Source organism: Pleurodeles waltl, chromosome 11, assembly GCF_031143425.1.
Source record: "Pleurodeles waltl isolate 20211129_DDA chromosome 11, aPleWal1.hap1.20221129, whole genome shotgun sequence".
Lineage (NCBI taxonomy): Eukaryota > Metazoa > Chordata > Amphibia > Caudata > Salamandridae > Pleurodeles > Pleurodeles waltl.
This window is the reverse complement of record NC_090450.1, coordinates 792,490,239-792,562,327: the sequence shown is the minus strand read 5'-3', so window position 1 is coordinate 792,562,327 and position 72,089 is coordinate 792,490,239.

Here is a 72,089-nt window from a genome sequence, read left to right as displayed (position 1 = left end):
GGCCATACCCAGTCCCCCATCGTAAACCCCCTTTTGACAGCATTGCAATGACACCCGGTGCCTCGCTCCACCCCAAAGAAATGAAGTGGTGGCTCCTTCCAGCGTCTGGAACCAGGAGCGAGGGATCACAAAAGGTAAATTTTGAAGCACATATAGAAGTTGAGGCAAAACCATCATTTTATATAGGGCTACACGACCCAAGACATTTAGCGCCAATGCTTGCCACCAATGTAGATCCGCCCTGACGCGGGACATGAGCGGTGCCAGGTTCAGAGTCCAGGAGAGTTTCAGGAGGAGTGTGACCCACACTCCAAGGTATTTAAAACTCAGCCGGCGTAAGGGCACCACTTCTTGACAATCAAAACAGTCTCTTGACATCGCCAGGGGGACCAACACCGACGTGGCGGGATTCATTTTGAGCCCGAGGCCTCCTCAAAACAGCAAAGAAGACGAAAACTCCTGAGACCCGTCACACTGGGTTCCTCCATATACAGCAGGACATCATCTGCATATAGGGCCACTCGGTCTTCATACGAAGGACCCCACTTCCACCCACGGTATATTGGATCTCCCCTTATCAATTGCACCAGGGCTCAATGGCCTGGGCAAAAAGGAGAGGGGACAGGGGGTAACCCTGGCGCGTTCCCCGATGGATAGAAAAAAAACGAGGACAGGGTCCCATTCACCTGCACGTGTGCCGTAGGATTAGCATACAAGGCGTGGACCATTTGGCGAAACGTCGGCCCCAAGCCCGCCCGTTGGAGTACCAAGAAAAAAAAACCCCAGTCAATGGTGTCAAAGGCCTTCTCAAAATCAATAAATAGGAGGGCCAGTCTCTGGGGCAACCGGTGACGCCTCGCAAGGGTAACGTGAAGCCGTCTTATACAATGGCACGTACTGCGGGTGGTCATAAATCCACACTGGTCTGGGTGTGTCAGTAGTGGCATCACCTTCTTAAGGCGGGAGGCAAGAATCGTAGCATACATTTTCACTTCACTGTTAATCAGGGATATGGGCCTGTAGTCAGCACAATGGAGAGACGGGGGTTGGGTTTTTGGTAAAACCACAATGGTTGGTACATCCAACCCCTCGGGCAAGGACCCACCTCCATGTACAAAGCCGCAAGGTGCGGCACCAGGTTGTTCTGAAACACTGTATAGTACTCTGGTGGAAACCCATAAGGCCCAGGAGTCCTACCCACTCCCGTCGCAGAGATGACCTCACTGACCTCCATTTCCGTGAAAGGTTCATCCAACGCCTGTACCTCCCTCGTGGGCAATGCTGTGAGGGGAACATCCACCAGGAACTGATGGGCATGACCCGGAACAATCGTCGCCGCAGCCTGGTATAAGACTCTGTAGTATGAGGCGAATGCTTCAGCCACCTGTTGGAGTCTGGAGACGTGTTCCCCTTGATCATTACAGATTTCGGGGATGATTCTGGAAGTCTGTTGGTGGGATGCCAGCCAGTACAGCAGTTTCCCAGTCTTATCCCCCCAACCATATACCCTAGCAGTAGATGCTCGCCAAAGGTGCTTAGCCGCTTCTAAAGAGTGGTTGCGAATCTCCTCCCGTATCAGGAAGAGTTGTCTAGTTATCCTCTCCAACTGGGTTGAACTCCCTGTTCCACCTCCAAGCTCAGGGCCTGCGCCTCCAGCTGGACAGCGAGGGATGTCAAGATGCACCCCCGAGCGCGGACAAGGCTCCTGACCATCCCCCTCAGCACCGCCTTACTCGCAGCCCACAGGACCAAGGACGACATCACCGAGTTCTCGTTAATATTGAAGTACTCACGCAGCGTCTTTTGTGTACTCATGAAGCGTCACGGGATCATTTATTGACCAAAAAAAGACGCGAAACATGTTGACCATAAATAAGACAGGATTAGGCATACTACCCTTCCTTCTTTATAGAGTATAGCGGGACATTATTCCCACTAAGACTCCAAATATTTTTAATGTTGGCCTGAACCTTTTTTCTGATTCATTAAAGTGATGTTTTAGGCTCAGAGCTAATTTTATTTTGCTTACACTCTCCTTCACTCACTCACCCTTCTTTCTTTCTTAGTCAGTTCTCGTTCCAGACCTCCACTTGGCGATTGGCCTTCGGTTAAGTACCATCCCAACTTCTGGGTGGTCCGCCAGACATTGCAGCACCTATCTGACGAGGAGACAGCCCAATGATGAAACCTGTCACCCTATTGGGTGCTTGAGGGCTCTCCTGATATTAATTATATATCTTCGCCCCTATCTTCCTATATAGTAAATAGTTTTTTTTGTCTTTTGGAACAGTTCACTTTTCTATATAATAGCATAAGACTTGTCCTACAGGTACCACGCATTCAATCGCCACATGGGGCGGACCACCGAATATGCAGGACCTATAATGAACCGGAGTGGAGCATGGTCAGAAATCCCACGTGGTAAAATTTCAATGTGTGTGAGGTGGCAGCAGTCAGTGGCTGGCACGAACACGAGGTAAATTCTAGATTGCGTATTTTGGGCCGCCGAGGTATGCGTAAAGTGTCTGCGCCTCGGGTGCCATATTCTCCAAGCATCACAGAGCCCCGCTGCCGATAACCACCCGGATAGGCCAGCAGCCATTGCTTGTCTATGTGCCAATGGCGCCCCACTCGCGTCTAACCTAGGATCAAGAACTGCATTAAAGTCACCACCCAACATTGAGACCCCTGGGGGCAAGTCCAGCAGCAGATGAGTCAGATTCCTAGTGTCCCGTGCACCACCATTGGCAGAGCGTACACACTAACAACATTAATTGTGTGACCCTCTAGTGTTCCAGAGATCGCCACATCACGCCCCTGTGGGTCCCTCCATACTAGGATTACCACCATGGGAAATGAGCAGTGAAGCAGTATCGCCACGCCCCGTGAGCCCCTTACAAACCCTGTAGGATAAACTCTGTTGAAACCTTTACGGGCCAGAAAGGGGCAGTGGTTCACTAGAAGGTGTGTTTCTTGCATCAAGAGCATATCAGGTTTGTGTCGGATGACATATGCAAGTACAGCTGTGTGTCAGATCTTGTCTAAAAGACCATCAACGTTCCAAGATATAATATGTGTTGGACCCATTCGTTTGTGTGTGCACGGTCACCTCAACCCTCTCTCCCAATTCCCCTTGTGCGCCCCTGGGCAAATACCACTTCCTGTTGTGCTGTGTGCGATCCATTCCATGACAACCTTGATCTACCACCCCGTGCAGTTGTGAGAGAGAACAAATCAACATTTAATTCAAATAACACCAACAAGCGCCCTCTAACAGGGCCTGAACTCCCATACCCCCGCACTCCCACCCCACCCCATACTTCCCCAGAGAAGCATCTGTCGCCCTTATCAAAGAGCTCACTCCCTAACATAGTGAGTTGGAAACACCAATTATATGAGCAGTGGTGGCCCCTCCATCTCTACGGATTAAAGAATGTTAAGTAATAAACAGGCATAATGCAACCACATCGACTTTGTGAGTCATACTGGCCTCGCCCTCCCCTCCCCATAAGAGGAGTTACAGCACCGGACTCTGGGACAAATCAGTGTCTTCCGCTGTCCCCAGGGGTAATTTTGTTGGGCCCTCGTTCCGAGAGCCCTCCCCAGCACCTCCCGGGCCAGTATCCGCTGGGTGCTCCAGGGTCGTCTCTGCTGTAGGCTCAAGGGGAGCTGGAGCATGAGCCATGTTCATGGGAGCGTGTTCCATGGTGGGGGTCATGGGACCGATGCAGCTGGTTGTCTGTCTGTCATTTGACACGTGCTTGCCGCAGTTCTCCTCCGGTGGGGCCCAACGGGACCTCCTCTGTAAGCCATGTCCAGGCCTCATCCGGGGTCTAAAAAAAGTGAGTCCTATTGTTGTGGACCACCCTAAGTTTCGCGGGAAAGAGAAGGTGGTAGGGCACGTCCATCGCTCTCAGTTTCTGTTTCACGTCTATAAAGGAGCAGCGTTGCAACCGCACGTCTCTCGTGTAGTCTCCTCCACACTGTAGCTCACCCCTCGAGCGTGCCTCCTGCAGTATCGCGTCCCTGTCCTTGAAGTTGAGGAGGTGGAGGATCACTGGCCTTGGCGGGGAACCCGGCGGCGGCCTGGCCTGTAGAGCCCTGTGGGCTCGTTCGATCATAAACCACGGAGTGAGGCGGTCCCCAGGCATCCAGGAGCGGAACCACTCCTCCAAGAAGGCGGCCAGAGAGGAGGCCGCTGTGTTCTCCGGAAGGCCCACATTACGAAGGTTGTTGCGCCGAGACCTATTCATAGTGTCCACAGCCCTACTGTATAGTTCTGATGTACGGGCTGTTAGTGTAGACATTTGTGTTTTTAGGGCAGTCAGGTGGTCTTCCACTATGGAAATTCTAGATTTTGCCTCTGTGATCCTGGCCGTTGCGTTGTGGAGGTCCTGGAGCACTAATGCCAAGTCAACCCTTACCTCTCCAATCTTGGCCTCCACTGCTGTCTGGGACGCCTGAATAGCCTGGCCGCCAGATTGCCGGTCGCCGACGATTTCCCACCACTCCCACCCGACTCCTGGTCTTCTTTACAAGATCCACCCGGGCCTTTGGCGAACTGGACTATGCGCATTTGCGCAGCGGACGGTCGCGCCTGTTTGTCTTTGCCCATTGCAGCTGAAGCAGTCTCAGCTGTTGTCAAGTCTACTCTTGTTCCTCACTTCACGGAGCAACCCATAAGAGTCCATGTGGCTGGGTCCCAGTTTCTGCAGAACCACCCCCTGAGGGCCACAGCCCTACGACAGCGGTCACCTATTTGGGTGTATCTTCACCCCCAGGGAGTGCGTCCTGCCAGAGTCTCATTTCCATCACCAGCATCTGAGACCCCGACCTTCTCTCCCGTGGTGCAGTCCGCCAAGAGCGACCGGGAGGCTCTCCAGGCCTGGACTCGAAGTTTAGTGTCTTTCCCCAGCGGAGGGGGGACTCTCCCATTTGTCTCCGGTCTACCCGCTGTATTTCCTCCGTACCTCCAGGTATCTATCGGCCACCCAGATCCGAGTTCCGCCAGCCTCCAGGGTCCCTCTGAACCGGATGGGACAGAGGGGGAAGGGAGGAAGAAGCCAAATCTCCTGCGGCGTCTCTCTCCCCCCCACGGGGGTGGTCGCCACACCTTCTCACATCCTTCCCGGGCCACCTGGTGCCTTCCTTCAATCACAGCAGCTGGTGGGGAGGGGGAGGGGAAACCGCCGATCCGAACGGCACGTCTCCCCCGGCGCCGCCTTCAACCTGGGAGAGGCCCAGGTCTTAACACGGCCTCTGTTTTCTTCCAAGTCCGCCTGGGCGACGCGCTCTGCTGCCTCCCAATCTGCCTGGCGTGCCCCAGCTGGCTGGGCGTCCCGCAGCTGTCCCAGCCTCCTGAGGCCACCACACCCCTCGGGTCCACTCCTCTGCAGCCACCGGCCGCTGCTCTCACTGTCCAGGAGGCCCCGTCCAGGAGACACCCTCACCCCACCCTTGCCAGGGCATCAGTCGGGGTGTTTATTCTGCTGTGGATCACCGCTATCTGCATCGCAGCTTGGTCCAACCGTCAAAAGCCTCACGATCATGCAAGCCCGCCCGCCATCTTGGGAGTGGGCCACTCTGAGTTGTTCTCCCATTTTGTCGAGCCGCGAAGCCCAGGACACGGCTCGGACACCCCAGGGACCTACAGCAGTCCCCCAAAGTCTTATTCTGCTGCCGGGACGGGCGGATGACAGGCACTGCTAAGGCGGATGATGGAGGGGTCCAGAGCACTACGAGAGTGCGACCACCATCTTGACGCCTAGGCCACACCCCTTTTCACTTTCTATATTTCACCATATTAATTGCTGTGTGCCCGGTATACAATGAAAACCCGTTGCAAGCTGCAGCTCCTTTATTGGCTCTGGGTACCTAGAGTTCTTGATGAACCTACAAGCCCTACATATCCCCGCAACCAGAAGAGTCCAGCAGACATAACGTATATTGCTTTTGAAAATATGACATTGCAGGAAAAAGTTGCAGAGTAAAACGTGGAGAAAAATTTATGATTTTTTCACCTCAATTTCAATATTTTTTTATTTCAGCTGTTATTTTCCTGAGGAAACCCTTTTAGGATCTACACAAATGACCCCTTGCTGAATTCTGAAGTTTGTCTACTTTTCAGAAATGGTTAGCTTTCTGGGATCCAGCATTGGTTTCACATGCATTTCTGTCACTAACTGGAAGGAGGATGAAAGCACAACAAATAGTAAAAATGGGGTATGTCCCATTAAAATGCCAAAATTGTGTTGAAAATTGGGGTTTTGTGATTTAAATCTGCCTGTTCCTGAAAGCTGGGAAGATGGTGAGATTTTAGCACCACAAACCCTTTGTTGATGCCATTTTCAGGGAAAAAACCACAAGCCTTCTTCTGCATCCCTTTTTCCCATTTTTCTGAAAAAATCTACATTTTTGCTGTATTTTGGCTAATTTCTTGGTCTCCTTCAGTGGAACCCACAGAGTCTGGGTACCTCCAGAATCCCTACGATGTTGGGAAAAAAGGACGCAAATTTGGCATGGCGTAGCTTATGTGGAAAAAAAGTTATTAGGGCCTAAGCGCAAACTGCCCCAAATGGCCAAAAAAAGGCTCGGCACAGGAGGGGAAAAGGCCTGGCAGCAAAGGGGTTAATGTAACCTGCTATCAATCAATCTATCAATCACGTAATTATAAAGAGTGCTACTCACCCGTCAGGGTCTCAAGGCGCTGGGGGGGGAGCTACTGAAGTTGGTACCCCGGTCTGACACCACTTCCTTGGGGAACCACACATGGATAAAGATCCCCATTATTACCATGGCCATAGAGGGCACAACCACCATTTTCAGAGGGATAGCCTCAGGGTACTGCGTGGCATGGTCCAACAAGACCAGGATGAACCTGCTGCCCATGGCTGTCTTGGGCTCCAGAGGACCAATGATATTGATTCCAACACTTTCAAAGGGGGTGCCAATGACAGGAAAAGATTGAAGGGGAGCCTTGCATTTTCTGCCTGACTGGCCACTAGCCTGGTAGGTAGGATAGGCCCTTCAGACCACATCTATGGACTTCTTCATTTGAAACTGGTGAAACTTGGTAACAGACCTGCCTAAGTCTTGTTCTGCTCCAAATGAACTGCCAGTGGTACATCATGATCCAGCCTGAGTAGGAATGTCCTGTAGCAGTAGGGACCACCAACACACATGTTGCACCAGGCCCAGGATCTTTAAGCTTGCTATACAGGAGATCATTCTTCCCATATATCAGGTGATCACCAGAGGTGTTGCCACCTGCCTGGGCCTCTGCCTGCTGCCATAGGCCCACTAGAACAGTCCCTCTGCACTCTACCGAACTCCTCTCTGTTGGGACCTCCTTCCTTCTGCTAATTGGCCTACTAGGGTATGTTCCCTAGGTCAACAACATCCTCCCCTGTAGGCTCTGTGGTGTTCCACTCAGGGACAGCCTCTTCCCAGACTGTGGGTGTTTCAGGAGCAAGTTCCCGCATTGCTTACCATTCTTTTTCTTGGCGGGCACCTGTGCCATGCTTCCTGGCTCCAGGTCCTCCTGGCTAACCTATCAGGTTGTCATGTACTGTGTGGTCAGGCACACCCACTCAGACAACCCTAACATCTCCAAGATTAATCTGAGAACCACCTCCTTCTAGATAGGGTGCTCCTGGTCATTGCTAAGCAGGCACTGTACAATCACCGATGGGTTCATAGCTACACTCAAGGAACCTGAGACACCCCCCTTTTCAAAGGGAACCAGAGCCACTGGATAGTGACTCTCATCGTTGTCGGCTGCAAAGACCTGGTGGAACATATTAGGGACTACCTGCTCTGAGGTCACCAGAAGATGTCTGACAGTTGTCATGCTGGCTCCAATGTCTCTCAGAGCATCTATCCTCTGTTCCATCTCTTTGTCACCCAGGGGCACTAGGGTAAACTCTTCTCTGTCCCCCACACTAACTGGGACAATCTCCTCCCCTAGTGCTACACTAGCCAAACCCCATGATTTTCCACCAGTGGGGGGCTGTGCCAGCTTGGGATACTTGCCAGCCCCCTTGAAATACCCTTCCTGTTGACACTCATAACACTTAGGAGGTGCCTGCTCTGAAGACTTGTTATGCAGTTCCTACTTTGGTAATAGGACTGCGTGTTTAGGGGAGTGAGTGCAACTCATGTCACTTGGCAGCTGTTGGTCTAACTCTTGACTACCTCACAGTGCCTCACCCTGTCAGGGCGAAAGGTGATTACAGCAACTGCAACATGACACTCTGACTCCTCAGGGAAGTCATTGACACAGATCATACCCCTTTCGCTTGGTTATTCATGCATGCTAAGGTGAAACAAGAGATGCAAAGTGAATTTCAGTGCATTTATTGGAGCAATCGCATTCTGGTATAAAAAGCATGTACTGTGATAATGAGGCAGATGAAACAAAGCAGGGTAACCAACCTTACAATTAAAGTGAAGAAGAAAAACACCACCGCCATGTTGTGTGTTTCTAGATGTCCTAGAGATTCCTGCCCAACCCTATGTCTATAGCGAAGAGCATAGTGGCTGTAACCCTCTGCCTGGCCCGATTTAAGGGATTGGCCCCACATCTGAATCGAATAGCAGAGATCTGCCTGTTATGTGGAAGGCAATCCTCTAGAGATGCTGAGAAGTCTGCGCAACAAAAGCTGTCCATCGTGTAGTATGCATACCAGGATGATTATGGCCAAAATGCCCTCTACCAATGGGTCAATGTTTTGTTTATATAATAACTCTTGCCTCATTTGGACAGTGCTGATGTAATGTTGTGACTCAGAGATAGAAGTTGGCTCCTGGACCGGCAACATGAATTAGCATATCTTGTACTGAATGTATCAGCCTTCGACAAGAAGTACAGATTATACATGGTGCAAATGCTTATTAAATGTACAATGTGACCCTTGCTGTCTTAGAATGAAGCAGCTGATCAAATATGTAAAAGCAATTGCTAAAATGCAGCCTCACTAAATCATGAATAAAACATGTATAAGCATAAAGTAAAGCACAAGCTGTGAAACTAAGCTCAGACCCAACCCGGGTACTAAATAGGTCCTCACAATAGACTTCTTCTCTGATGGGGGATGGTAGTCATGACCCAGGGATCTTGTTTGCGGCCCTATAGAGAACTCTTTGTTTTTTAATCTCCTCCCTCCTTCCTCTGATGGGGACCATGACCACCCTTGTGGTGATCCCTCTCAGATATCTTATTATGGACCCTGGTGTTCACCTAGCAGTCCACCTCCTTAGCAAGCTCCCTGGGGCCAGTGAGCTATCTGTCAATCAAGTGTTGGTGCAGATCTGCAAAAAAAAGACTGAACATGTGCTCTATTTCAATCACACTGTACAGCCCCTGGTAATCCTTTACTTCACTGCCATTCGCCCTGCCATCCATTGCCTTGCAATCAAGGAATCGATGCAATCTACCCAGGTCTGTTGGGACAACTTCTGACTGTTCCTAAACATCTATCTAAGCTTTGTTGGGGCCATACCATACTTTCTGACAAGTGCTTCCTTCATGGGGGGCACCTCATTCTGTCTTCCTTCCCCAGGGCCAGTAGGGTGTCCTACCCCTTGTTAGGGACATGTCTCCATGGACTAGCCCCCAATCCTGTTCAGGGCTTTTGTGCATCTGTAAGGCAATCGCATAAGCCTCAAACTACCTGTCAATGCCATCTCCCACAATAGTTAGGCACCAGACATTTCCGAATATAGACTCTCTTGTATCCAGAGGACACAGAGGAAATGCTGCTAATTTCTCTTTTGGACACTGATTGTCTGGCCTTGATGTCCAGTACCTCTCAGCCCAACACTCCAAAGCAAGTCTTTCCTCTGTGGTCAATTTCCATTGCTCACCCCCTTGGCCAACCTCATGTTCTTCATTTTTAGCGTGGCCATCTCCAGACTGTACTCTCTTTCTGCCTTCCTCTCTGTGTGAGGTAACCACCAATCCTGGGATCATGTTTACCCCCCTCCACTTCACATGGCAGTCCAAGACCCTCCTGTGGGCCCTGCTCTGATCCTTCCTCACTCTCCTCATCCCCCTGGTCATCTGTTGTGCCTGGCTCTTGATGAACCTCTGCCTATGCTCACGGGGCTTTCTGGAGTTCCACCTTTTTGGTGCTCCTCTTAGTGTGCAGCCCCCTCTCCTTACAAAACTCTTTGAACTGGGTCACATTGTAGCTCACCAGGTTGGCCCTCTCAAACTCCATCTTTGCAGGTGAGGTTACAGACACAAACAGTCAGGTAGATGAAGAATTAATTTTGGAAAAGCAGATAGGTCCAATCAGGCAGAAAATAGACCTTAATTGGTCTTAGATATGGGATTTTAATGTACACCAAATCACTGTATGGCACTGCACAAACACAAGTCCTATCATCACTCACTGCTGATCACCAATATGAAAAATTGGGTTGTTGGTTGACAGGAGTGTGAGCCTTGGTTAAGGAGCAACCACAATCCTTGTCAGGGTAAGGCACAAGCAAATCACAATTTAACCCATGTGCACTCTCTGGTAGCTTGGCACAGGGCAATCAGGCTTAACTTGAAGGCAATGTGTAAAGCATTTGTGCAACACTTCATACATAATGCAGTGAAAATGCCACACAAAATGGATACCAGCCCAGGTTATTAAAATAGGACTCCATTTAACAAATAAAACAACACTAAAATGACCAAAATCCAATAAGTGAAACTCGAGTCAGGAATTTTTACAGAATAAACTGTAAAACAGCACTTAGAAGCAAGAAGCACCAACCAGGGATATGTGATCACGCCAGACTGGGATAAAGTCAAAAGTTCAGACTGACCTCAATGGAGTACGGGCCAGTCAAAGAGACCCAGTTAGGTCCGCTGAATGAAAGTACCTTAAATCCTGTTTATGGTACATTGCGAGGATCCAATATGAGTATGCGCTGTGCAGCCGAGGTGATGCATCAGTACCGAGATGCGGTAAGGCTTTTGTGCTAGATCCTGATGAATCAACATCAAAGACCCTGTTGACTGGGCTTGTGATGTGAAGACCAGTGTTGGGGATGCATGGGACAGTCAAGGCAATGTGTTTTCTCCAATTGATGCAGTAGCTGCGATGCGGAGGTACTAAGTCATCATCAAGGCTGCCACTAACAAGAGATGCGAGGAGCTTCTTGTGCTGGGGTAAGCATTGTGCAGTGGTGGTTTTGAAGACTATGTGAGTCTTGCATCAGTTCTGATCTACGCAGTGGCTGCAATGCCTCGGTTCTGCTACCCCACGGAGGATGCATCAAGTTCTACTGGAGCAAACACCTTAGGTACATTTGCAAGGGTCTAGGACTGGGGTGGCACCACTTGACAGGCAGACTCACAGATGGCAGAGTCCAGGTGCAGAAGCAGGGTGGTTTAAAGTATTTTATATCCCTGAGACTTGAGATCGGGAGGCCAGTCAACCTGCCCTTGGAATCACTCTGGGTTCTGGGTTGGAGAGATGCTGATCCAGTCTTTCTCACTCCCAAGCAAGAGGGCAGCAGGCAGCACGTTTACATTGATAAAGTGAGCAGAATCCTAAGGCCAGCAAATATAGGAAGTCTGAAGGCAAAAAAGTTAGGGGAAACTGCTGCAAGGATGCCAGGTCTAACAGACATTAGCTTTCTAATTTTCAAAATGTAATGTACTTGTGCTTTTAATTTGTGCAAACACAAAGTGACTAGCTGAGTTAAAGTTTGAACTCACACATGGTACCTTTATAAACAGAGCACATATGCTTCAAGGATGCCTTAGCCTGCTGCTATTTATAAACCATTGTATGAGGTTGTGGAGTAACTTGCCATTAGGTGTTAAGCTTCTAGCCATTATCTCACTCCTACTCTGTCAGCCTGTTTTCAGCAATGTGTAACTACATTGTTTAATACTTGTCCTGAAGAAGTGAGGCATGAAGCTTACTTATGTGAGAAGAATTACTGCTGTAGTTTAAACTGTTTCAGAGCCTCAAAAAAGAGGTGCCGTAGAGGAGTCCATATTGGTCAGTCCAGCTCTTTTGGTACCAGTGAATGTTATTATAAATGAATAGCAATCACATTTGCTTACTTCATGGTGACAGCATTCTGTTCTTCCACAATGTGCACATCTATACAATATTATGTCATGTTATTTGTATTTGTAAAGTGCAGTATCACCCTCGAGGGTATCCTGATGATAAGTACTGTGTGCCTAGCCCTCCCTGAGGTGTGGTGTGATATGTGTTTTGTGGGGGATGTTGAGGATAAGCCTGGCTGCTGAATTGTGAATGGTTTGCAGTCTTCTAGTGAGCTGCTTGGTGATCCTGGCGTAGAGGCTGTTCTCGTAGTCCAACCTGCTGGTGACTAGGGAGTGAATGACAATTTTTCTCATGTAGCTTAGGACCCATTTGAAGATCTCCCTCAGCATCTCCAGGGTCAGGAAGCAGAATGCAGAGGCGGCATTGACTTCTGAGGTCTTGTCCATTTTTGTTTTTGATGATTAGACAGAGGTTTCTGGCATCTGTTCTGGGTGTGGGTCAGAGTTCAACATGCCACCAGTTGATGAAGAGGGTGGGGATGAGTGAAGAACCTTAAGGCACTGTGCAGATGAGTTTCCAAGCTTCTGAGGAGTAAGGTGCCCGGCTGATAGCTTGTGTTTTATCTGTTAAAAAGGAGAAGATCCAGCGGACAGTGGGTCCTTGGATGCCAATCTCATGCAGGCGCCAGATGAGGATTGGATTTGAGACCGTTTCAAATGTTGCACATAGGACCAGGAGAGTGAGGGCTGCCGTATCTCCTCTGTCAACGATCATGTGGATGACGTCTGTGGTGCCAATGAGTGCGGTTTCTGCACTGTGCTTGTTCCTGAAACTGGACTTCATGACGTGAGGGAGCTGGTGGTTGCTGAAGTGGTCATGAGGAGCTAATAATTCGGTTGACTAGTTTCTCAAAGACCTTTGCCAGATATGATAGGAGGGTGACGGGTCTGTAGTTAGAAAGCATGATTGGGTCAACAGATGGTTTCTTGAGTAGGGTAGTGATGGTGGCATGTTTTCAGGTCTCTGGGAATGTGGCTTAGTTGATAGAGGCAATGGTAAGATCAGTGTGATCTGGTGCTCCATATCTGCTGGTAGTAGCCTCTGATTTGAAGATATCTTTTTCTGTGGTGTCTTGTTAAGCTGTCCATCTGTGCTCCATTTGCTTGCAGAGGCATTTCACCAGGCTGGGTTTCTCTGTGTACCAGCTGGCATATGGTCAGTCTGTTGCCTGTTGGTTGTGATTGAGGGGATCCAGAGTTTGGCTCCATACAGTGATCCACCTATTGAGGTTCTTTATGGCTTTTGGCAAATTTCTGGCATATTTGGACTGGTGCCTGGAAAGGACAGAGACACACTCCTCTTTTGTGATGCTTTTCTAGCTGCAGTGGGTAGTTCCCATGGTGGTAGGTCTGTGGTGGTGGGGCTGGGTATGCTGAAACTGACAAGGGTGTGGTCTGTCCAGGTCATAGTTTCTAGCTTGTACATATTCCCCTTCAGTGCCTGTGACTACTGGTGCAGTGTGCTTTTAAATAATATAATAAGCCAATGCCTGAAATGTGCTGACCATGTCATACATTTTGTATGGTGTGGTGAGTGGAAGCAAAATGTGAATGAGCACTACAGCTGGCCAATGAATAAAGGCAGCTCTCTGAAAGCCCCTGTTAGCAAGTGTGTACAGTATATTTTTTATCTGAAAAAATGCCTTGTGAAAACCAGACCTGAAAAACATTCAGAAACAAAATAATTATTGGAAAAGACAATAGGTTATCAGCCAATTCCAGCTGTATTGACTTTGCCAATGATTGTTATAAAATTGTTGTACATTACAGCAAGTATTTATATTGCTTTTGTCAATGCTGTGAGTGAATGTGAAAAAATCCTGTTAGCTTTGTCTATTCCTGTTCACTTACTCTGCCATGACTCTTCCAGCAAGTAGCCTGTCAAAAAATCTAGGGGTTTCCTTCTTGTCTGTCTGCATCTTTTGGATGTTAGAAAAGCTCGGCTAAAAGTGAACTCTGCTGTCTGACATAAGGAAAGGGGTATTCCCTTGTTGAGCGAAGAGTCTTTTCTTTCTTCATAAGTCTCTAACTTTGTGCAGTCTGTCTCCTGTAAATCAGACGAGGAGTCTCATCTTGAATGCTCATTATTTTGATTCAATCTGTGTTGAATCAATGTCTCAAGAAATGGTATCTAAAAATTAATAGCTCACGTTTGGTTCCACTTAAAAGTAAACTTAGGTTTACTCGTATATTTCATTTGGGAAATTTAAAGGTGAATTTGCACCAAATCAGTCTGTCTCATACTACAAAACATTACATGTAATGTGATCAATTCACATTGCCATGCCATCTACATCGTAAATGTAAATCTGTCTTAGGGTGCCTTTGCTGAAAAATATGTTTATGAAATGAAAATAAAAAAGTTGTAAGTTTCATATTTTTTATTCAGAACTTTTTTTGAATTAACATCTCGCCCTCAAGACATCTGAGAAAAACCCTTAGAGAGTTTAAAGAGTTGGTTGGGACTCCAGCAATGTCTACATTTCTGCTACCCGAATGCTGCCTGCAACCATGTAGGTAGACATGTCTTATGTCTTTATCTGATGACAATGCAACAAGAGAAGGCAAATGGCAGCACATCAAGGCTTCTCTGCTGGAGTCACTGATCTTAATGGCACTTTCAGTGATCTTAGGCAAGTTGCTTTGGCTCTTCTTCATGCCTCGGGTATTTTAGCTGTAATTGTTCATGTTAAAAAACTGGTTCTGTGATGTACAAGTAACTTTACCGACTGATACAAACCAGGAAGAGTAATTTCCCCCAGGCTAGCACACTCTCAGCATTCCTTTTCTTGCTGATAATGTCTTGACTTCAGACGGATTTATGACAGAGCTCAGCCCAACATCTCCACCTCATGACCCCAAGGTTGCTTGCTTTTTGTGGTCCAAGTGTAAAATCAGAGGTAGTAGAACTATGGCCTTGCGTGGAAAGAATCCTCTATGGTGTGTGGTGAATGATTAGGGAGCAGGAATTTACAAGTAACTCGCAGCCTTTTCTTTGTGAGACGTCATATCGTAGGTAAGCACATCGGGAGGGACATTGCAGTTCAGTACGTCGGGATTGTTTACATCGCAAATGTGTTTTAATCGTTTTATTTCGTGCGTTTTTAGATTGCAGGTAAATGCACTATACATCTATATATTTAACTGTGTATGAATATATATACATATATATACATATACATGCATTCCTAAACATATAAAAAATACATTTGCATTGTATCAAAGGAATATGTGGATGTGTTTCCTACATTCAGATTTATCAAGAGTACACATATTTTAACGGGTCCACATACTCACAAATTTTAGGTATGTTCTTTAACAATGCCAACACACACCCAGATAGGCTCTGGTAAGATAAAACCAACTTTTTGTAATAGTCACCTTCTGTAGCACAGATGCACAAAGGGTGTCCCAGGCGGCCATCCTTTTAATGCTATGGAATATATATCATCACAGTAAAAACTCACCCAGAAGTGTTTCAGACATAGAGTATATGCATTCTTTGATAAGTGGTAGATCGTAATTCACTTAATTTCCAGGCATTCACTTTGGGCTACATTCCACTCGATCTCTATTTAGCTTGTCTGTCCCTTTAAGATAACAACAATTTCTCTGCAATGAGTCTTGGCCCTGCTGCTAAACAGACAGTCCAACTGGAATGCTAAGTCATGTCCCCTCTGTACAGTAACACTAGCAACCACAGACCAGATTCTGTTTTGTTGGGCTTAGTTAGATGCATTTTGAGTACTCTGACTGAGTAAGATTGGGACCCGTGTTTCATTATACCAGTTCAACTTAGGGAGATGCACTTATACAGAACAAAAAATGATGGGTGGATTGACTGAATTAATTTCATCTACTGATAATCAGTCTGGGATGCATTCCAGTCCACCATGTTTTAACCTGTTTCGGCTTTTATAGACAGGAATGAACCATATGGAAATCAGTCTCGATCCTGACCTTGTTGTTACAGATTTTTAGGGAATAACACTGTGCAGGTCACCCTCATTATGTCAATATGAAACAAAAATAGGCCATGGGAGATTTGCATTTTGAATTGAGTGAATTAAAGTCTACCACCTATCAACGAATGCATATACTCTAAGTCTGAAATACTCCTGGGTGAGTTTTTATTGTGGGTCTATATTTTCCATAGCATTAATAAGATGGCCTTCTGGCCCTCTGGGATACCTTTTGTGGATCTGTTCTACAGAGGGTGATTATTACAAAAAGTTAGTTTTATCTTATCAGAGACTATCTGGTGGTGTGTGTTAAAGAACATACCTAAAGTTTGCGAGTATGTGGAGTCATTAAAATACCTACATTCTTGATGAAGCTGCAAGATGTTTGAAAGTAGTGAAACACATTTATTTACATATTCATAAGATACAATGTGAATGTATTTTTTAATTAGTTTGGTGCTAGCACACTACCAACAAAGAGCTTGATTTAGAGTCTTGCAGATCGGTACTCAATACCAAACATGATGGATTTCCCCTTTCCATTATTACAAGTGTACAATCCTAATGCACTTGCAATAAGGCAGACAGGGTATGCACCATGTTTGTGATTGAGTCCACCCGCCAGACTCCACATCAGCCCCAAAATCTTTCTAGGGAATCTCAGATATTTTCAGTAGCTGTTTGTTGTAGCAGAACTATTAGCAACACCTCATGCAGCTTAAGAAAAAGCACAGAAATGAATTACTATATAAAGTGGCAACACCACTGCTCACTGGTTACAAGGGGTTAGAGCCAGGAGGAAGCTCAAAGGACATAAAAAGATATAAAAGTAGGTTTTCCATGTCATATATTAAAGGTTATTTTTGTCTGTGAGTCACACCAGTGATAAGAAATCTGCAGAACTGTCAATTCGGTACAGTGCTTTTCTGTGTTCCTGCAGGGTTCCTCATTGGCCTATTTTTGCTTCATCTTCAACCAAAGAGAGCAGTCCACAACAAACTGCCAAGCCATTTCCCCTGTAAACATGAACACAAGCAACTGAAGAGCTGGTTTTTGGGCTTGTGTGCCTTACCAATGAGGTACATCTTGGGTCCAAATGCACAGTGAGCTCAGCACACATACCAGAGCAGATCTGCAACTTACCGAGGTTCATTTAAACTGCAAAAAAGTGATGAGCACAAGACTTTAAGTAATGATGGTTACTAGTAATTACTATGGTCTGACTGTAGTACCCCGTCAGTTTTTTAGATATGTACCACTAGTTGCAAATCAGTCATGGTTTTATCATACAAGGGACATTCCAGAACAAAGTGCTTAGCCAGGTCTTCTCTGAAGGAGACCTTGAGCACCACCAGACCAGTTTCAGCCTGCTCAGCTTCACCTTTGAAGAGTGGGTTGAGTTCTATTTCACAGTGAGCCTGGAAACCATGTTTGGAAACACTCCCCCACTTATGAAGACTCGCTTAGCACGAACATTCATTGACGTAATGCTCGAATCAATCTCAGGTACTAATAATCGCTTTAGGATACATTATAATCCGTCATATTTTTAGCTCATGTGAGTTATTACAAACAAGAATCAACATAGACAAATCAATCTTTGTCCTGCCCCAAAAAGGACAGTGTATACTGAACTGCTAGACAAGGTCCCCGTTTAACAGGAGCACAAGCAACATGCAAAGCTTTCGGCCTTATAGGGTCAAGGTATAGTAAGAAACTTTTCCACATACAAAAAAACAGGATCACTGTCATTAGTAATGCTTGTTACTTTTGCTTTTGTAACACAGACGGAAGAGCGTGGAGTCAGAACATTTCCAATAGCAGGCGACCGAACTAATATGTAATCTGTGTTCTAAATATATATAGATGCTAAGCAAATTTTGCATCTGTTTTGCTAACATTAGGTAAACGAAGGCACTTCTAAGCAATGTGGTCACAGAAGGCAAGGTTTTTTTCTTCATACATATCACTCCATAGAGAAAAAAACATTATAGCACGGTCCAAGGATGTTCCTCACTGGATGACGAATCCGAAAATCCTAAAGTACTGCCTTTTAATTTGAGAAATCTGCTTTGAAAGCATCTTTGAAAATTCAATTTTCAAAACAGAAGTATGTATAGATAGCAGTAGGTGTCTACGCTGGCACCAGATGGGAGATTCACTAGTCTAGGGTTCCAAGTTCAGGTATGGTAGGTATGGTTTTTACAACATGCAGGGATCGCCATTTAGTACCTAAGAAGAAACAAGCAGATCTCTTTGAACCAGATTTAAGGACTCTGGATGCAGTGTACATACTGATGCTACACTTGAAGATAAATAAACCAATGACCAGACAATTATTATTTGAAATGTAGTTATAGTTTAATTGTTATGCACACTTGATAATCGCTATAAACGCAAACTCTCCCAACTGGGATTCTTAAGTAAAACACCTTGAAATAAAAAAAAAATTTAACGAATAGAGAATAGCCTTTGGCAGGATAATCATCCATTTAGCTGCTTAGCCACAAAGGGGTTACATTTGATATATCTCCAAAACAAATAAAATCCCTTGGAAAGAAAAGCTCCTTAACAGTTTACTAAGCTGTTTAAATACAAAGGGTAAAAGCACACATTGCATTATAATATTTAAAATAAATGTTTGACAGAAGATTTAAACAAAATTGACGTGAAGGACAGAGGCCAAGGCTCTGCACTGATATTTCCAGTTAAATAGATGCTTGGGAAGAGAAGAGGAGAAGGCAACTTAATTTTGTAATTTTGCAAGTGAAGAATGAAAAATAGTGTTTTAGGGGCTATATAGGGGAGGCTAGAAAGCTTAAACAAGCCGAGGCAATACCAAGTGTAAAGAAGCATTGGCAAAGTCAATAGGTCTTGTGTATGCAAGAGCTATTGGCTTGGCAATATGTTTTGCCATGTTGTACATTTGTGTGACTGCTATTCAGCATGGATAAAAGTTAGGGGCATTGAGTGTTATAGAGTGGAATAGGGGAGTAGTGTTGTAGAGTGAATTTATTGGAGTAGAGTGTCGTAGAGTGGAGTAAGGGAAATACAGTGTCCAACCCAATCCACACACTGAAATCCATTTCACCCCATTCCAATCCGCTCCACTCCAATCCACTGCAACCCAATCCAGAGAGCTGAGTAGAGGGGAGTAGGTTTCAGTGGTTCAGTGGCAGAGAGTAACATAGAGTGTGGTAATGTAAAGTGGAGTGATGTAGAGTGGAGTGGGGTGAGGTGGAATAGGGTGGAGTGGGTTGTAGTGAATCGAGGTAGTCTGATGGATTGGATTGGAGTAGAGTGGGGTGGATTGGGAGGAGAGGGGTGGACTGGAGTGGGTGGAATGGATGGGGTGAATTGGAGTGGGGTGGATTGAAATGGGTTGAGGTGGTTTTGATTGGGCTGGATTGAAGTGGGGTAGATTCAATTGCATTGGGGTGGGAAGAATGAACTGGAGTGATAGGAGTTGGGTGGGGTGGATTGGATTGGGATGCAGTGAATTGGACTGAAATGGGGTGGTTTGGAGTGAGATGAATTGGAGTGGGGTGAAGTGGAGTGGGGTGGGTGGATTAGACTGGACTGGAGTGGGGTGGATTAGATTGAACTGGAGTGGGGTTGATTGGATTGGACTGGAGTGGGGTAGATTGAATTAGTGTGGCATGGACTGGATTGACTGGGGTGGATTAGATGGGGTCTGGTGAAATGGAGTGGGATGCACTGAGTGGGGTGGAATGGAGCATGGTTGAATGGAGTGCAGCTGATTGGATTGGTGTAAAGTGGATTTGATTGTCGTGGGGAGCATTGGATTGGGGTGGGATGAATAGGGTGGGGTGAGTTGGAGTGTGGTGGATTGGAGTGGGGTAGACTGAAGTGGCATGGATTGAAGTGACGTGGATTGGAAAGGGATGGATTTTTAAAATGGGATGGATTGGAATGGGTGGGTGGACTTTTTGGAGTGGAGTGGATTTTTGGAGTGGAAGGAATTGGAGTAGGGTGGATTGGATTGGTGTGGGGTGAGTTAGATTTGAGTGGGTTGGATTGGACTGGTGTTGGGGTGGATTAAGGTGGTTTGGAAATGGGGTGGATTGGATTGGAGTGGGGTTGATGAAGTGGACCTGATTGGACTGGAGTTGGGTGGATTAAATAGAATTGGATTGGAGTGTGATGTATTGGACTGGGGTGGGTGCATTGGAGTGGGGTGATTGGGTTGCAGTGGATTGGATTCGAGTGAAGTGGATAGGATTGAAATGGGGTGAAATTGATTTGAGTAGGTGGATTGGGTTGGACTGGATTGGATGGGTTGGATTGTTGTGGAGTGGAGTGGATTAGACTGGGGTGGATTGGTTGGAGAGGGGTGAATTGGGTTAGAGTGGGGTGTATTGCGGTGGATTGGTGTGGAGTGGGGTGGGGTGGATTGGACTGGTGTGAGGTGCATTGGATTGGAGTGGGGTAGATTAGACTGGCTGTATTGGACTGGTGTGGGCTAGATTGAAGTGTAGTGGATTGGAGGGGTGAAATGGGATAGAGTGGAGTGGACTGAACTGGGGTGAGATGAACTGGGTTGGAGTGGGGCGGATTGGAGTGGGATGGATTGGAGTGAGGCATACTGAGTGGGGCAGATTGGAGTGAGACAGATTGGGATGAAGCAGATTGTTTTGGATTGCAGTGGGGCAAACCTGAGTAAGGTAGATTGCTTTGGATTGGAGTGGGGCAGATTGGAGAAAGTCAAATTAGAGTGGGTTAGACCATTTTGGATTGGAGGGGGCAGATTGTAGTGGGGCAGATTGTTTTAGATTGGAAGGGGACAGACTGAAGTGGGGCAGATTGGAGTGGGGCAGATTATGTTGAATTGGAGTGGGGCAGATTTTTGGGATTGGAGTGGGGCACATTGTGTTGGATTAGAGTGGGGCAGATTTGCAAGGGGCAGATTGTTTCCAATTGGAGTGGGGCAGATTGGAGTGGATTGTTTTGGATTGGAGAGGGGCAGATTGTTTTGGATTGGAATGAGGCATATGTTTTGGACTGAACTGGACTGGACTGGGGCAGAATTTGTTTCGATTGGAGTGGGGCAGATTGTTTTGGATTGGAGTGGGGCATATTGGAGATGGGCAGACTGTTTTGAGTTGGAGTGGAACAGATTTTAGTGGGGCAGATTATTTTGGATTGGAGTGGAGCAGGTTGGAGTGGAGTAGATTGTTCTGGATTGGAGTGAGGCAGATTGGAGTAGGGGAGATTGTTTAGGATTGGAGTGGGGAAGATTGATCTGGATTGGAGTGGAGCAGATTGGAATGGGCAGATTGTTTTAGATTGGAGTGGGCAGATTTTGGAGTGGATTAGATTGTTTTAGATTTGAGCGGTGTATATTGTTTTGGATCAGAGGGGGGTAATTGATTTCAATTGGAGTGAGGCAGATTGTTTTCTTTTAGTGGGGCAGATTGTTTTGGATTGAAGTCGAGCAGATTGGGTGGGGAAGATAGGAGAGATTGGAGTGGGGTGGATGGGGAAGATTGGAGTGTGTGCACTGTAGTGGACTGGGATGAATGGTTTGGCTTGGAGTGCAGTGGATTGGACTGGTCTGGGGTCAATTGGATTGAGTGGGATGGATTGGATTGAATGGAATTGGATGAGGTAGGGCGGAATGGCATGGATTGGAGTGGGGTGGCAATTGAAATTGAGCCACAATGCCAAGAAGGGAGATATCCTAGATCACCTCTGAGAAAGGGAAAACTCCAGAGAATAGGGATGAAGGAGATGGGGAAATCGTGTCCCATCACAATCCTTCAAGGGTACCGTCCAAAGCTTGGAGTGAGAGAAGCTTTGCCAGCACCATGTCTTCCCAACCGGCTCTCCACCAAAGGAAGCTGGAGGCCAGTCTGGTAACCATGACAATGGAGGAAAAGAAGCTTGACCTTGATGAAAAGAGAATGGCGTTGGAAGAGACGAAGGTGAGACTTGGTCTGAGGCCCAGTGAAAATGGTGGCAGTGAACATGAGATATCTGCAGGGGGTGGTGCCAGACAACCCTTGTCTACACATGAGAATTGTGCCTAACATTATGGTGGCGAATGACATTGATACACATTGAACACTGGGCTTACTTACTGTAGGAACTGGTCCTGTAAGGGGAGGGATGACTGGCTCTAGAGGATGGGGTAACTGAATCCTACCGGCATATGAAGAATGCTCTAATGGAAATATTTCCGGCTCACGCCCCACTAATATAGGTAAAAGTTCAAAGACACACAAAAAATACACAATTAACCTGGGTGGATTTTGTAAAGATCTCAGTGAAAGCACTAGAAGACTGGACAAAAGACTACAAAGTTACAATAATTTGATTATCAAGGAGCACATTTTAAGTAACTCTTCTTCAGTTCTGTTACACTATCATCTAGTGGATTCAAAGTTGTTTAACTCCAGAGTGCTGGGTAAGAGAGCTGATGAGTAGGTGTGCACACATGTATCCAAATCGTCCCTGACTAGGGATGCCAGCAAAGAGGTAACAGGCCTATTCAAGAGAAAGTAGGGGAGGAACAAGCCTCAAAACGAAAACTCCTAAGGGCCACAAACTACTAACCAGGGGAAAGAGTCCCACCCCACTGTTGAAAAGCTGGAAAGTGGGAACCCGGGGGGTTGAAACCTTTTGAGAAGGGTAAGAGCGATGACTGCCAGCATCTAGAGCACAGAAGGGAGGGATGCCTCATGCCCACATTGAAAACTAACACTACTTGGCACTTAACTGGAGTGACTAGATTAGCTTTGGTGGAGGACTACCCAGAGGAGTCCTTAATAGCCTTTAGCTGGAAAGTGGATCAAGCAGATTAGCTAGTGATCCCTATGGGAGGTAGGAATCATTTCCATAAGATCACAGTGAAGGGGGTGCCTGTCACTGCTCTGAGGAATACAGGTGCCAGGTGTTGAAAAGATGGGTGTTCCCAGATCAATATCTCTCAGAAGAGGTCTGCAAAGTACAAAATGCCCATAGGCAGGAACCTTGCCGCACTGTGGCCCTGGTATCCCTAGAATGGGAGGGGGTGCTTGCCAAGAAGAGGGTAGTTGTCAGTCCTGACCAGATATAGTCTACACAGAACACTGTCTCCTGCCTGGCAGGTGCCTGGAACTGCCTCCTTGAAGTGAAGAATACAGCAGGAGCTTTTGCATTTAAACAAATGCCTAAAAATCATCCTGGTAATACCCATTGTGTCAAAGTTGCAATAAACACGTGCTACCAGAATCTATTTTTTGCAATGGCTTGGAGCGTGAAGATGGCAGTCACACTGTAAGAGTGCTCCAGACCCCTCCTTCATCCACCGCCATTTGCCGCCCATCAGGACAATTCCCAGCTCTTCTGAGGATGAGGTGCCCTTGATTGTGCCCTGGAGCCTGCGAGTCACAGGAAGTCGATCTCGGTCTGTGCCGGAAAAAGAATGCGGTGAGCCCTCCACTCATGAAAAGATGGCAACCCATGCGAGGTGAGGGTGCTGTTGCACTGGCTTAACGTCTATGAACCCTGCTGTGGGAGAGGCTGAGCTACGCGCTGTCTGCCCTACCTGAGACTCTGGATGCCATTGGAGAGTGGAGCAGCCTGCCGGCAAACTGTGAGGATGCCTGGGGTAGGTGCGGCCCTCTGTATGTCTGCCTGAGGTGTGACAGAGAGTGAGGTGGCTGCACCTGTGCCAGGACGGGACGCTTGTGTGCAATGCCTGCAGCTGCAGTGGCACACTGCCTTAAATTGCCTGCGCATTGACCCTAGTCCCGCTGGGGCCTGCCTTGTGGACCCTGACACCCCTGAGTCCCTCCTGGTAACAAAGGGGCCTCCCGCTGTAATTAAACATTGAATCTTCCATAAAGAGATGAGGTAAAGGCTCTCCTGAATATACCCCATACCTGCCCACCATCTGCAGAGGAATGACTCAGATGAAGCGACGGAGGCCCCATGTGGATGTCGGGACTGTTGAGGCTGCTGGGCAAAGGGGGGCCCTCTGGATGGCATGCTCATGCACAAATTTGAGGCCCCAGGAACAAGGTACAGTCCCCCACCCTGCATGGATGACTTGGCACCCCAGATCACCAAGCCTGCCTAGCCCCCTCACAGTCCCTCCATCGCACTCATTGTCGTGAATCCTGGAAAGAGGTTACAACCACTGCCTACATGCTTTTAGCATGATCTCTGATGGTTGCTTTACTGGCCGCCAATAGGTTTCCGGCAGACCATACAGTTCTGTCATTAGTTTGAAAATAAGCCTTCAGCTCGTCTTCATTTGCCTGCGTATATTTCTCATCTTGGAGGCACAAGGTGTTAATCCCACATGGGACGCGGGGCATCACTGATTGCCCCAAGGTGGAGGAGGATGGGGCACGGTTGGAGATCCCTCGTGGGAGAATTTGCACGTGGGGTATCATGAGCCAGTCAGTGGGTGGCATAAAAATAAGATCAATGCACGAGTGGGTGAGGTGGTCTGCAGAGGTGTGGGTATATTGTTGCTGTTGAGGTTCCACAGTGTGCAGGTGTTGCAAAGACACAGAGCGGACACCATTATGACACTGCGCAGAGGGAGGGCTGGTGAAGTCCAGGTCCTGGGCAGGGACTGCTTTGAAATTGTGAAGTCCAGGTCCTGGGCAGGGACTGCTTTGAAATCACCTCCTACCACTGTGAGACTGCTAGGAAGTGCCAGTATCACTGCTGACAGTTTGATTAAGAAGGTACCTAAGGCCATTGGGGGAGCATATATACACAAAAGATTTATGTTTTTTATTTCAACACTCATGGTAAGGGCAGCATAGCAGTCCTGGGAGTCGACCCACAGGATCCTCTGGCATACCCAGAGAGGTAAACTCTATCATAGCCTTGGCATACAAGGAATGGATAGTGTCTACTCATTAAGTGTTTCTCCTGAAAGGAGGAACTGATGGGCATAACACAGGACCATGGAGCATTTCACATGGTCCAGCAGCCTGTTAACATTCCATGACATAACGTGAAAGGCCATCACGCTTGAGTGAAGGAGGGGCGTGAGGTCAGACCAGTGGAAGTCGTCTGAGATATTTTAGAGGACTGCCAGTGGGGTATCGCTTGAGCAATGTGTCTGTGTAACTAGTTTTACAGGTGGAGACGTTTGACCCATCCAAGTAGCTGAGTGCAGTGACAAACAGTGAACAAAACAGACCCATAAACATGACAAAAGGAAAAACCTTCCCCCAACAATCACATACCCCTTACTTCATCTCCCAGAAGCATCTGTCACCCACAAACCTCCAACTAAAGAAAAAAACAACATGTAGAACGGTGTGGAGTGGAGGACCCCTCCTCAATATAAGATCTATGAATTCCAACAGGTAAATTAGAACATAATGAACAGAGCGAGTCTGTGTACCCCTGCAGCAGGGACCCTGGGTGTATTTGCGCTTCATAAAATGTGGCTCATAGATAGTTTATACTTGGCCTCAGACACGGGATGGGGGGTGGCCCCTGCAGTTCTGCATAATCTTGGCTAGGTAAATTGTCAAACCCTTCATCAGTTAGAGGCTGTTCTAAGTGTTGTGCTGACGGCTCCAGTACATTGGGACTCTGGGGAGGCAAGCTCGCCCACGTGATGCCTTGTCCTCGGTGGGAGTGGGTCTGAACTCTTTTCTATTTTGGGGCAGCACCCACGTTTGCCATGGCAGGGACCACATTCATTGGGGGGGGGGGGAGGAGAGTGATCGACCCGTTCGACAGAGCTGCTTTTCTTCAATAAGGTAGTCCCATGTAGCCTCTGAGGTGTGCCTTGTTAGCATGGATGACCCTGAGCAGAGCCAGGAACAGAAGCATGGAGGAGAGATTAAGGGGCAAATATAAGTGCCCCTAGCGCCTTCTTGTGCCACATTAGCGTCATTTGTATTGAGACTAATGTGGCCTAACGAGGCCAAAATCGCTGCATCAAATTTACAAAGTAGCGCAATGCATGCATTGCGCCACTTTGTAACCCTTTGTGCTACATTATGCCTGCGCCACGCATAATGTATGCAGAGGGGGTGTTTCCCCGTCGGGGGCGAAGAAATGGAGCAAAGAAATCTAAGAGATTTCTTTGCTTCATTCAGCACTTTTAATGCCTGCACAGAGCAGGCATTAAAAGGAGGCACACCATTGTTTACAATTGGCCTCAATGGGTTTTGCAGTATTAGCGTCAACATTTTTTATGATAATCCTCAAAGCTCCGAACTAGCATCAAAAACTTTGATGCTAATTCCCTAACTACCTCCATGGTGTGCCGTATTTTAGATATGGCACACAAATAGTGGCGTTAGGGGAGCGTTAAGGGGCACAAGAAAAGTGGCGCTGCACTTTTCCTAAATCAGTCCCTAAGCGCCTTAAGCTTCTGTTTGACTGCAGCGTAGGAAACTGTTGCTCTGCACCTCTTAGGAGTAGCCCAGGAAAGCAAGTATTTTAGAATTTTGATACCTCAAGTCCAGGAAGGATTGGACTTCCCTCAGGATGGAGTCCCTTTCCTTAAAGTTAAGGAAGCACTTTAGGTGTCAGGGTTCTGTACACTCTTTCGACAATGAACCAGGGGGACAGTCGGTCAGATGGCATCCACGATTTTATCCAGTGTGCCAAGAACTCAGGAGCCGGCGTCAGTTCCACACCCTCTGGAAACCTCACAAATTAAAGATTATTAGGTTCAATTGTTTTTTGGTATCTTCTTCTGTGCGATGGTGAATCTCTGCTGTCCATGAGAGGAAGTGGGAAACCTTTGCCTTCAAGCCTCCAGTAGAGAGGTGATCCTCGGCCTCAGTGAGGCCACATCGACGTGAACCTCACTAATTTTTGTTTTGAAAGTAGCAGGGATACATGTATAGCCCGCAGTATTGCAGCCAGGTCTGCTTCTCTTGGCACCATTTTAACTGCTGTGGCCTATCCCGTTGGCTCAGGACCTTTGGTGCACTGGTTGATACAGGCTTGGGAGGAGGTGGGATGAGTGGACTATTCTTTCCCCATAGTACCATGGGGGATGGAGGGTTCATGAAGATTAGGGCCCGGCCTGCTTATCCCTATGTGTGCAACAGCACAAGCAGCCGGGCACCCATGGGAAGCATCACCTTGCAGTAGGAACCTGGGCTGTGGCAGGGCAGGAGGTCGAGAGCACTGGAGCAAGATGGAGCCAGGTCTTCCTAGCTGTCTTTTTCAGTAGGAGGCTCAAGGCGGCCCCAGAACATGGAGACAACCCTCCATGGACAGGTAGGTAGCAGGCAGCCGCAGGGGTCACAGTGCATGACCCAGTTGGAGGCTCGTACCCTTCGTTTGGAAGTGTAACTACTCACCAATCCCCAGGATGAAACTCTCCTGAAGCTCAAATTGATCCGTATAGAGATTCGCTATCTGTTGCTCGTGGCAGCAAAGCAAATATGGGGTGCCACGATGGCCAGAGTCCATGGCTGGTGTGACAAAAACAGCAAACTGCTGTATTGACTAGCCTTCTGACCCGAAGCAAGTCAGGTGATACCTGATGTAGCTGACAGCTAAGGCTGTCTTCAACTCACCATTCGTGCATGGCCCAAACATTTATAGCATATTACAGCTGCCTTTATGTTGCAATCCCCCCAATTGGCAACTGAGGCCAACCCTAGTTTCTTGGAGGAAGTTCCCCTTCCTCGACTGTTCCAGTCCAAGACTCAGGTGCTGAACCAACCTCTAACAGGGGGAAGAGGTAAGCATGGCAATCTCAGCCGCGGCATCTAGGAAAACTTTCAGACCCAATGGGTTTCCTACAGAGTTTTATACCACATTCAGAGAGATTCTCACTCCTGATTGCTTGCTTTCTACAAAGAGACATCAGAGACTGATGAACCCTCGTAATACCCAAAATTGACATGGCAACTATTGTTTTCATTCCAAAGACACACCCCATTCTGCCTCCTGCACAGACTATCACCCAATCTCACTGATCAGTAACAATCTTGGCCATGCACCTTAAATGGATCCTTCAAACCCTTATATACTCAGAAAAATGTGGCTTTATGCCCGCCAGAAGCACAAGGCACTGCCTCCGAGGTCTCCATGTCACTCTTGTCCGCCATCACTTGCTTATGCCTAAACTGGCTGTGCTTCTTATAGATTTTGAGAAGGTGCTCAATATGGTGGATTGGGGATATCTTGAGAGAGTCCTGCATAGAGCTGAAATCGGTCCCGGATTCTGCGCCTTCGTCCTAGCTCTATACTCTAACCCAACTGCATGCATACAGCTCACCAGAGTGGTCTCCGATGTGTTCCCCTTATGCTGTGGGACTAGACAGGGATACTCTCAGTCCCCCTCCTCTTTGCACTGCCAATTGAACACCTATCCCAACTCTTCTGCTGAGACATACAGGCACAGGGAGGGGGATGGGATAGAGGACACGAAGACCGCATTGCACTATATGGAGAAGATGTCCTTTTGTTTCTCGACAGCTTTGAAATGAGTGGCCCCCACTGTCTCCAGATCATCCAGATCTTCGGAGAGGCATCTGGCCTCTGACTTAACCAGGCCAAATCGGTATTAGCACCTTTATTACAGGTGCTGAGCTGTGTGGATTGGCAAATGAACATACTTGTAGGACTGCTGAGCTTCCGCTATCTTGGTATATAAGTAGCGCTTCACCCTGAGCTTGCTTGGTCCATCAACCTTACAGCATTAACCCATAGAATTAAAGAAAACCTCAGGAAATGGCAATTCCTGCCACTGAATATGATGGGTAAAATTGCCCTATACAAATGATGATGTTGCCGAGTTTTTTGCACGTTTTTCAAAATCTCCTGCAATTACTGCCCCGCCGCTGGTTCTGAGAAATCGATTCTGTGGCAACTTAATTTCTTTGGCACAACTCCAGGCCATGACTAGAGCTTACTCAGTGTCAGTGGGTGCCATACGATGGCGGCCTCGGTATGGCAAACCACTGTCTCTATTACTCGCAACTCCTGGTTATCAATGACTGGTTCAATGGGGATGGCCTGATCTGACTTCATTAGCATTACCCAGGTCATGGCTATGTTATATAGTGCTCCTTTTAGCACTGCAACCCTGGAGGCGACTCTAGTGGTCTTCCTTGCTTGGAGGGTGGCAAGCTGTCACACTAAATGGGACTCCAAGCTCACTCTCCAGACTCCCCTGTGGCGGCAGGGGAGGCAGCAACACTGGAGGGATTTGCGGGCTGGGGCGCCATTGACATCACGTAACTGGGCGACATATGGTCTGAAATGCATGCGTTCCTTCCAGGAGCTCCAAGCTACATATACACTTTCGTCCTCAGAATTTTATTAATATTTGCAATTACGGCACATGTCACATACCCACATAGGACAAGATATGCTCCTTTCTGAATTTAACTCCCTAGAGGCCAAACTCCTGATGGGCACATTGGGGAGGGACAGGTGTCTCCCAGGTATATTACACCTTACTTGTCAATGCCCCTGACACATTGAACCACCTTCGAACCTGGGGCCATATGTACGAAAGCTTTTTCCCATAGACACAGAATGGGTAAAATCCTTTGGTACATCTGTCCCTGATGGGAGGGTTGGATGTGACCTCTGGAGGATGAAGACTGGTGAGAGGTAGTGACGGTCCCCTCGGATCATAACAGTCTCTTCCAATCTGCACATGGTGCAAACCTACTACCTGTACTGTGCTCAGCTCACTCTGGACTGACTATAGAAGGCGAGTGTCACACCTAATCCCACATGCTCTCACTCTTCACATGCTCCCGTAGAGTTTTATCACATGGTTTGGTCATGCCATGAGATCACACGTTATTGCACTGACATTGTACGGGAGCTGACGGCGGTACTGGGATGAGGTAGAACTTTTGCCACAAGTGTTCCTCTTGGGTATCTTTGAAGGACTGGGGGGATCGAGGGCGGACGAGGAGATTCTGTGAATATCTGCCATGGTGGCCAAGCGGAACATTGCATCCCCATTGGAAGAACCCTATGCGGTTGCAGTAGGGAAGTGGATAGCCGTGCGCAGGAAGGGAAAGTGGTGAAAGCTAGATTCTGCCCACCTACACATGAACGGATTTGGGGTTAATGGTGGGGACATTTTGGTCTGAATCAGCCGTTGCAATGCAGTCTGTAAGATGCCTTGCTGCTATCTATGCTTGTGCCACTGTGCTTTGTGGTTCCAAATGTACTTTTTTACTGTACTTATTGTATAATAATATCTTTCTGTGAAACGTTTACATACCGAAAATCAATAAAATCGTTCATAAAAAAAGAGAATGAGGCTGAAACACGTCGACACCTAGATGATGAATGGGACAGGACCAAAAGAGAGGTTTTTTTTAAGACACTTACCAAGGGGTCCATCCTTTTCATTGAAGGACACACTGGGCCGCAACCAGTCTACCCTTTGACCACAGACTATCCAAAGTGGTGTTCTAAAAAACTGAGAATTTATTCCACCGTGAACTGCTGGTAAGTTACGGATTGGTGTCTCTACATAAAGACTGTTATTGTAAACTCCCATGTTGTTTTGTGTACCACTGAAGCAGGACGATTCATTCTAGGGGTTTGTTGCATGCTTTGGAGTTACTCATGTTGCATCATTAGGGGAACATTTGCGCTCAACTTGTACAAAATATCTGAAGCGTTTGATTAAAAAAAAAAACAATGTTCTCTGAACTATTTGATGATAAATTATTCAATCGTACTGTTATAAAGGAAATAACAATTTCTACGTTTGAGATGCTTCTCTATGCCACAGTAGATCCAGGTGTACTGTATTGCCGAAAGCATGTAAATCGGCCGGGAACGCAATTTTTCGAATGCATTGTTTCTGTGGTCCAATCACATTTTCAGTTCATTTCCATTAAAAGATAGGAGCACCTCTCTGGTCACTCGCGCATGACACTGAAACGCTTAAGAGCACAAAAAATGCAACACTCCCTCCCTCACCCACCCCCGGTGTAGCGCCTTGCGCAGCTAATAGGGGTGGGAACGACTCTGTATATGCTACAATACTACAAAATACCAATACCATGAATGAACTATTTCTATAATATGGAGTTTCGCCATGAAAATGGCAATGGAAGAACAGTATGTAGCTTGGAAAGAGATAGAATCCTGAGACCGGCCTAGCTCACGGTAACTCACAGGGGAAATGGACGCTAGAGGAACCGAGAGAATCTTAACAGACAAGAGGACAAGGTCCTGTGTGAGGAAATACAATTATTAGGCTCTGGTTAGAGACTGCAACACTTCCAACACGAAGGCTCTGCATCCTGTCATTAGCGCCGAAATAGACGACTTACTAACGGCTCAAGTGCACTTCAACGTATACGCTTCCCTCCATGTATTTTTTGCAAATTTTTCTCTTCGCTGGGCGAGCAAGCCTTTAGTTACACTTACTTAAAAATACATAAACTCTACGGATTCTGTGGCTTCCTTGCCGGGATGGGACATGTTATAAAGCAGAGAAACGAGCACGCACAGAAATAAGTGGGGGAGGTTGGAAATGAATAAGTGAAGTGAGAATGAAACAAGATGTAGTATCAGGCAATAACTTGAAATACGCCTATGAAAACTTATAAAACTGAGCTCTGTCGCGTGTAGCCTTAGGGATAAATTCGGTAGTGTGAATATTATGCGTCTGTCTCAATGAGCAAAAAGACATATTTTCTTTCTTTGTAAGACACTGATTTGTCATAGCTCCAAATCAAGTGTTTCATGCTAGTGCATAGAAGCTGTTGATTCACCCAATGCACTGAATACGTGTGCTGTTTAATTGATTCATTCACTAAGACATTCACCAAGCTGCAGCACTTTTTATTAAGTCATGTTGAACCGTGCCCGTAAAATAGCTCAGTGGCTTAAGGAGGGAGTTTCAGAGATGTTTATATAACCTGCTTGTTGCAGGGCCAGCTCGGCCGCCTATCTCTTCTGGGTCGCTAAATGTGGAAACATTGGGTTGGTAAATGGAACCCCGGGGGATCCACTGTGCTTGAAGTTGCAAGAGGGTGACAACAAGCTTATTATTTTTCAGCGGTGGCGTTAAAACTATTAAAAAAACGTCTGGTGAATGCACAAGAAAGGATTATGACGTCCATGGCCAGGCTGTGCCATCAGCACTGCTGGACAGGAAATACCACAGAAGTTCATGACATTTGAAGGGCCGCGTGGTAAACTATCATATTTTGTAAAATGTGTCCCGGCACGTGCTTCTCGTTTGGATGTGAAGTACTTGTCATAAACTCACATCGAGGGGTGTAGCTTTAGGGAGTTGTGTGGGGTGTTACACCACCCCTAATAAATGTATTTTGTGATAACCAGTTGGGTGCAGGTATTTCGGTCGGGCATGGTGAGGTGGCTGTCGGATTCCGCCAGGAATTTTTACACACAGACGAAAACGCACAGACACTCCCTCCCTGTCTCTGGAAAGACTTCAAAAATGTTGTTTTTTTCAATAAATAACGTGCTTTCTCTCACTTAGTACACCCACCAACACACATTCCTCTCCCATCTTGCGCTGCATGGAAGGGGCGGCGTGGCCCCTGCCCTTTCCACTGCCCCTTAAGACCCTCTTGTGCTCTGCTTGCTGTATATTATATTTTAACATCATGTGCCAGTGTGATTATGGAGAAATCTGAAGCTAACCTCCCCAGTGGTATTAACCAAGCTATGCCCCTGCTCATATCGCTCAATCTTTCACTTTACAAATCTTTTCAAAAGCTTGAAGCATTCCAGGGCTTATTTACAAGCCCTTTGCACCATCTTAGCACCGCCATAGTGTAATTTTTTTTACACTAAGGTGGCTTTTCTGCCGCGCCATATTTATAGAGTGCTGTAATGCTTGCATTGCGCCACTTTGTAACCCCTTGCACCACATTATGTCTGTGTCAGGCATAATATATGCAAGGGGGTCAGTCGTTCTGGTGCAGGGAAGCCTGAAAAAATGGCACAGAGAAATTTACAACTTTTCACTGCACCATTTTTTCTGTCATTTTTAATGCCTGCTCAGAGCAGGCGATAAATTGACACACCCATTATATTCAATGAGCCTCACTGTGCTTTGCTGCACTAGCATCACATTTTTTTGGCGTTAGTGTAGCAAAGCGCCACAATAGCATCAACAATTTTGATTTTATTGTTTTAACGACCACCACGGTGAGCTGTATTGTATTGTAAATACGGCGCACACATGGTGTCTCTAGGTGCTGGTTGGGAAGCCTCTATGATGCGCCACTTTCTTATAAATGTGCCCCTCTATCTCTTCAACGCCTCAGTGTTTGAGAAACCTTTAAAGCATAAGACTATCGGTCAATCAACTTGTTCAGTAGGTCTATTCGCTCACGCTCGTAATTGGCGGTGACTGCTTTGATCTCCCCAGGGTTAAATTTTCCCTTATTTCGAGTGGTAAATGGTTAGGGCATACCGGATAAACACCCATATCAAAAGTTACGTTATTTATCAGGTTCCCCCCTCCCCATAAAATGGGTCATGCATCAGGGTAACGGTGCATACCCGACAAAGATCCGCAAGTCCCGTTGCCTTCTGAGCCTTTTCTTTTCTTTAAATTCCGAACGATTTGACCTGCCGAAATTTAATGCGGTATGCTGTTTTTATCACACCAAGCTTTAATTATGAGTTGGCAAGTAAATGGTGTGATATATATCGCAACGGATAAATACCGACTCCACAGGGATCATTTTTTGGGTGCCATAATTCGCACCCAATTATACTTGTTACCTCATTTACGAGGAATAACAGAGTTTTGATGTTTACCACACGAAAATCTACGTGTCTGGGAATTTCATTTCGGCATTATTCCCCATTAAACTTTGTCATGTTTGACCGGCTGAAATGTATCCGAGGTGTAATATTTATTTCCTAGCTAACTGCCTCCATAGAAGCATCATAATTGCTATTTTCATTTGTTTTCTGAATGTCTCCTCAAATCTCCTGGCCTTGCTCCTTAGAATTGATCGGAGTGAGATTTTTCTAATGTGTCGAATACCAAAAGAATGTCACACTCTATGCGGTTTCTGTAAATATTCAAAAGAGCAAGCTTCGTTTTTCAGAACAATCTCTTCAAACTAATCCAGAAATGCACATCCCATAATAACAATGTATTGTTGGCATGCGTGGCCTGGGACAAAGGGGCATATTTACAAGAAAGTGGCGCATCATAGATGATGCACTTTTCTTGCACCCCACTAATGACACCATGTAATTGCCGTATCTAAAATGCAGCACATCATGGCGCATGTTAGGCCAATAGTGTAAAAAATGATGACCATATTGTGGCGGTTTGGTAAATTAGTGCCAAGAATTATGGCGCTAATCCACCAAAATCAAGGGAGGCCCATTGAATACAAAAAAATGACACTAAAATACTGCAGTGAGATCTTGCAGATTTCACTGTGCCATTTTTTTGGGCCTCCCTGTGTGGGAACACACACCTTGCCTACATTATGTCTGACGCAGGCATAATGTGGTGCAAGGGTTTACAAAGTGGCGCAATACATGCATTGCACCACTTTGTAAATATGGTGTGATGAAAATACCTCCTTAACACCACATTAGCGTAAAAAATGACGCTAATGTGGCAAAAGGAGACGCAAGGGACTTGTAAATATGCCCCAAAGTCTTTATACCACTAATTCATGAACTGTCACCCTTACCGCTGGCACGAGAAAGAGGTAAATTATATTCTACGCACATGAGATGAGAAACATAGTGGGTAGTGAAGTTAACATTGTTTTCAAAGAGCAGAGTCCTACAAATTAAACTGTGGAACAACATAATTAAGAATGCATATACAAATACCTTTAAAATAAAGTGAAAGTAATGGACAGGAGCAATACAAATAGATGGAGGGTGGTTGGATAAACACAAGACATATGGACAAAAGAAGTAAAAACAAAGTTGGGAGTCAACCTCAGGAGAAAAAAGATTGATTCAGGATGAAAAAGATACATCATGCTCAGACAAAGACTGTATGGAACAGTTGATTAGTGTTCTAATGTTAGCCAATTATAATATGCATATGCTAATGAAGGTGCGGAGTTGGATTGAGACAACATTTTGGACTGAAGTATGAGGAAAAAATGGAAATGGCTGGGCAAGAGTAGAATAGCTAGAATATATATTATACTGTCAAAAAAGTTCGAAAAATAAATTGAGAAGTTATTTCTCTCCTATCACTGCTTATCTTGTTAGACTGAGAATAAAGTAGAGCGAATGGAGTGGTTTAAATGGTCTTTAAAATACATTATAGTTTTAGATGTGTTAAGTGGAAAAATTAATATAATTATGTGAAAAGTTTTTGCACTGTAAATTAGAGTAGATATATCTAAATCCCATGGGAAATAATAGGACTTAGATTTTGGTGTACAGGATATCCGTCACTGTTGTGATGGACTAACTCGTCTGCCCACATCTACATCAGGCCCTTAGTCTTGCAATAGATGAGCTGAAATGAGATTCATCATATCATATTTTATTTTAAGAGTTAGTGTAAATGCATAAATACTTTCCAATAGAGGCCTACCTTATAGGTGAAGCTTCCAATGTGCATCTGAACGAATCAGTGCACTTGTGCCACTTTCTAGGTGACGTGAGTGAACCATCAGTCACATATTGATGGACCTATAATGGGGCATGACAAAGTCTGAATATGGCAAAGGCTAAAAATGATGGGGCCTGATAATGCCTGAAGATGGCACAGGTTAAGAAACACAAAATAAATGAAGTGAAAAACTGCCTTACATGACAGCCTGAAAATATTCCCATAGTTAACAGTGCTGTGAGCCAAGGGTGAACCACTGTTGCTCAGCTTCAAGCATTATGACTCCCCAATGTAGGGGTCCCACCCTATAAGAAAGTGAAATTTCTAATAGCAGGAAGTTGTGGGTGTGTAGCTGGCAAATAATGACTGTTTAACCACTGCTAATTTGGACTGAGGGCATCCCTGTGAGGAAGTAGGTAAGTTTTCCGTGCTCAGTGGCCAATCTTGTTCCCGATCCGTGTCCGTAGCATTACATGGAATGTTTTCCTGCAATTGGACATACTGCCTTTTCTGTGTCTTATATCTGGCAGCAGAAAACCACCACTCACAGTGGGCTGGAAGACCTAAAATTATTTTTTGGCAAAGTCAAGGAACTCTTTCCATCTTTGCGAAGGGTGATGTTCTGTGACTTCACTCAACTTAGTAGATAAAGTTTAAAGTTTTTCCCAGCACTAGTAGGAGACTGGATAAACTTAATTTTCTATACCTTTTATTTGTTGACTGGACCTAAAAGAGTAACTACTTTTAAAAACCCCTTGAGTCCTGTCCCTTTGAGAATAGAAGCCCCTTTGCCAATAGTGATTTGTTTTGGGCTGGTTCCCATTAAAAACAAAGTGGGGGAGGTTTGGGGTAATATTACACCAACCATTAGGGCTAGGCACTTTAAATTTAAACCACCGTGATCTCTGTAGATTGTTCTACTGTTATAAATATATTTTAAGTGTATTTTTTTTTTAAAGAACAAATCCCTAACTATCCTCTGGGGCAAACCTTTAGGTTCACCACAGCTGCTGTCGCACAATCAGAGAAACCTGTAGTCTTGACTAAACAGAGCAAGAAGATATTTGCAGAACACTGAAACAGAGAGAAGTGACCGCACCAACCATAGGTACTTCTCAGGGCTCCCCATTCGCATCAAGACCTGGAGAAAAGGTCTGACAAGATTGCAAAGACTCTAGTCCCCTAACAACATCAACTAAATTAACTCACAAATTAGAGCAGAGGCTATTGTTGTTTTCTTTTTCCCAAGATAGTTCCACAGAATGTAGTATGTATAATTTCTGATCTGCATGTGGTGGTGGTAATGATTCTCATCAGTTTAAAAAAAGTCAACAAAAACACCCTGTTGTCTAATTGCCATGAATTAGAACTGGATTGCCCTGGAAAGCAGAGAATGTAACCTCCTTTCTTTTTGTTACAACACTGAAGACCTTTTCAAACCCACCCTAAAACACGCCTCTGGTTCAGCGCATGCTCCATAGGTGCCACCACACAATACCCCAGTTGTAAGCTCTCCTCTTATACTACTCAGAGTTCTCACAACATGCTTTTTTTACTTAATGGTCGTCAGTTGCCAGGCAAGTTTTACAATATTTAATGGTTCACGTGCCATGTACCGACTCTTTAAAAAAAAACTCTTCTTTGATAGCATCCTCCCGTCAGATATAGCCATAAAAAAATTGCCAAAATAGTCTCTAACCTCAGAATGTCCACTGGCAGTATATTGTCATGTGTCTAAAGACTAATCAGTCTTGGTTGTACACACTACAATTAACATAACATAATAGCATAATATAAACTGACATTTTCATGAATTTCATTTTATAAAAGGTGTATCAAGGCCTAATTTTAATAACTGTCTGAGACAGTATATTCATTATTTTATTTTACTGACAAATAAAACGTACGCAACAAATTATCGTTGATGAGAACTTTTCAAGTATTCTTGCTGTGTCGGGGTGATTGTGGCATGACTGCACACCATACGCAAATTAAATCAGTCTAAAAGGTGGCTTTTCAAAGCACGAGAATTTACTACTCAAGCATGCAATACTTTTTTCTGCTACAAGAGCAGGTGCTCACTTTATAGAAGAACTATGAAAGAAATAGGCATTTCTAATAATGAGCCTCCATTTTTGATAACCAGAAAAATAGCTTGCAAAGTAAGGTGGTTGATTTAAATGGCAACGCTTCTATCCGAATCTAGCTAGACAGCGTCCTCGGTGTGTGTGTGTGTGTAATGGGCTTGTGCAGCACAAACCTAGCTGCACAGCAGTCACAGTATGAAAAACAGGTGACAGGCCCGGGGCACTATTCAAGATTGTTTACAAGAGGCAGGTAACAAGGTTTGCTGCCTCTCTCTATGTTGTGTTTGTCCAATGTACAAGGTTGGTTTCAGTTTACAGTCCTGCCTAGTTGGAATCTTTCATATGCTAACATTCACCAATAAGATCACCTACAGCAAAACGCCACTTAAGAGACTCGTGTAAATAACTGCCGGCTTCCAAACTCCCAAAATAAATGAATTCTGTAACTAAAAAGAAAATCACTCTTGGCAAACTTGTGACATGGTAAGTAATCTGGGGATTAGAGTTTTACACTGAAATGAGCAGCAGGAGTGAAGGAATCAGAGGGCTAGCAGCGATTACGTTCAAAGTGTCCTCCTTCGAAGTCAGCAGGAGGGAGGACCCGAGCAGGGATTACTGTTCAGCTCATAGCGGGGTACAACTGTGCATTGTGCTGAAATGCCAATTAGTTCCACTGTTAAATCACAGACAACTCTCCTTCGTGTCTGTTTGTTTAACTAAGTTGATAGTGACAGTAGTCTTCTTTAGTTTCTCCTTTAACAGTGTTGTGTTGGAAATGCTGGATGGCTCAGTCCGTTTAAAGATGGCCGAAACAGGCAGTGTTGCAAGGGTAAACTCCCATTTCACCTAAGGCCTGGACAGTTATATTATTGGTATAGATGAATTGAGCCTTTCAACCATAGCACCAGACAGTTTAGAGGTTGGTAGAGATGCAGAGAAGCATTTAACCACGGACCTCCACAGATTAGAGGTGGAACTGAAGCTTCACCTTCAGGGGTATACAGTGTAAGGGCAAATGCTTGAACATAGAGCTTTCCATCTGTTGTCCTGTACTATTTAAAAGCTTTTTGTAGAATAGAGTGGAGCAGTTTATATGTTATTACTTATCCACAGAACCTTTCAACTATAGGACTAGACGGTGTAAACATTGTGGGATCAAGTGCAAAATGGAAACCCCAACATTTGTACTGATGTTGCTAGTGAGGGAGCCAATCTGGTCCTTTCAAGTTCATCAACCAATGCTATTTTTAATGTATTTCTCTGTTTGTGGGTGGAAAGCAGAAACTCCTACTTTTCCAAGGAATAATGCTCCAACCCCAAGGATTGAGATTTGGCAGGGCTGTGACAGTGTGTGTGAATGTCAAGAATGCATGATGAATTGATGAAGAGTTTGGGGTAAAAAGGCAATTAGGGATGGAGGAAAGAGACTTCTGAAATTCAGGCCTATATTATGGTTCCACTTACATTGGTGCGAGGATACAGAACCACTAATTTCGGCAGATATCCCTGCACCAAAATATGGGGATTACCTGTTTTTTCAATAACAACTGGACCAGTTACTTGTTGTTTCACATTCCAGGGAACCTAGCAGGCTTACATTCGCACCTATTTACCACCTGTCTGTAGCAAGTGATAAATCAATGTTGGGGCTTCGGTTTGTACTACAGTGCAGGTGACGAGGCAATGGAACGTCGTTGGGGGGGGTCTAGAGGGAAGAGGAGAGAGTCGGGTCATTGGTTTGTCTCCCTAGGCTGCAAGAGGAGGGCAGAATGGGGACAACCACAAATCTGTCTGCATCCTAAGCAGATACTCTGTCAGATCTGGTGTGTCAGGATGAGGGATTACTAACTGAGTATTTACAGGCCCAGTAATTCTGGGCCCAGAGACACCAGAATATCTACAACTGTACAGAGTTTTACCACATCCCCCCCACATCGTTGAACACACGTATTAAAGGGCATATTTACACGAAAGTGATGCATCAAAGATGATTCACCACTTTTCTTGCGCCCCCTATTGGCACCTAACAACACCACTGTAGTGCCGTACATACAACAGTGTGCACCATGGCGGTCGTTAGCACAATAGTGTCAACATTTCTGATGCTATTGTGGCACTTTGCTACACTAGCATTAACAATTTTGACGCTAGTGCAGCAAAGCACAGGGAGGCCCTTTGAACATAATGGGTGCGTCATTTTAACGCGAGCTCTGATAGTTTTAACTTCAAAAATGTAATTGTTATTTATTTTTGGATTTTGGGGTTCATAAGAGTTGTTGTAGTGGGTAGTGTATTAAATGATTTTTATATATATATATATCATTTTAAAGAAATTTGAAATTGTAGTAATTAGTGTTATTTATTTTTGTGGGTGTAGGTTATGTCAGGCTTTTAGGTGAATAATTTAGTAAAATCTATTTTTAAAAGTTCATATTTTTGTGAATTGAATAATTTAAAATGTTTAAAATGCAACTATGTTACTGATAATTAAGGTTTTGTGGAGTTTTGATGGGTAGTGCATTAGTTATTTCAGTTAATTGTAAAATTTAAAATTGTGTTTTAGTCATTTTAATTTATTTTATAGTTTAATTAAATTTTCTATATGTTATTTATGTTACTTGGGCTGTTGGGATTTGGTGGAATTTTGGTAGCTATTGTTTTATTTGTAATTAAATAAATTAGATTCCTCTTGAACTACTTAATGATTTGTTTTAGTTAGACAATGTTTTTATTTTTTTGACATGTTTGATAGTTGTGAGTTTTTGTGGATGATTTATGACAATATGTTAACTTAGTTTTGCGGGGAAGCTAGTTATAGCTAACTTGGTTACTTATAAATTATGAATTTCAGTGTTTTTGGGCATTTTAAACTTTAAGGCCCTCATTATGACATTGGCGGTAAATCCCACTTACCGCCACCCTGACGGCCACCAACATACCACCACGGTGGCAGATATCCATTCACCATATTATGACACACACACACACACACAAGTCGGCCAGAATTCAGCCACACACACAAATCTGCCAGACCAAAGGTTAGTGATAAACTGTTGGTATCAAAACCCACACTGTTACGCCAACAGAACGAAGCCCACCACATTATGACCCACAAATCACCATGGCGGACATTCAATGGTGGTAAACCATTGGTTGTACATACCTCCACGCTCACAATGGACACCCACATACAAAACAACACCACATTGGACAATTCAGACAACACACACCTGACACCCATACACACACCACACCCACACACCCACACACCCACACCACTATAAAATACACATCCACATTACCCACAATCCTTTATGACTACAAAGCATTGCTAACAGAGAGACACCAAGACCACTGACACAACAAGAGCCACACACTACTCACACCTGTACACCACTCACACACTCCACATCACACACCCCAACATATTACCCAACACACCATCACCAACACACCTCACATAACACCCATGGCACCACAAAGACATCCCCGTTTCACAGAGGAGGAGCTAAGGGTCAAGGTGGAGGAAATTATCAGGGTAGAGCCACAGCTATTTGGAGCACAGGTGCAGCAGATCTCAATAGACAGGAAGATGGAGCTATGGCGGAGAATCGTGGACAGGGTCAATGCTGTGGGACAGCACCCAAGAACTAGGGATGACATCAGGAAGAGGTGGAATGACCTACGGGGAAAGGTACGTTCCATTACAGCAAGACATCATCTCGCTATCCAGAGGACTGGCGGTGGACCCCCACCACTTACCCCACAACTCACAGCATGGGAGGAGCAAGTCTTGGCAATACTGCATCCTGAGGGCCTGGTCAAAGTCAGAGGAGGACTAGACTCTGGTAAGTCAACTCTCTACTATTATCACCCCCCTACCTGCATGCCATCACACACCCTCACCCTCACCCCCATCACTCCAATACATCCCACACACCCCACCATCACGTCTCACTCATCCCAATGCCAAGCCCTGTATGCTGTACCAATGCATGGACAGCCCTCACAGCCCTGCATGGACACTCACCACTAAAGCATGCATAGCAGAGAGAACTAACAATCCCACCATACACTAACATACACAAGTGAAAGCTGGCAGGGCAAATCCAACCATAGAGGGGAAGCCACGGTAGTACATTATGTCAGACACATTAACCATAACACATTATTTACATCCCCACAGGTACCCGAGCCACTGTCAGCGGAGAAGAGGTGCCAGCACTATCCAGTCCCCACATGACAGCAACTCTGGTCTTCAGGATCTGGATGACCTACCTGGCCCATGAGGGACTACTGGACAGCCAGTTACCCAGGCCCAGTCACCCACCACCACAGAGACTCCCCATCTGGAAACATCACCACAGCACCCACCTAGTGTGTTCACACCTCTGCCACCAGGACCCGACAATCAGCAATGTGTCCACCTCTACAGGGACCCCAGGCCACACCTCGCACCCAAGAAAATCAGGGACCTGGGGTCAGTGGCAGTGGGCACACGGTTCAGGGGACAGAGGAACAGGCCAACACGGAAACTGGGAGGACTGCTGTGCGCCAGGGGGAGGACAGGCCTAGGGAACCGACTCTCCAGGAGGCACTCGCTGAGATCCTGGGAGCCTACCAACATTCCCATTATACGATGGGCCAGATCCTGGACAACGTGCAGGAGAACAGGCGGCTAGAGGAGGGACAGTACCAGGGGATCAGGGAGAACTTGCAGGCCATTAACAACACCCTGCTTCCAATAGCAAGGGTACTGGCATACATGGGCAACATTATGAGGGAGACAGTCCCACACCAGTGGGCCCCTGCCACTAGCCAGACATCTGAACAGTCTTCCACTCCTGCTGCCGCTAGTTGACAGGAGGCCCCACCACAGGACTCACAGGCCACCGGCACCCATTCCTCTGCAGAATGTGAACCACCCGCAAATGTTCCCTGCGATCCAGACAGAAGCCAGAGACACATTCCAAGACACCCGCCAGGAAATGAGACTCTCCTGACTGTCACCCTTATGTCCCACTCAGTCACCCAGTCCACCTTGAACTGCCATTGCTCCCCTTCCTATGTCCCCTTGGACAATGTACCTGTGCTACAAATAGACTGGAACAATACCCTGGACTGTCCTCCATCATCACCCCATCCCACTGCACTTGCCCCCTATATGTTAGCACTTCAATAAACACCCTTTGAAAAAAATCCATTTGGAGTGTGTCATGTATATCGAATATGTATTGATTGAAACAGGTACAAACATTGCAATTTAACTGTACATACAATGAGCATAGATTAATGACCTATGGTGATCACATAAGGAGTAAAATTTACCAACATCAGCAAAATGAATAACCAGAGGGAACAGTAAGTGGGCATAGAAGTGGGAAATATCAGCATGCCATTGTCACACAGATAACAACCAAAGGCATTGAAATGTAAAGTTCAATGTCCTACTTGTGTGTCATTGTAAGTATTGTCGAATAACTGACGTTCTGGTGTCCTCATCATCATCCTCTGCCTCCTCAGCCTCACCGTCCACAAGGTCTACTTCTGCCACACGGGCATCTCCAGTCTCCTCCTCCTGCAGAAAAGGGGCATGGCGTCTGAGGGCCAGACTGTGCAACATGTAGCATGCCACTAATATCTGGCAGATGTTCTTGGGTGAGTAGCACAGGGATCCACCTGTTAGATGGAGGCATAGGAACCTGGCCTTCAGGAGGCCAAAGGTCCTTTCAATGATCCTTCTTGTTCGCCCATGTGCCTCATTTTAATGTTCTTCTGCCCTTGTCCTGGCATTCCTCACAGGGGTCAGCAGCCATGATAGGTTCAGGTAACCAGAGTCACCTGCAAATATTGAGGGACAACATTTAGCCGCACACTATCCTACATGGCCCACTCTACACCCATACACCAACATATACTGGGTGGGGACCAAGGCTCACCTATTAGCCACACCATGTGCCTCATTTGGGATGCTGCTATTCCTCAGGTCAAAGGCATCATGCACTGACCCAGGATACTTAGCTTTGACTTGGGAGATGTACTAGTCCACCAAGCACACCATCTGCACATTCATAGAGTGGAAACTCTTACAATTCCTGAAAACCTGTTCATTCTTCCGGGGGGAGGGCGTACAAATGCAATATGTGTTCCATCAGTCACCCCAATATTGTTGGGGATATGTCCCATTGCATAAAACTCGGCCTTCACTGTGGCCAAGTCCTCTACCTGGCAGAAAATAATGTAGCTGCACATGTGTTTTATCAGGGCAGACAACACTTTCGTCAGAACGTTTGAGAACATTTACTGTGACATTCCTGCTGCCAAGCCCACTCTCCCTTGGAAAGCACCAGTTGCCAGGAAATGGAGCAGTGATAGCACTTGCACAAGAGGGGGGATCCCAGTGGGGTGGCAGATAGCAGATATCAGTTCAGGCTCCAATTGGGCACACAGCTCTGTGATTGTGGCCCTGTTCAGTCTATAGGTGAGGATAATGTGTCTGTCCTCCAGTGTAGCCAAGTCCACCAGGACTCTGTACACAGGAGTATATCTCCATCTCCTATTCATCCACAGCGGTAGGTATCTAAGGGACACAAGAGTGAGGAGCCTGTCACAAACTGAACATTTGAGCCACAACAGGAGTTTTCAATCTGTAAACTTGTATTGGGTCAGTGTGATTTGTCCAGTATGTGCCTGTTTCTCCAGTGACGCAGCATGAATCCATAGTGCTGTCCCTCCCCCCTGAAATGGCGTCCGCCTGTCCAGTGTGGAGGGACAGGTGGAAGTGAGATAATTCCTCTGACGCTGTGCGCCGGGATGGGAGGCAGTCGGGAACCGCCGTGCAACTACTCATTAGTTAATATTGGCCCCTATTGGGTACGGTGGCCAATGGTGATCTACGCCAGCGGTGATGGTATGCACCGCTGCGGACGTGACCGCCATTTTCCATAATGTTCCTCACTTGCTACCTGACCTTCCATAGGAGAGGACCTACACTGCATGTGCGGCAGTGACCTGTGTCTGGATCCTACCATTGCCCGTGTGACTGGGGAAAGGGCCCTAGCCTTCACTTCAGAGTATTTGGAGAGACTGGTGGATGGGGTCCTACCCCAATATGGACTTCTGTATTGGCCTTCAGACCAATAGGTGAGTACACTGTGGGCAAGATGCATGTGGTATTGATGCATGGAGTGGTTTGCATGAAGGCCTCCTGTAAGGGGGGTGGGTGGATGTCTTCTTTGCGGTCCACAGCTTGTGTGCTGGGTTATGTGTGTGCCAATGGTGATGGGAACGGGTATGGTAGGCCATATGTGTAACAGGCTGGACTGTTTGTCTAATTGTATTTTCCTGTGTGTATTGCCTATGAAGGTCAGCGTCCATCAAAAGAAGGGTATATGGCATGCCATCACCAAGGAGGTGTGGACCCTCGGCGTCTATGGCAGACGGAGCACCTACTTCGCAAACGGTGGGAGGAACTGAGACGCGAGGCATGGAAGACGACGTAGGCCCAGCTGGGGATGGCCTCCCAACGAGGAAGGGTGTCTGTCGAACCCTGCCCCCGATGGCCCCCATACTGGCCGTGGCCTATCCAGAGATGATTGGGCACTTGAGGGAATCACAGGAGCCATAAGGTGAGCCCAGTGGCTATCATTACAATTTACACATGGTGGATGTGTGTCAGTGGGTGCCCCTAGGCCAGCACTGACATAGCAGTGTAGGTCCTCTTGTGGCTAGGGTTCTGAAGGGATAATCCTGCCTACCTAGCTTGTAAGCATCCACTACTGGTCAGGGCTGCGTGGGTCCCAGGTGTGCTGCAGTTGGTGGTGTGTGCCCCTCCTCATGCCTTGGTGGCTAGCAATATCAGTGGTGGTGCAATGCAAAGTGCGTAGGCCTGGTCCCTGTGTGTGAGGGTGCTGTGTACACCAACGGTGGTGTTGGTGCAGCCATTGACCAAGTGTATCCTTTGTCTCTCAAACCCCCTTTTTTGTTTTGTCATCCTGTCCTTATGTGCATTAGCATCATCTGGTGGAGGAGCAGAGGAACCGGCGAAGGAGGGAGCTGCATCCCACAGGACCCAGGAGGCAGAGTCCACCGATGCTGAGGGCACCAGAGGGACGGAGGGCGAGGGAAGCACCACAGCAGAGACTGGAGGGAACAATTCAGACAGAGATACCTCCTCCGATGGAAGCTCCTTAGTGGTGGCGAACACCTCTGTGAGCACCCCAGCTACAGGTACAGCCTCCACCCCTGTACCAGCACCACCCTCCCAGCAGCCCCTCATCGAATTGCCTGTGCCCGCTCACCAAGGAGAGTAGGCATCTCCTTCACCCCAGGCACTTCAGGCCCCGCCCCAGAGAGCCCTGCTGCCCTGAGAGACCATTGGCATGTATCATTCCCCAGGACCAAGCACAGGGCATGTTGCCCCCTCCAGAGCCAGTGGACAAGACTCCCACACCAGAGACTGTGGCCTACCACTCCCCATGACCAAGCACAGGGCATGTTGCCCCCTCCAGAACCAGTGGGCAAGACTCCCACTCCAGAGACTGTGTCCTATCACTCTGCAGGACCAAGCACAGGACATGTTGCTCCCTCCAGAACCAGTGGGCAAGTCACCCACTCCAGAGACTGTGGCCTATCACTCCCCAGGACCAAGCACAGGGCATGTTGCCCCCTCCAGAACCAGTGGACAGGACTCCCACTCCAGAGATTGTGGCCTATCACTCTCCAGGACCAAGCACAGGCCATGTTGCCCCCTCCAGAACCAGTGGTGTATTCACTCACTCGAGAAACTGTGACCTATCATTCCCCAGGATCAAGCACAGGGCATGTTGACCCCTCCAGAACCAGTGGGCAAGACTCTCACTCCAGAGACTGTGGCCTATCACTATGCAGGACCAAGCACAGGGCATGTTGCCCCCTCCAGAACCAGTGGGAAATTCACCCACTCCAGAGACTTTGGCCTATCACTCCCCAGTACCAACCACAGGGCATGTTGCCCCCTCCAGAACCAGTGGGCAAGAATCCCACTCCAGAGACTGTGGCCTATCACTCCCCAGGACCAAGCACAGGGCATGTTGCCCCCTCCAGAACCAGTGGGCATGCCACCCACTCGAGAGACTGTGGCCTATCACTCCCCAGGACCAAGCACAGGGCATGTTGCCCCCTCCAGAACCAGTGGGCAAGACTCCCACTCCAGAGACTGTGGCCTATCACTCCCCAGGACCAAGCAAAGGGCATGTTGCCCCCTCCAGAACCAGTGGGCAAGTTACCCACTCCGGAGACTGTTGCCTTGCACTCCCCAGGACCAAGCACAGGGTATGTTGCCCCCTCCAGAACTAGTGGGCATGTCACCCACTCGAGAGACTGTGGCCTATTACTCCCCAGGACAAAGCACAGGGCATGTTGCCCCCCTCCAGAACCAGTGGGCAAGACTCTCACTCTAGACACTGTGGACTATCACTCCCCAGGACCAAGCACAGGCTATGTTGCCCCATCCAGAACCAGTGGTCTTGTTTCCGCTCCCAGCTGAGGTGCCCCCACAAGGTTCCTGCCTATTTGCCAACTGATGCCCCTGCAGTGTTCTCTTCGGGTTGATGCAGGTGATAAGTGGGGTCTTGGACTTTGGCCTGTGGCCATGTGGCCCATGAGAACTGAGGACTGGGCAGTGTCCCTTATTCTGTACACTTGTAAATAACTGTTACATTGCCTAACTTTTTTTTTTTCTGTGTTGATATTATTACACTCACTTTAGTATATATTTTTTTTCCTTGTATTATTCAGCTGATTTTGGGGAATTAACTTGCTTTCTTGTGCATCTGGTTGTGTGTATGGAGTGTGTATGGGGTGTGTGTTGTGCATGTGTGTGTAACTCTCTTTTTCCTCCCCCGCTCCCTTGTGTGCTAGGTGGCTGTACTCACTATCATCGTCTTCGCCGGCATTGGTGTTCGTGGTGGAGCAGAATGTAGAATATCACCAGAAATACATGCAGCTCGAGTTCCAGCGTGTTTGTTCCCTGTGTCTCCAATGGTGAGTCCTTTCACTTCTGAGCTCAGTTTCCGCCAGTTTTTTTTTGTCGTTCTTACCGCCCCGGAAAAGGTGGCGGATTGTGTTGTTGTAATATGGTGGGTGGAACAGTGACTTCCGCCTGACTGTAGACGGCTACCGCAGTGGTGGCTGTTGTTTCCGCCCTGGAGGTCGGTGTGGTACATTGGCTGTCTTTCAGAGATCTTTCCGCCATGGTCATAATTTGGCGGTACTTACCGCCACTTTATCACCGACCGCCAGGGTCATAATGAGGGCCTAAGTTATGACTGACTCACTAAGTATAATGTCATTTTAGCCTTTGTTTTTTTCTGTGAATTTGTAGGGTTTTTCATGTAAAGTTATATTTGATAACTACACCCAACTAAGACACCATTTAACATTTGCTTTTTGTCATTTACTTTCAGTGTTTTCTTTTAATGTAAAGTAACATCTTAATGTCGTGCCTAACTATAATTATAACATCAACTTTAGCTTTGGCTTTTTTTTTGTGAATTTCTATATTTTTTTCAAGTTAGGGTAAGATCTTATAACTATACCTACCATTGGCCAGCCCCAAATTGGTAGCCACCCCCCCCATCGCGCAAAGCCTTGTGGCGAGGCACTGCAACCGACCCCCCCAGCGAGTGCCAAAGCTCCAGCAGGCAGTCAAGTCCCCATGATCAGCCAACCACCCACATACCCCCTAGCCCACATTCTTCCTTTAAAAAAAAATATTTTTCAGTCCCACTGGAGCATACACCTTATATCCTATTTTATCTCTATCCATCCTCTGTGGATCTGTGTCCCAATTGGAAAAATGACAGCCTCAAATTTTCTCACAGGTTGCGGCCAGCCAATCATGGCATTGCTTTGTCCTGTGAATCTCAAAATCTGCAGCAGTAGATCTGCATCCCTAGATATACACAAATGTTTTTTCTTTAATCACTCCAAAACTACTTAACAGATTTACATCAAATTACACAAAGTGATTTTTCAGGACCAAGGTCTATTTTTCTGCCAAATTCGGGTAATTCCGTTCAGCAGTTCGGGCTGTAGACATGTCTAAAATCCCTATGGGAAACTGCATGGGGAAAACAAATTTTGCTAATCCCCGTTTTTATTGGACCTCACTTTATGAATCACCCCAAAACTTTCCAAACAGCAGCTGAAATGAGCAGCAAAGCAGTTGTGTATGTTCTTCAAATGTTGCCAAAGTTCTTAGCAAAACAAACAAAAAAAGTCCTAACTATGATATATAAATCTATAGATAGAAATGCCTGTGAACAAGGTCTTAGTGACCGAAACGCGTTGGGTGGCACTGCGTTGAATATAACTAAAATTAAGCCCAGAAATAAAGGAGCATTGAAAACGTCAACTTTGGAGTGCGGTCGTTCCTTCATTTTTGCTAAGGAATTTGATTTTCATATATATATATATATATATATATATATATATATATATATATATATATATATATATACATATATATATATATATATATATATATATATATATAAAGTAAAGAAATAAATCGCAACGTCTTTGCCAACACGTGGCAGACGGGGTCAAAACCCCCAGTAATTCCAAGAACAAACTTTCAAACACTCAGGGACCGAGTGTACTCGCCCCAGGCGTGAAAAGATGAGTCTCCGTCACACAGGATAGCTGAAATTAGGATTTAATAGGTATGGTAACCCAACGCGTTTCGGAAACAAAGTTTCCTTGATCACGGGTAACAGACCCATTTGCTTAATCATTTAAATACACCGAGTGCAAAGTGCAAAAAACATTCAGTGACATCAAAGACAGACTAAGGCACAACATCCCCAAGTAAATCCTGAAACATGTCGGCCATCTTAAAGTGACTAAAACAAATGAATGAATAACTGAAGACACGAACCCTGTTCTATTGAAAAGCATTAATAATATGCATCAAATCTCATAACTAACATCCTTATAATAAAATGTTATATTTATATAACTTAGCATGAAAATCCACTAAATATGTCATCAAATCCATAAGATCTATTTAAGGTAAAATGCATATATATATATACATATATATACTGTATACACGTACCCAGTCATATACAAAATAAAGAGAAAATGAAGCAATGTCAAATACATAAATATAAATATAAATATAAAGCATGACAAAATCTAGTCATATGCATTGCAAAATCATGAAACTTCTACACATCTCCTATATATGACCTAAGAGTGGAATACCAACAAAAACAATACTGATGACAATAGTGTTATTGCAAAGTTTCATCACCCCAAATGGTGACTGATGTTTTGCCAAAGATATTTATCTTTGTAATTATAACAGGATTTTAAAGTACAAGAAATATAAATAAATATAAATAAAAGGATATAATAGCTCCTTTGCATTGTCGAACATGGGTCTAAATGCTCATGACCTTCAATATTTAATACATCCCTATGAGGTCCACCTAAAAAAAGTGAAAAAATATATAAAAATGCAATTAAAATAAAATTACACTACAAATACTGTACACTACAAATATTTTAAAAGAAGCAGCATTAAACAATGTAAAGAGACACACTGTTAAAGGCCCTTAATCACCTATATGTATTGACAATTCTTCGTCCATGTTGAGACCTTCAGGCTGTAAAGTATTCATACCTATTATTAATCTAGATTCTAATCCCCTCAATTCCAGTACTCTATTTCCAACTCTCTCCCTTATTGGCACTTGATCTAATACAACACATTTTAACAGATCAGCCCTTTGGCTATGAAAGTCCCTAAAGTGTCTAGCAACTGGGTAACTTTTGTCCATACGGCAAATGGCCCTCGTGTGCTCCAAAACTCGTTTTTTGGCCGGATGAATAGTACTGCCTATGTAAAATTTATTACAAGGACAAATTAAAGTATAAACACAATGATTTGACACACATGACACATGTTTTGGAATTACAACAGGAGTAGAGATGGTAGGAAATTCAATTTTCTTAGTATTAGCACTATGGCTGCAAGCTTTACATCAGCCGCAGACAAAGAATCCCTGAACAGGGTTCTTAACTTGGGGTTGTGGTATTAAACACTTACAAAGTGAATCATTCAAAGACGCATTTTTCCTAAAGGTGAAACGAGGAGACTCATCTAATATTTTAGAAAAGGTTTCATCTGTCTTTAGAATAGGCAGGTATTTTCTAAATATTTTTCTTATCTCATTACTACCACTGCTATACAGTATGTAGTAATGAATCTAATCGGTTGTTGCTGTTGTAAACTCGAATTGTTCTTTGTTTATCAATAGATTAGGCCTACTGATTTGGGAAACCCTGGCAATTGCTCTATTAATGACACATCACTTGTAACCTCTTTGAAGGAGTCTTTCAGTCATGACTCTAAATTCACAGAAAAAAGTAGCATCAGAGCTACAATTACGGCGAGCCCATAATAATTCACCATACAGGATGCTTTGTATTCAATTTTTAGGTTGACTGCTGCTCGCATGGAGTAAACTGTTACCTGCAGTCTCCTTGCGATATAAAATACTGGTCAATTTATTGTCTTCTTTACTAATCTGAACATCCAAAAAAATCAATGGAATCGGAGTCAATCCGGCTTGAAAATTTCAAATTCAATGAATTATCATTTAAAATGTCCACAAACTTATGAGCTGTATCGATATCACCTTGCCAGATACAGAAAATGTCATCAATAAATCTAACCCAAAGAATCACATGGGTCTCAAACAAATCAATGTTACCAACTATTTGTTCCTCCCACCAACCTAAAAAATGGCTCGCGTAACTGGGAGCGAAGCAAGTTCCCATCGCCGTCATTTGTTTTTGCCTATAAATGGCTTTGTCAAAGATGAAAAAATTATTCGTAAGACATATCAAAATCATGTCTAACAACGTTTCAATATGGATGAGATGGGATAAAGATCTAGCTCTCAAAAAATGTCTAACAGCCATAACTCCCAAATCATGGGGAATACAAGTGTAGAGGCTATTGACATCAAGACACATGAATAGAGAATTCTCCTCCCAAGGAATCTCATTAATAATTCACAAAAAATCAGTGGTATCCCTAAAGTATGAAGAAAGCGATGTAACAAAAGGTTGCAAAAAGAAGTCAACATATTTAGAAGTATTTTCCAAAAGAATGCCATTAGAGGTGACAATGGCTCGACCCTGAGGGTTAGTTGGATGTTTGTGTAAGTTAGGAAGAAAATACATAGCTGGCAACCTAGGGAAATCAACCCTCAAAAATTGATATTCTTCTAATTCAAGCAGTCCCCTATCTCTCCATTCTTCCAGTCTTATCCAATACATTTGATTAGCCTTAATGACAGCCTCCGTATTGGCTCTCTCATAGCTGCTAACATCATTAAGCTGTCTCAATCCTTCATTCAGATATTGAGTAATAGGCAAAATTACCACATTACCTCCCATATATATATATGAATTTCCTTCTCCTGAGAGATTTATCTATGAGATTTTTAGTTAGAGACTATTCCAAGAGCTGCATTGATGAAGCTATAGAAAGAGTCAGATTTCAATCAAGAGATCATATCCTTTTTGGCAAGAAAAGGTGTGAACGAGGCAAGATGGACCCATACTTCAGATTAATAACAACTTGTAATAAACAGGAGGAGAGTGTTAGGTCAATTTTGCAGAAGCATTGGCACCTTATAAGATGTGATTCAGTGGTAGGGAAGTTAGCACCTTGTAGGCCTAATATAGCATTTAAGAGGTTTTAGGAAATGTGGCACATGTAAAGTTTGTGCACACGGTGTGAACACTAAGGGGGTCATTCCGACCCTGGCGGTGAAAACCGCCAGGGCCGGGGACCGCGGATGCACCGCCAACAGGCTGGCGGTGCATCCTTGGGCATTCTGACCGCGGCGGTACAGCCGCGGTCAGAAACGGGAAACCGGCGGTGTCCCGCCGGTTTCCTGTCGCCCTAGGGAATCCTCCATGGCGGCGGTGCAGGCAGCGCCGCCATGGGGATTCCGAACCCCTTACCGCCAGCCTGGCTCTGGCGGTTTTGACCGCCAGAACCTGGCTGGCGGTAACGGGTGTCGTGGGGCCCCCTAACAGGGCCCCACCAAGATTTTTAGTGTCTGCCAAGCAGACACTGAAAATCGAGACGGGTGCTACTGCACCCGTCGCACCCCTTCCACTCCGCCGGCTCCATTCGGAGCCGGCATCCTCATGGAAGGGGGTTTCCCGCTGGGCTGGCGGGCGGCCTTCTGGCGGTCGCCCGCCAGCCCAGCGGGAAACTCAGAATTACCGCGGCGGTCTTTTGACCGCACAGCGGTATTCTGACGGCGGGACTTTGGCGGGCGGCCTCCGCCGCCCGCCAAAGTCAGAATGACCCCCTAAGACCTATAATTCACCCCAACACATAAAAACAAGAGGGTAAAAGGTAATTACAATGGCAAAACGAGTAATGCAATCTACATTTTGAAATGTCCCTGTGATCTTCTGTACTATGCTCCCCATTCACATAAGAATTTTGCAACACCTAAGGAACATTAAAAATAAGGATAAGACATACCCTGTTGCCAGACTTTTTGAAGACTAGCACCACAGTAAAGCAAATGGTCTTGTATATTTTATATTAGATGTAATTGCATTGCAGATGAGAAGGGGGACAGAAGAGAGTCTTAAGGAGGTTTGAATCGAGATACATCATTGAACTGAACACCCAAAGCCCCAATGGTTTGAATACTGAGGAAGATATGCATACTCATCTGTAATGGAATGTATGGATTTCCCTCTGAGACCTTTGAAACTGTGTTTATATTAATTTAAAACTCATTCTGAGTGTTCACATTTATAGCATGTGACAGTTTTAAGCATATATTATTTTCCGACTTAGCACACCAACTGCTTGTCAGCATATGGCATAAGTAGTTGTTGGGAGATAACTGTGGAATTTTCAATTTGCAACTGTAAACTGGATTAGTACAACTGTAGATGAAATAAGTGCAAAAAGATTGATTGTATTACAATCAGCCCACTTGAGCTGTATTGTGGGTTCAAAATAACCCAGGTTGGTTGAGCCATGTAAAAATGATCTTGCATGCTGTGTTCTATTTGGGAGTGTGATTGAGCTCCTAGCTGCACATTGCACTTTATTTTGTGTGACTGATGGGGCAAGCAAAAGCTAAAGTACTCCTTTGGGTCTACTAGGTAGTGCAACATTCCAGAAAAGAAAACATGCAAGATTTATGTATGCCGATTTGAGAGCAATAATAGTTAATGATCTACTAACAACAGGAAAGTCACATTGTTGGAAGCATAGAGGGATAATATAATGAATTATATTGTGAATGTAACTTTCCGTTCAGTCTAAGTCAATTGCAGTGGTGTCATAACCTGTTTCCAGGTTTGTCAATGATGTCACATGCTGGCACTGGTGTAAATACATGCACAAAATGAACAAGGCCTGAAACGTTTCTGATGGTAAATGGTAGCAGAATTAAAGAAAGCACGTATAGCAACAACTATGGCAAATGCCGGCTCCTTTGGTGTAACTGCACAATGCCGGCTCCTTTGGTGTAACTGCACAAGGGATCAATTATTTATATATATATATATATATATCTATATATACACATATATATTTACCTAAAAAAAAACAAAGGTTCAGGGACATTATAGTTAGGTTCTGAATTTACTCTCACAAAACCATGGAAATTCAGCAGTTATAGTTAGAGTTATTTCAAGTATCTATAACTCGAGTCCTAAGGTAACTGCAACTCGCACTCTCGCAATGCACAGTTCTCTTATCAATGTTATTGCAAATGTTGATGTGATAATATCAAAGATGCCATCAATTATATAATAGGTGGAGCAATTAGCTGTACATGGCAAAGGATCGGGTTGTAGTTACCTTAGGACAAAAGTTGTAGTTACTTGAAATAACTCTGACTATAGATGCTAAATTTCAATGGTTTTGTACGAGTAAATTCAGAACTAACTATAAAGTTCCTGTAACCTTTAATTTTTTCAGTGAATTTCTGTGTTTTTTTTAACGTAAAGTAATTTTAATTACTTTAGTTTAATCCAACCACTGCTGCGCACGGCCTTCAGTTCTAGTTAGGTTGTGGCAAGCCAATTACAGCGCTTCTATTTGCGTGCACATTCTAGAAATTTCAATAATATTCACAATGTATCTGTGGCCAGAAATATATACATTTGGACTTTCCCTAATTTCTCATAACTACTAAGTGGATTTACAACAAATGCACCCACTTACAGACCCGGACACACAGTGACACACCCACTATAAAACTGATATATGCACTCTCACACCCAGACAGTCAATCTGACAGCTACTCGCACCCCCAGATATACCCTCTCACATCTATTCTCACATCCAGAGAAAAGCACAATCTGCATACAGAAAGCTAGCTTTCTGCCAAATTTGGTGTAATTCTGTCCAGTGGTTCGCGCTGTAGTCATGTTCAAAGGTCCTATGGGAATTAACATGGGAAACACAACTTTTTTGCTCCCCCCTTTTCTTGGCCCCTGCTTGACAGATCCCCCCAAAACTTTCCAGGTGCAACAAGAATCACCGGGGCACTTTTTGCGAAGATGTCGTGAAGATTCCTCAAACGGTGCCAAAGATATAGGCAAGTAAAAAATGCTTTCTCTATGGAAACATAGTTCTAACTATAACTACCTGGTGGCAACAGCCAGTAGGTTATAAATGTAAATCTATATATATATATATATATATATATATATATATATATATATATATTATATATATATATATATATATAATATATATATATATATTTATATATATATATATGTGGATCAGCTTTGTTGTCAATAAATTTCAACACATCAACATCCCTGGGAGTGCAAGTTTCTCTGTGCGTCCGGAGACAGAGAGCGTCTTGTTTAATTATTAGGTGGTTCCTGCTCCCACTACTCTGCACTGACCCCGGAAGATGGATGCAATAGGAGTTCTGCAAGAACTGGTTTGGCAATATATATATATATATATATATAACTATATATATATATATATATATATATATATATATATATATATATATATATATATATATATATATACACATACATAATATATATTATAGTTAGGAAATAAAATTTAAAAAAGCTTAGAAATTCACTGAAAAATTCTAAGGTTACGTGGACGTTATACTCATACAAAACCGTAGAAAATCTGCAGTTATAGTTACCTGAGCTAATTATAACTTGCACTCCTGTAATGCACTGCTTATGACCTCCATATTACATCACTCATGACATGGTCATTGACATCACTGATGACATCTCTGGCTATTTCCTGGTGCCAACCCCCTATAAGCACCCAAGCTTGCACCGTGCATGGCTTTCACCCATGTGCAGGGGAGGTTGCCCACAAGATTTGGCCTGCAGCAAGGCCCTGCAGCCAACTTCCCCTAACCACTAAACCCCATGCCATACACAGGCCTTTGGTCGTGCATGGTGGGAGTTGGCTGCAGCCTCTCTGGATGTGAGAATAGATGTGAGAGGGTATATCTGGGGGTGAGAGTAGCTGTCAGATTGACTGTCTGGGTGTAAGAGTGCATATATCAGTTTTATAGTGGGTGTGTCACTGTGTGTCCGGGTCTGTAAGTGGGTGCATGAGGGTGTGAGTGGGTCAGTGAGTGGGTGCATTAGTGTCTGGGAGGGTCTGTGAGTGGGTGTGTGATTGTCTGAGTGGGTACGTGAGTGTCTGACTGGGGCTGTGAGAGGATGAAAGAGGGTCTCAGTGGGTCTGTGAGTGGGTGCGTGAGTGTCTAAGTGGGTATGTGAGTAGATGCGTAAGTGTCTCAGTAGGTGTATGAGTGTCAGAAAAAGATTGAAAGAGCGAGAGAGAAAGAGAGTGAGAGGGAGTCTGAGACTTTTTTAGGCTTTGATGTATAACATACTTAAAATGACATTTTTTGTTTAATTCAAAATTGAAAATGTGTTTTTTTATTTTTAAGAAATAAAATCACCTTCAATTTTTTATTTAAACATTTGTAATTAAATAAAGAGGGAAACCAGTCCAACTGCACACGAACACTCAGTGCTCAGTGTGAAAGTCCTTGACTTTCACGCTGAGGTATCTTTATTTTCTTTTTTCAGCCTTATTTTTTCCACCGTTTAAGTGCTATCTGGGACTGTAGGGAAGGGCTCCCCTGTGGTCCCCATATGTATTTTTTTTTTTTAGATAAATTATTTTAAGAAAAGCTCTTTACGGGCTATCTAGGACTGCAAGGAGCCGGATATAAAAAAATATTTGCCCCTAGGGGTGGTGGTCCTCGGGGCGCGAGCGGACCTTGGACTCCCCTGCATACATGAAAAGGAAAGCCCTGGGTAGGTGACAGTCCTAGGAGCTATGTGGAAGCCAAGGGGCCCCCCATACTAAATTATTTTTGCCTCCTGGACCTGGCCCACCCGGGGACCTATTAAAAAAAACCCTCACACACCCACTGACACCCTGACACCCTCAAGAAAACACTCTCAGACCCCCGCGCACTCTGACGTACCCACTAAAACACTGATGAATACACTGTCTTACCCAGACAGATAATTTGACAGCCACTCTCACCCCAGATAACCCTCTCACACCTATTCTCACACCCAGAGAAGCTGCGGCTAAGTCCACAGCACCTGGTGAAAGGGATGTGCACAGCTTGGGTTTGGGTGGTCAGGGGGTGTTGGCCGCAGGGTCTGGCTGTAGGCCAGGTCTTGAGGGCAACCTACCCACCCATGGGTGAAGGACGTGCATGGTTGGGTGCTTATAGGTGTTGGCCTGTAGCTAACCCTCCCCGTGCACAGCCAAAGGCCGTGCATGACTGAGATTAGATTAATATATAGTAATTAAAATTACTATATGTTAAAAAAAAACATTGAAATTCACTGAAAAAATCTAAGGTTACAGGGACGTTGTAGTTACTATAACTCGTGCCCTAGGGTAATTATAACACACGCCCTCGTCATGTACTGCTAATTACCCCACAAATTAGAGCAATCATGCCATCTTTCATAACATCATTAATAATATCAACGTAATGTTTGCAGTAAAACTTTTTACAAAAAACTCTGCATAGCGAGGGAGTGAGTTAAAGTTACCTTACGGCACAGGTTATAAATACATGAGGTAACTCTAACTGCTAAATTTCTATGGTTTGGTACGTTTAAAATGTGAGCCTAACTATAACGTCCCTATAACCTTTGCTTCTATAAGTAAACATTTATATATATATATTCACTGAAAATAACAAAGGTTACAGGGATGCTATAGTTAGGTTTTGAATTTACTCGTACAAAATCATAGAAATTCAGCAGTTACAGTTAGAGTTCTTTTAAGCAATGAAAACGCGCACCATAAGATAACTATAACTCGCTCCCTCACCATGCACAGTTGTCTCATCAATAATTTTATTGCAACCGTTGCAATGAGAATATAAAAGATGGCATAGAATATGTCATCAATGATATAATATGTGGAGTACTTTGCTGTGCATGGGAAAGACGCAAGTTATAGTTACCTTATGGTGCGAGTTTTCATTACTTGAAATAACTTTAACTATAAATTCTGAATTTCTATGGTTTTCTGTGAGTTACTTTAGCAGCAAAGAATGATGCAGATACTCCTCTCAGATCAGGAATTACAGCTTAAAGGTATTATAAAGAATTCCCAATGCGGGGCTATGAGAGGGGAAGGTGTCACGGTAATGGAAAATAGCTTTAGGAGTTTTTCATTATTAGGACAAGAAAAAGTTTAACGTACATGTCCTGCCTCTTGCCTACACAGCACCCTGCCCTAAAAGGCTATCTAGGGCATCTAGGGCCTATGTTAGGGGTGACTTCTTTGTAAGTAAAGGAATGTTCTGGGCTTAGGAAGAGGTTTTAGGTGCTTAGTCAGGGTGGTAGTGAGACTGCACACACAGACTTTGCAGTGGCAGGTCTGAGACATGTTTACAGAGCTACTTAAGTGGGTGGAACAATCAGTGCTGCAGAGTAGTATTAAATTTACATGCCTGTGTATATCGTATACCACTTTACAAGAGACTTACAGGTAAATTAAATATGCCAATTGAGGTTACTCAAATGTTTCAATGTCTAGGGGAGAAGCACATGCACATTAGCACTGGTCAGCAGTGGTAAAGTGCTCAGAGTCCTAATGCCAACAAAACAAGTGTCAGAAGAAAATGGAGAGGGGCAAAAGGTTTGGAGATAACCCTGCAGAAAGGGCCATTTCCAACTGCAGAGAGTTGTACTGTGTAGTGTTGTACAGTGGAGTATCATTACTTGTTAGAATGCAGTTCATGGTAGCGAGCTTAAAAGAGTGTGTAACGAGGTCCGCTACTTCAAGTAATTCGAAGAAATTGTAAATAAAAGTTATGACTCTAACTTTAGAATTTTTTAAAGTTTGTGTAGCTTAAACAAAGTTTTCCTAGCTATAACTAAGTTTTGCCCTTTAGTTGTTTCGTTGAATTTCAATATATATATTTTAATTTTTAATAAAAATGTATTTCAAATCGTAGAGTCCAGTGTTTCAAGTGGAGGGTTGATATGTGGAGTGTGGTACAGTACAATGGAGGAGAGTGTAGTAAAGTCTATTGTCATTGAGTGGAGTATTGTAGATTGGAATAGACAGAAGTAGAATGTAGCAGCGCTTCGTATAGTGTAGTGAAGTGTGATATAGTGTAGTAGTATGGTGTCTCATATAGTGGAACCAAGCATTGTAGACCAAAGCAGAGAGTTGTACAGTAGAATGGCATATCAAACAGTAGAGGAGGGTGTCATAGACTGTCATAGAGTGGAGTAAAGTGTAGAGTGGAGTAGGGGGAAGCAGAGTTTCACAGATTGGAGTATCATCAAGCACAGTCTCGTAGAGTGGAGTCCTGTGCCATATAGTGGAGTGGCATATCAGAGAGAGAAGTTAAGTGGTGTGTCATTGAGAGTCGTACAGTGTAGAAGAGTGGCATAGAGTAGATAGGCACTGAATGGAGTAGAGTGTCATAAAGTAGCATAGAGTGCAGTACAGTGTTGTAGAGTGGAGTTGCATAAAGTGAAACATAGTGTTGGACAGCGGAGCGATGTAAAGCGGAGTGGTGTCGAGTGAGATAAAGCATAGTACAGTGGAGTATAGTGTAGTGGAGTAAGCTGGAGTGAGGTAGTTTAGAGTGGAGTAAAGTGTCATAAAGTGGAGTGGCATGTCATAGTCTATAGAGTGCAGTAGAGTGGAGTGGCATAGTATACAGTTAAGTAAAGTGTCATAAATTGGAAAACCTTGTTATACAGTAGAGTGTAGTGTGGTGTTGTGCAATATTGCAAAGTGATGTAGACTACTGTTGAGTAGAATGGCATACAGTCTAGTTGATTTTTGTAGATTGGAGTGGTGTACAATTCAGGGGGTCATTCTGACCCTGGCGGTCGGTGACTTTCCGCTGCTCGGGAGAATCCTCCATGGCGGCAGAGTGTGCTCCGCCGCCATGGGGATTCTGACACCCCCTACCGCCATCCTGTTCCTGGCGGGTCTCCCGCCAGGAACAGGATGGCGGTAGGGGGTGCCGCGGGGCCCCTAGGGGCCCCTGCAGTGCCCATGCCAATGGCATGGGCACTGCAGGGGCCCCAGTAAGAGGGCCCCACAAAGTATTTCAGTGTCTGCAATGCAGACACTGAAATACGCGACGGGTGCCACTGCACCCGCCGCACCCCTGCAACTCCGCCGGCTCCATTCGGAGCCGGCATCCTCGTTGCAGGGGCATTTCCGCTGGGCCGGCGGGCGCTCTTTTGGAGAGCGCCCGCCGGCCTAGCGGAAATGTAAGAATGGCCGCCGCGGTCTTTTTACCGCGGTGCGGTCATTTGTCGGCGGGACTTTGGCGGGCGGCCTCCGCCGCCCGCCAAAGTCAGAATCAGGCCCTCAGTGTTGTAGAGTGTAATACAGCAAATTGGCATACAATGTTATAGATTATGATGGCATAGAGTCATGTATGGTAAAGTGGCATACAGGTGAGTAGTGGAGTAGACTGGAGTCTTGTGTCAGAGTTGAGTGGAGTAAAGTGCAGTGCAGTGGCATAAAAAGAATTGCCTACAGTGTCATATAGTGGGCTAAAGTATCTTAGAGGAGAACGGAGTAGAGTGTTGTACAGTGGCATATACTATAGTACGGAGTTGTACAGTGGAGTGAAGGGGTATAAACCAGATTAAAGTGTCGGAGAGTGGCATACATTGTAGCGGAGTGTTGTAGAGTGGAGTTGCATAGAGTACACTAGTGTGTGAATCAGGGAATCTACATAGGGTGGTTTGTTGTATAGTATTGTAGAGTGAAGTAAAGACTGGTAGAGTGGAGCAGAGTCAAGTGGAGTGGTATAACATAGTGTGAGTAAAGTACAATAGACTGTATTGGTATTTTATAGAGTAGAGTGGCATGGAGTGGAGTGTACTGTCATAGCATAGGTAGTAAATGGTAATAAATCTGAGTGGGGTCTCATACAGTAGGCTGGAGTGCTGTGTAATATAGAAAAGCATTGTATAGTGGAATAGAGTGTTGTACATTGGAGTGTATGGGAATAGAGCAGAGTACAGAGTTGGAAAGTGGAGTATATGGGGATAGAGTGGGGTACAATGCTGCTGTCATGAAGTGTTGAAGACTTTGATAGAGTGGAGTTATATAGAGTGGAGGAGAGTATCATACAATGGAGTGGCGTAGAGTGGAGTGGCCTACACTGTTGTGGCTGAGTGTGGATTACTGTAAAGTGGAGTAGCATACAGTGGAATAACACACAGTGGAACACAGTAGAATATTGCACAGTAGAAGAGTAGAGAGGCATAGAGTGGGAAAGCGTAGAGTAGTATGGTGAAAAATGAAGTGGCAAGAGTGGAGAAAGGTACAGTGGATTAGCGTAGAGTGGGGTGGAATACATTAAAGTGGCATAGCGTAGAGACAAGGAAACTGTTATTAAGTGTTGTACAGTGTTGGAAACTGTCGTGGAGGCGAGTAGCGAGTCGTACAATAGAGTGAAAGGGCATAGAGTTTAGTGCAAATTTGGACCTGAAGTGTAGGGGGATAGAGTAGAGTAGAGCCTAGTTGAGTGGCATGGAGTGTAGTAGAGTTTTATAGAATGGCGCTATGAAGAGTGGAGGAGTGTCTGCCGGAGTAGCATAGGATGGAGTACCGTGCAGTGAAGTGACATAAAGTGGAATTGAGTGGAGTAACATAGCCTAGTGCCATAGACTGCCATAGTGTATAGTGCAGTAGCGTACAATGGAATGGCATAAAGTGTAAGAGCGTATAGTGGTAACATACAGTGGAGTGGTGTACAGTGAAAAGGTGTAAATTGGAGTGATGTATTGTGAGGTGGGGTAGAGTGTAATAGCATGCTTTGGAGTGGCATACAGTAGTGTCGGTTATAGTGGAATACCATGCAGTAGAGGGGCAAAGACGTCATACAGTAAAGTGGGTTAGAGTGGAAAACCGTACAGTAGATGGGGCAAAGATTGAAGTTGCATATTGTGTAATAACATAGATAAGAGTGGTGTACAGTGTAATAATGTAGAGTGGAGTACAATGGAGTGGTGTGGAGTAGAATAGCATAGAGTGGAATAGCATAGAACAGAAGAGCATATAGGGCCAGATGTAGCAAAGGTTTTTACCCATTCTGTGTCTATGGGAAAAAGTGTTCGTACATAGGGCCCATAGTGGGGTGGTATACAGTGCAGTACTGTAGACCGAAGTGGTGTATAGTGGAGTGTGGTAGATTGAAATAGCATTTAGTGGAGTGGCATGGAGTGGAGGGTTGTCCAATGAACTAGCGTTGAATGGATTGGCATAGAGGGGAGTGATGTAAACTCGAGTGGTGTAGAATGGAGTAGCATACAGTGGAGTGGCATACAGTGTAATAGTGTAGAGTGGAGTGGTGAACAGCAGAATGGTGTAGACTAGAATAGCATATAGTGCAGTAGTGTACAATGCAGTGGCATACAGTGAAGTGGTGTAGACTGAAGTGGCATACAATGGAATGAGATAAAGTGTAATAGCATACAGTGGAGTGGTGTACAATGGTGTTGCATCCAATGGAATAGCATAGAATGTAGTGGGGTAGAGTGGAGTGTCAAACACTGCAGTGGTGTAGAGTGGAGTGGCATAGAGTGGAGTGGCATACAGTGGAATAGCATAGAGTGGATTGGCATACAGTGGAATTGTGTAGAGTGGAATAGCATGTACTGGAGTAGCGCACAGGGGAGTGGCATACAGTTGAGTGGCGTACACTGAAGAGGCATGGGGCCTGATTCACAAAGGTCAAATCAGACTTGTGTTCTATGTTTAGACCAAAGGTCTATGTTTACATCTTTTAGGTATTCACAAAGGTAAGTTATGAGTAGTATCTTTACTTCTGCACTTAGCGCAGAATCCACTCCGTGTACTGTCAGCACCCAAAGTGTACTATCCAGCTCCAGAGTGTAATTTCCACACCCGGAGTGGAATCACCACACTTAGGGAGGAGATTTTGCCCCAAGTATGGAAGTAAAGATACTACTCGTAACTTATCTTTGTGAATAACTAAAAGTCGTAAACCTAGACTTTTGGTCTAAACTTAGATACTAAGTCAAAGTTTTCCTTTGTGAATCAGACCCATAGAGTGGAGTTGCATATAGTGTAATAGCGTAGAGTGGACTGGTGTAGAGTTGAGTTGTGTAAAGTGTAATAGCGTAAAGTGGAGTGGCATAAAATGGAGTAATGTACAGTGGAATGGCATAGAGTGCAATAGTGTATAGTGGAGTAGCGCACAGTGGACGGACGTATAGTGGAGAGGTGTACATTGGAATGGCGCATAGGGGCGTGTGGTAGAGGTGAATACCGTACAGTGGAGTGGCGTACAATGGAGTGGAATCTAATCGGATAGTGTAGGATGAAATGACATAGAGATGAGTGGCATATACTGGAGTAGAGTAGAGTAGCATACAGTGGAGTGGCTTACAGTGGAACAGTGTACAGTGTAGTATTGTAGAGTGGAATGGCAAACGGTGTAAGAGCATGGAGTGTAGTTTGCGTACAGTGGCGTTGTGTACAATGTAATAGCATATAGTGGAGTGGCATAGAGTAGAGACTCATACAGTGGGAGGCATAGAGTTGAGCAAGGTAGAGTGGAATAGCATATAGTAGAGTGGGTAAGGTGATGTGGCATACAGATGTATTTGAAATTTAGTAGCAATGTAGATTATGGTGTGCAGAAGCAAAAGAGCGAATTGCACTGCCATGCATTTCTCTAAATTTACAAATCAACACAGGGCCTTGCATTGCTTGGTATATTTGACTTAGGTTTTGAGTTGCATGGGCAACACCATGTATGTTGCAAGGGTGCCACAATTCAATAATACAGCTAGGCCTTAGTTATATTTTGGTCCATAATAGCTTTGCAGTATACCGTGGCGCATGACGATGACAAGCCAGTATATAATTGAGTAATGGCTGTTTTTAGAGAATGAAAAGGCAGCCATATAGATTTTATTACATTTTGACTGTGTTCAGTGTTTGGCCCATCTATATAGGTAAGTATTATGTCTCCGCCTACTACCACTTTAATAAAGTGGTGATAGGTAGGGAAATGTATTCAACATTTTTCAGCATATTTTAAAAATACATTTACAGCCATGTTCTGTGGTAATTTCACATTTTTTTCTTTTTTTTGTCAAATTTTGGGAAAGTACTGAAATGACAGATATCACTACGTTTAAATACCCTATAATGTAGAAGTCATTTGTGCTACTTCAAATACAATATTCTATGGAAAATGCATCGGTGGAAAAACATGTTTTGGGACCCACTTTTATCTTTGCACCCCCTTAGTGAGTAGCCCCCAAACTTTTCATCAAATGTAGAAAATGCTACAGGTTTGGAAAGTTTTGAGGAGATTCATGAAATATGTGGAAAGTTATTAGGGAGCTAACGTCCTAGGAATTCCTACCTTTGGGAATAGTAACTATTACTACAGAGTTGCAAACATATTGAATGTAATTTATTTTTCTATTTATTGTATTTGTTATGTACTTCTTTATTGGTTTGCATAGTCATGTGACCATAAATGTGTCTTTTAGTTCCACATGGAGTAATTCTGAAACTTTACATATGCAGTCTAATTTGTTTTTTGGGATTCCTTGCTACCCTTAGTAGGATTGTGCTACACATGAAGGCGAAAGTGAATAAAAGGCAATCAGTGTAACTGCTATAAAAATTGAGATTATTATTTTTTTCCTAGTGGTCAATTATCGTGTCCTCCAAATATTAGTTTGTGTGGCTCATTGGTAGGTCTATTTTTCATTTTGTTGAAAAATGGTTTCTGTTTGGCTTGTTGGGACAGTTTTATTTTGTGAGCCAGAGAGCAAGGAAAGAAAACTTATGTAGATTCAGATGTATTCTATTTGTTATGGATTTGTTTATAGGTTTCCATTAGGATGCAACCAAATATGGGTCTGTCAGTAGTTCATGTAGAAATCTGAAGTTTTTCATACGCAGTCTAGTTTATTTTTAGTGCTTCCTGCTACTTTTAGTAGTATTGTGCTGTGAGAAAGTAGCCTCTTTCTAGCCTTGTCACACCCACTTTAGGCCTGTTTGTGAGTGTATGTCAGGGTGTTTTCACTGTCTCACTGGGATCCTGCCAGCCAGGGCCCAGTGCTCATAGTGAAAACCCTATGTTTTCAGTATGTTTGTTATGTGTCACTGGGACCCTGCTAGTCAGGACCCCAGTGCTCATAAGTTTGTGACCTATAGGTATGTATTCCCTGTGTGATGCCTAACTGTCTCACTGAGGCTCTGCTAACCAGATCCTCAGTGGTTATGCTCTCTCTTTACAAATTGTCACTAACAGGCTAGTGACCAATTTTATCAATTTACATTGGCATACTGAAACACCCTTATAATTCCCTAGTATATGGTACTGAGGTACCCAGGGTATTGGGGTTCCAGGAGATCCCTATGGGCTGCAGCATTTCTTTTTCCACCCATAGGGAGCTCTGACAAATCTTACACAGGCCTGCCACTGCAGCCTGAGTGAAATAACGTCCACGTTATTTCACAGCCATTTTACACTGCACTTAAGTAACTTATAAGTCACCTATATGTCTATCCTTTACCTGGTAAAGGTTAGGTGCAAAGTTACTTAGTGTGAGGGCACCCTGGCACTAGCCAAGGTGCCCCCACATTGTTCAGGGCCAATTCCCCGAACTTTGTGAGTGCGGGGACACCATTACACGTGTGCACTACATATAGGTCACTACCTATATGTAGCTTCACAATGGTAACTCCGAATATGGCCATGTAACATGTCTATGATCATGGAATTGCCGCCTCTATACCATCCTGGCATAGTTGGCACAATCCCATCATCCCAGTGGTCTGTAGCACAGACCCTGGTACTGCCAAACTGCCTTTCCCGGGGTTTCACTGCAGCTGCTGCGGCTGCCAACCCCTCAGACAGGCTTCTGCCCTCCTGGGGTCCAGCCAGGCCTGGCCCAGGATGGCAGAACAAAGGACTTCCTCTGAGAGAGGGTGTTACACCCTCTCCCTTTGGAAAATGGTGTGAAGGCAGGGGAGGAGTAGCCTCCCCCAGCCTCTGGGAAAGCTTTCATGGGCACACATGGTGCCCATTTCTGCATAAGCCAGTCTACACCGGTTCAGGGACCCCTTAGCCCTGCTCTGGCGCAAAACTGGACAAAGGGAAGGGGAGTGACCACTCCTCTGACCTGTACCTCCTCCTCCAGTGTGCTCCGGACCTCTGCCATCTTGGAAACAGAGGTGCTGCTGGCACCTTGGACTGCTCTGAGTGGCCAGTGCCATCAGGTGATGTCAGAGACTCCTTCTGATAGGCTCCTTCAGGTGTTGCTAGCCTATCCTCTCTCCTAGGTAGCCAAACCCTCTTTTCTGGCTATTTAGGGTCTCTGTCTCTTGGGATTCCTTAGATAACGAATGCAAGAGCTCATCCGAGTTCCTCTGCATCTCTCTCTTCACCTTCTGCCAAGGAATCGACTGCTGACCGCGCTGGAAGCCTGCAAAACTGCAACAAAGTATTGAAGACGACTACTGAAACTCTGTAACGCTGATCCTGCCGCCTTCTCGACTGTTTTCCTGGTGGTGCATGCTGTGGTGGTAGTCTGCCTCCTCTCTGCACTAGAAGTTCTGAAGAAATCTCCCGTGGGTCAACAGAATCGTCCCCCTGCAACCGCAGGCACCAAAGAACTGCATCACGGGTACCTTGGGTCTCCTCTCAGCACGACGAGCGAGGTCCCTTGAATCCAGCAACTCTGTCCAAGTGACTCCCACAGTCCAGTGACTCTTCAGTCCAAGTTTGGTGGAGGTAAGTCCTTGCCTCCCCACGCCAGACTGCATTGCTGGGAACCGCGACTATTGCAGCTACTCCGGCCTCCGTGCACTTCCGGCGGAAATCCTTTGTGCACAGTCCAGCCTGGGTCCACGGCACTCTAACCTGCATTGCACAACGTCCTAAGTTGTCCTCCGGTGACGTGGGACTCCTTTGTGCGACTTCGGGTGAGCACTGTTTCACACATCCTCGTAGTGCCTGTTTCTGCCACTTCTGCGGGTGCTGCCTGCTGCTGAGAGGGCTCCTTTTCTTGCTCGATACCCCCCTCTGTCCACAGATGCAATTGGCGACATCCTGGTCCCTCCTGGGCCACAGCAGCACCCAAAAACCCTAATCGCACGATTTGCAGCTAGCAAGGCTTGTTGGCGGTATTTCTTCAGGAAAACACTTCTGCACGACTCTCCACGGCGTGGGGGATCCGTCCTCCAAAGGGGAAGTTCCTAGCCTTTGTCGTTCCTGCAGAATCTTCAGCTTCTACTGTCCAGTAGCAGCTTCTTTGCACCCACAGCTGGCATTTCCTGGGCATCTGCCCATCTCCGACTTGCTTGTGACTTTTGGACTTGGTCCCCTTGTTCCACAGGTACCCTCGACTGGCAATCCATCGTTGTTGCATTGCTGATTTGTGTCTTTCATGCAGAACTCCCCTATCACAACTTCTATGTCCTTTGGGGAACTTTAGTGCACTTTGCACTCACTTTTCAGGGTCTTGCGGTGGGCTATTTTTCTAACCCTTTCTATTTTCTTATAGTCCCAGCGACCCTCTACAAGGTCACATAGGTTTGGGGTCCATTCGTGATTCGCATTCCACTTTGGAGTATATGGTTTGTGTTGGCCCTATCCCTATGTGTCTCCATTGCATCCTATTGTAACTATACATTGTTTGCACTGCTTTCTAATACTATTACTGCATATTTTGGTATTGTGTACATATATCTTGTGTATATTTGCTATCCTCATACTGAGGGTACTCACTGAGATACTTTTGGCATATTGTCATAAAAATAAAGTACCTTTATTTTTAGTATATCTGTGTATTGTGTTTTCTTATGATATTGTGCATTTGACACTAGTGGTACTGTAGGAGCTTCACTCGTCTCCTAGTTCAGCCTAAGCTGCTCTGCTAAGCTACCATTATCTATCAACCTATGCTGCTAGACACCCTATACACTAATAAGGGATAACTGGGCCTGGTGCAAGGTGCAAGTACCCCTTGGTACTCACTACAAGCCAGTCCAGCCTCCTACATTGGTTGTGCAGCGGTGGGATAAGTGCTTTGAGACTATATACCACTCTTGTCATTGTACTTTTCATAAGAGAAAAATATACAAAACAAGTTCAGTGTATGTACACCTAACCAAAACATTTTGCATTTCTTTTCTCACCTCTTTTCTAAAGTGCTGAAAAGTACCTCTAAACTTTCTAAAAGTTCTTAAAAGTTTTCAAAGTTTTTTTTTCTGTCTTTCTAAAAGTTCTGAAAACTTTTTTCTCTTTTTCTATCACTTAAACTCTTTCTAAAAATGTCTGGCACAGGCCAAAATGTTGATCTGTCCAAACTTGCATATGACCACCTTAGCTGGAAAGGAGCAAGGAGTCTCTGTATAGAAAGAGGTTTGAGTGTAGGGAAGAATCCTTCCTTGGAATTATTGCTTAACATGCTTAGAGAACAAGATAAGGCCAAAAGGGCCCCATCTGTTGAAAAAGTAGCTAATGGTTCCCAATCTGATCCAGGGACACCCCTAGGAAAAGATTCAGGAAAGAAACTTCATAGCCTGCCCATTACTAGACAGTCTAGCATAGTTGGTACTGAGGTTGAGTCACACCATACAGATAGTGTTGTCTCACATCATAGCAAGAGCATTCATTCTCACCACAGTAGAAGTGATGTTTCTGTTAACCAAGCTGTTAGGGTGCCTTCTGTAAGGGACAGGTCTTCCTCTGTCCATTCTCATCATACTTCTGTTTCAAGACATGTCCCTCCCACCCACCCTGATGACAGATTGTTAGAAAGGGAGCTCAATAGATTGAGAGTGGAACAAACCAGACTGAAGCTCAAAAAGCAACAGCTGGATTTGGATAGACAGACCTTAGAAGTAGAGAAGGAGAGACAGAAGTTGGGTTTAGAAACCCATGGTGGCAGCAGCAGTATTCCCCATAGTCATCCTGCAAAAGAGCATGATTCCAGGAATCTGCACAAGATAGTTCCCCCTTATAAGGAGGGGGATGACATTAACAAGTGGTTTGCTGCACTTGAGAGGGCCTGTGCTGTACAGGATGTCCCTCAAAGGCAGTGGGCTGCTATCCTATGGCTATCATTTAGTGGAAAAGGTAGGGATAGGCTCCTTACTGTGAAAGAAAGTGAAGCCAATGATTACAAAGTTCTTAAGAATGCACTCCTGGATGGTTATGGCTTAACCACTGAACAATACAGGATAAAGTTCAGAGAGACCAAAAAGGAGTCTTCACAAGACTGGGTTGATTTCATTGACCATTCAGTGAAGGCCTTGGAGGGGTGGTTACATGGCAGTAAAGTTACTGATTATGACAGCCTGTATAACTTGATCCTGAGAGAGCATATTCTTAATAATTGTGTGTCTGATTTGTTGCACCAGTATCTAGTGGACTCAGATATGACCTCTCCCCAAGAATTGGGAAAGAAGGCAGACAAATGGGTCAGAACAAGAGTGAACAGAAAAGTTCATACAGGTGGTGACAAAGAGAACAATAAGAAGAAAGAGGGTGAAAAATCTCAAGATAAGCATGGGGATAAGGGTAAAACCAAAGATCCCACTTCAAATCTTAAACACTCTTCAGGGGGTGGGGACAAAACAAATTCTTCCTCTTCTTCTCAACCTACACAATTTAAAAAGCCTTGGTGCTTTGTGTGTAAAAACAGAGGCCATAGGCCAGGGGATAAGTCCTGTCCAGGTAAACCCCCTGAGCCTACCACCACTAATACATCAAGCTCTAGTGCCCCTAGCAGTAGTGGTACTAGTGGTGGGACTGCTGGCAACAGTCAAGTTAAGGGTGTAGTTGGGTTCACTTATGGGTCCATAGTAGAAACTGGGGTAGTCAGTCCTAAAACAGTTTCTATCACACCTAGTGGCATTGGCCTTGCCACACTGGCTGCTTGTCCCCTTACAATGGATAAGTACAGGCAGACAGTTTCAATAAATAGTGTTGAGGCCTTGGCCTACAGGGACACAGGTGCCAGTATCACTTTGGTGACTGAAAACCTAGTGCATCCTGAACAACACATCATTGGACAACAGTATAAGATTATTGATGTCCTTAACTCCACTAAGTTTCTTCCCTTAGCTATAATTCAGTTTAGTTGGGGTGGAGTTACTGGCCCTAAGCAGGTGGTAGTATCACCTAGCTTACCTTTAGACTGTCTCTTAGGTAATGACCTAGAGGCCTCAGGTTGGGCTGATGTAGAGTTTTATGCCCATGCAGCCATGCTGGGCATCCCTGAGGAATTGTTCCCTCTCATTTCTACTGAAATGAAAACGCAAAAGAGAGAAGGCCTGATAACTCAGGATCCCTCTCCATCAACAGGTAAAAAGGGTATCACAGTATCCCTTAACCACCCTGCCATTCAGGATACCATTCCTGTGGTGGGAGAAACCTCTCCTGGGGTGGCACCTGTTCCAAGGGAATCATCAGCTGGCAAAGCTAGACTCCCTGAGGTAGAAGTACCTCTCTGTGGGATAACTAACATTGGTGAGAAAAAGAGCACCATTTTAGTTAACATGGAGCATCCCTCCAACCCTCCCAGAGAAACTTTAGTGCAGAAACCCTGCACTGCCTCACAACACTTAGGACAGCATCCCTGCCCTAGTGTGGAGCTCATAGGACAGCATCCCTGCCCTGCTCCAACTCAAGAGAAACAGCATCCCTGTTCTCTCTTCCAGCCATATGGACAAAGTATTTGCCCAGCTATGGCTTTACTGAGACAGCATCCCTGTCTAGCATTTCCATCACTACAAATAGGTTCAGTGGACAATTCCTACTGCTCAAGACTAAAGCTTACTGATAGAAACTCTGAAAATACATCTTCACATTGTTGCTTAGCTAAAAAACTTCAAACAGGGTGGTTTACATCCCCACAGGGAAGTAACCATATAGTGGATGATAAAGGGAGTAACCAGTCTATTGCAGAGCTACCCTCTACTTATCATCACTTAGACAATAAAGTCTCAACTGGCCAAGGTTAGCCTTATTGTCCTTCGTTTGGGGGGGGGTTGTGTGAGAAAGTAGCCTCTTTCTAGCCTTGTCACCCCCACTTTAGGCCTGTTTGTGAGTGTATGTCAGGGTGTTTTTACTGTCTCACTGGGATCCTGCCAGCCAGGGCCCAGTGCTCATAGTGAAAACCCTATGTTTTCAGTATGTTTGTTATGTGTCACTGGGACCCTGCTAGTCAGGACCCCAGTGCTCATAAGTTTGTGACCTATAGGTATGTGTTCCCTGTGTGATGCCTAACTGTCTCACTGAGGCTCTGCTAACCAGAACCTCAGTGGTTATGCTCTCTCTTTACAAATTGTCACTAACAGGCTAGTGACCAATTTTACCAATTTACATTGGCATACTGGAACAACCTTATAATTCCCTAGTATTTGGTACTGAGGTACCCAGGGTCTTGGGGTACCAGGAGATCCCTATGGGCTGCAGCATTTCTTTTGCCACCCATAGGGAGCTCTGACAAATCTTACACAGGCCTGCCACTGCAGCCTGAGTGAAATAACGTCCACGTTATTTCACAGCCATTTTACACTGCACTTAAGTAACTTATAAGTCACCTATATGTCTATCCTTTACCTGGTAAAGGTTAGGTGCAAAGTTACTTAGAGTGAGGGCACCCTGGCACTAGCCAAGGTGCCCCCACATTGTTCAGGGCCAATTCCCCAGACTTTGTGAGTGCGGGGACACCATTACACGAGTGCACTACATATAGGTCACTACCTATATGTAGCTTCACAATGGTAACTCCGAATATGGCCATGTAACATGTCTATGATCATGGAATTGCCCCCTCTATACCATCCTGGCATAGTTGGCACA